A 56,993-nucleotide genomic window follows, 5' to 3' on the forward strand; every position below is an offset into this window, starting at 1 on the left:
TTACGTACTATTTGTGTGACCCTACGGGTTCAGTCAAGAGTAAGCTGTGGATTAATATCATTAATTCCACTTGAACTGAAGCGGCCTCTAGCTAGGCATTCAGCTCACTTGATCTCACTGAATTATTAACTTGTTAATTAATACTGAACCGCATTTATTAGACTTTAACATAGAATGCATACTTGGACCAAGGGCATTATTTCCTTCAGTCTCCCACTTGTCCTTAGGGACAAGTGTGCATTTCCTAATTCCTTTGTCGCTCGATGCTTGCTCTTGAACATAAGGTAAGAGTTGTCATCCTTATTACGTCCAGAGGTGTTCCTCGGTTTCAGAGTTCAACTGATCAAATAAACAGATAATCATAGCCTATGATTCATCCGAGCACGGCCATGCATTTCACAGTTTCTAGCTCTCCGAGTGGCCTTGTACAACTTTTAAGCATCTCATCCCGATTTATGGGAGGACAATCCCAATCTTGCGATCTTGAGATTAGACTTCGTTTGATAGGTGATTACCTGAGCGTTGCCTTTATAGCCTCCTTTTACGGTGCGACGGTTGGTCAACGTCAAAGCAACCAGTTCTCAAACAAGTAATCTCAAATCACTCAGGTATTGAGGATTTAGTGTCTAATAATTTTAATGAAATTTACTCATGACAGATTTTCATCTCTTATAGTAAAGTTTCATAGGTCTTGTCCGATACTAGTCTTCCCAAAGTAAGTATCTATGCAAATGATTATGACATTGCCATGTCCACATAGTTCAAGAAACAGAACTACTAGTCATCTTGCATTCTAATCGTCTAACGTTTTCTATGCGTCCAATTTTATAGAAAACTCCGATTAGGGACCATTTTCAACCTTTGACATTCAAGTTCACTTGATAGACATTTCTTAGTCACAGGACTGGTCCTGACAGTCTATCTTGAATATATCGTCAAATTGAAGGGACTCATCATTTAATAAACCACAAATTAAATGGAAAAATGAATTCATTTCATTTATTGTGAATGATTAACCAATAATGTTTTACAAAGATTTAAACTCTAAAACTTTAAAACATTAAACAGAGACATCAAAGCCATTCTCCAATATGCTTGATTCCCATAGCTGCAGTGTGCGAGTTGTGCTTCGCCTGCGGCAGAGGTTTAGTTAATGGATCTGATATGTTGTCATCAGTTCCAATTTTGCTTATCTCGACTTCTTTTCTTTCAACGAACTCTCGTAGAAGGTGAAATCTACGAAGTACATGCTTGACTCTCTGGTGGTGTCTAGGCTCTTTTGCCTGTGCAATAGCTCCGTTATTATCACAATACAGGGCTATTGGTCCTTTAATGGAGGGGACTACACCAAGTTCTCCTATGAACTTCCTTAGCCATATAGCTTCCTTTGCTGCTTCATGTGCAGCAATGTACTCCGCTTCAGTTGTAGAATCCGCAATGGTGCTTTGCTTAGCACTTTTCCAGCGTACTGCTCCTCCGTTGAGGCAGAAGACAAACCCAGACTGTGATCTAAAATCATCTTTGTCGGTTTGGAAACTTGCGTCCGTATAGCCTTTAACAATTAATTCATCATCTCCACCATAGACCAGGAAGTCATCTTTGTGCCTTTTCAGGTACTTCAGAATGTTCTTGGCAGCAGTCCAATGCGCCTCTCCTGGGTCTGACTGGTATCTGCTCGTAGCACTGAGTGCGTACGCAACATCCGGGCGTGTACATATCATAGCATACATTATTGAACCAATCAATGATGCATATGGAATCCCATTCATTCGTCTACGCTCATCAAGTGTTTTTGGGCATTGAGTCTTGCTTAGAGTCATTCCATGAGACATGGGTAGGTAGCCTCGCTTGGAGTCCGCCATCTTGAACCTATCAAGCACCTTATTGATATAAGTGCTTTGACTAAGTCCAATCATCTTTTTAGATCTATCTCTGTAAATCTTGATGCCCAATATGTACTGTGCTTCTCCTAGATCCTTCATCGAAAAACATTTCCCAAGCCAAATCTTGACAGAGTTCAACATAGGAATGTCATTTCCGATAAGCAATATGTCGTCGACATATAATACTAGGAAAGCAATTTTGCTCCCACTGACCTTCTTGTATACACAAGATTCGTCCGCGTTCTTGATGAAACCAAAGTCACTGACTGCTTCATCAAAACGTATATTCCAGCTCCTGGATGCCTGCTTCAATCCGTAGATTGACTTCTTTAGCTTGCATACCTTTTTAGCATTCTTTGGATCCTCAAAACCTTCAGGCTGTGTCATAAACACAGTTTCTGTTAAAACGCCGTTTAAGAAAGCAGTTTTGACATCCATCTGCCATATTTCGTAATTGTAATATGCAGCGATTGCTAACATTATCCGAATAGACTTTAGCATTGCAACTGGTGAAAAGGTTTCATCGTAATCCACACCGTGGACTTGCCTGTAACCTTTTGCGACCAATCTACCTTTGAAAACTTCAAGTTTCCCATCCTTGTCCTTTTTCAGTTTGAAAACCCATTTGCTTCCAATGGCTTGGTAGCCATCTGGCAAATCGACCAAATCCCATACTTGGTTTTCAGACATGGAGTCTAATTCAGATTGCATGGCTTCTTGCCACTGCTTGGAGCTAGGGCTCGTCATAGCTTGCTTGTAAGTCGCAGGTTCATCACTTTCAAGTAATAGAACGTCATAGCTCTCGTTCGTCAAAATACCTAAGTACCTTTCCGGTTGAGATCTATATCTTTGCGATCTACGCGGGGTAACATTTCTAGATTGACCATGATTCTCACCAGATTCTTCTAAAGATCTCTGAGTTTCATCCTGAATGTCATCTTGAGCATTCTCTAGAGTTTGTTGTTCGACTCGAATTTCTTCGAGGTCTACTTTTCTCCCACTTGTCATTTTGGAAATGTGATCATTCTCCAAAAAGACACCATCTCGAGCAACAAACACTTTGTTCTCAGATGTATTGTAGAAGTAATACCCCTTTGTTTCCTTTGGATAGCCCACAAGGATACATTTGTCAGATTTTGGATGAAGTTTGTCTGAAATTAATCGTTTGACGTATACTTCACATCCCCAAATCTTAAGAAAAGACACATTTGGAGGCTTTCCAAACCATAATTCGTATGGAGTCTTTTCGACAGCTTTAGACGGAGCTCTATTTATAGTGAGTGCAGCTGTATTTAGTGCATGTCCCCAAAATTCTAATGGAAGTTCGGCCTGACCCATCATTGACCTGACCATGTCTAGCAAGGTTCTGTTCCTCCGTTCCGACACACCGTTCCATTGTGGTGTTCCAGGAGGAGTCAATTCTGATAGAATTCCACATTCTTTCAGATGGTCATCAAATTCATAGCTCAGATATTCACCGCCTCTATCAGACCGCAGTGCCTTAATCTTCTTGCCTAATTGATTCTCTACTTCACTCTGAAATTCCTTGAATTTGTCAAAGGATTCAGACTTATGCTTCATTAGGTAGACATAACCATACCTACTGAAGTCATCAGTGAAAGTGATAAAGTAGCTGAAACCACCTCTAGCATTTGTACTCATTGGTCCACATACATCTGTATGGATTAAACCCAATAGTTCGTTTGCTCTTTCTCCAACTTTAGAGAAAGGTTGCTTTGTCATTTTGCCAAGTAAACATGATTCGCATTTACCATAATCCTCTAAGTCAAATGGTTCTAGAATTCCTTCCCTTTGAAGTCTTTCTAAGCGTTTCAAGTTTATATGGCCTAATCGACAGTGCCACAGATAGGTGAGATCTGAATCATCCTTTTTGGCCTTTTTGGTATTTATGTTATATACTTGTTTGTCGTGATCTAATAAATAAAGTCCATTGACTAATCTAGCAGATCCATAAAACATCTCTTTAAAATAAAACGAACAACTATTGTCTTTTATTAAAAAGGAAAATCCCTTAGCATCTAAGCAAGAAACTGAAATGATGTTTTTAGTAAGACTTGGAACATGGAAACATTCTTCCAGTTCCAAAACTAGCCCGGAGGGCAACGACAAATAGTAAGTTCCTACGGCTAATGCAGCAATCCGTGCTCCATTTCCCACTCGTAGGTCGACTTCACCCTTGCTTAACTTTCTACTTCTTCTTAGTCCCTGTGGATTGGAACATAAGTGTGAGCCACAACCTGTATCTAATACCCAAGAAGTTGAATTAGCAAGTATACAGTCTATAACGAAAATACCTGAAGATGGAACGACTGTTCCGTTCTTCTGATCTTCCTTTAGCTTCAAGCAATCTCTCTTCCAATGCCCCTTCTTCTTGCAGTAGAAGCATTCGGATTCAGAAGTGGGTTGACTGACCTTCCTCTTTGCAGATTTGGCGCCAGTTTGCTTAGTTGGGCTGGCCTTGTTGCCACCTTTCTTAGCATTCCTCTTCTTTCCAGATTTCTTGAACTTGCCCCCACGCACCATAAGCACATCCTGCTTATCACTTTTGAGCGTCTTTTCAGCGGTCTTCAGCATACCGTGAAGCTCAGTGAGCGTTTTGTCCAGACTATTCATACTGTAGTTCAGTTTGAACTGATCATACCCGCTATGAAGAGAATGGAGGATGGTGTCTATAGCCATTTCCTGAGAAAATTGCTGATCCAGCCGACTCATATTCTCAATGAGTCCAATCATTTTGAGAACATGTGGACTTACGGGCTCGCCTTTCTTAAGCTTGGTCTCAAGAATTTGCCTATGAGTCTCGAATCTTTCGACTCGAGCCAGATCTTGGAACATGTTCTTCAACTCACTGATGATTGTGAAAGCATCTGAGTTGATGAACGTTTTTTGCAGATCCGCACTCATGGTGGCGAGCATTAGACATTTCACATCCTTGTTGGCATCAATCCAACGATTGAGGGCTGCCTGAGTGACCCCGTCGCCTGCAGCTTCGGGCATCGCCTCATCTAGGACATACTCCTTTTCTTCCTGCATAAGAACTATTTGCAAGTTCCTTTGCCAGTCAAGGAAGTTTTTCCCGTTCAACTTCTCCTTTTCGAGAATTGATCGAATGTTGAATGAATTGTTGTTTGCCATATTAAAAACTACAATTGAAAAGAATAAACAAATAAATAACCATTCACAGTTTCTCTTAATAAACTTAAATTCTAGCATACATGCATAATTCAATGTTTATTAAGCATTTTATTCAAATTATGTGTTCCGGCAGGTGTGAATAAAATGATTCCAAGATTCTAAAATCATTGAAGAACTAAGCACAGTTTGTCGACTTAATCCTAGAACATCTTAGGTAAGAAAAAGCCTTTTGCTAATAGTCTAGAAACTATTCTTGGTTGATAGGTACGTCTAAGAACTTATTAGGTAAACCTATCGAATTTGCCACGACATAAAAGGACTCCTTACTTATATCGTTGAGTTTCACCAAAACTAACATGTACTCACAATTATTTGTGTACCTTGCCCCTTTAGGACCAATAAGTAACACCTCGCTGAGCGAAAACTATTACTAGATTGATGTAAAGGATATCCAAGCAAGTGTATATTTTGGCATGGCACCTTTTAACTCAATTTTTAAGTTTGGAACTTAAGGCTCTTACTATGTTGGTTAGATTTTAAGTGAACTAAAATCCTTAATCATGCAACATAATCAAGCTTTTGATCTCATGCATTTTAAGACATATTTAAAAGCAATAAATAACTTAAAACATGCATAAGATATTTGTGATCTAGTATGGCCCGACTTCATCTTGAAGCTTTGACTTCAAAGTCCGTCTTGAAAATCTCCGTGGGAGGCACCATTTTCTTCAAATAGGATAAGCTATAACTAATTACAACTATTTGATGGTTCGCAGACCATATTTGAATTGAAAAATAACTTTGGTACTTTAGACCAATTACATTCAAATTAATGGTACGCAGACCATATTTTCTATCCTATTTGGGCCATACTAGTCACTTCATAACCTGCAAAACAGTACATATACAATATATACCATTCACCCATTCATTATCATGAATGGCCCACATAGCTGGTTAGTAAAACACATTATGCATCACGTAAACATTTGCATCAATTAATCAAGGGCACCAATAATCTACCAATTATTCAGTCCTTATTAATTCTAATCAAGTTGTTTTAACCTTAAGGATTTGTAGACCTAATCAAGAGTTTATGACTAAAAAACGCTCCCACTTAAACCAATAAATTTATATGCTTTACTAATTTTAAACATAAAAATGTATTTCTAGTCTAACCGGAAACATACAAATTTAATTAAAATTTAAAGCTCATATAAACTTATAATTGAATCCAAAAAGTTTAATTTAATTTCAGTCGTATTTAAATTAATTCATGATTTTAATTTTAGTAAAATAATTAGAATAAATAAAATTTATTATAATTACAATATTCAAAATTAAAATCCAAGAAAATAATTTAAATTATTAATTTTAAAATTAATTAAAATTACGTGAACTGGAATTTTCAAATTAAACATTCAAAACGATCTTTAATCGTAACGCAAACACCCTACGCGTTGCACGCCCATGGGCCGCACGCACACAGCCATTGCTGGCCATGTGCGCGTAGCCCATGCGCTCGTCGCATAGCTGCTGCATCCCCATCGCAAGCCTCCGCACGCATTGGTGCTCGCTGCGCGCGCCAGCGCTCATCGCACGCGAGCTATCGCTCGCAGTGCGCGCGCGACATCGCTCGCTGGGCGCGCGACATCGCTCGCTGGGCGCGCGAGCCATCGCTCGCTGGGCGCGCGACATCGCTCGCTGGGCGGGCGACATCGCTCGCTGTGCGCGCGAGCAATGCTGGCTGTGCGCGCGAGTCCTCGCTCGTTGTGCGCGCGAGCAATGCTGGGCGCAGCGCTCGTGGCACGCGAACTTTCGCTCGCTACGCGCGAGGCTGCGCGCTCTTGTGCGAGGCAGCGCGCGTTGTGGCGCAGCTCGCTTGCTGCCCACACGCGACTGCCTTGGCTCGCCCTTCGCCCATGCCCATTCGTCCATTGCTCGTGGCACACGACACAAGGCAGGGCTGCTGCCTTGTGCTCGTGCACTACGCCCTTGCTCATTGCATTCGTGCCGCACGGGCGACGAGCTCCCTTGCTCGTCGTCGCATGCCCGCATTATACAACACCCCTTAAGGGTAACACGAAGCGTCCATTGCTTTGTGCGTGCAAGTTATATGAACGAATCGCATAAAAAATTTAAAATTTATAAAATTAATGACAAATTAATAAATAATATTAATTTCATAATTTTAGGGCGAAAAAATCGAAAATTTATTATCCAATTGATTTCCGATTGTTATGGATTCAAGTCTAGGTCATAAAAATTTAAAATTTATCATAAATTTACAATTTTTATGGTGGTTTTTAATCATAGGTTTCTAATTAAATTACAATTAATTATGAAAATCAAATTAATTCTAAATTATTCTAATTTTCAACAAATTAATCATAATTACAAATTAGATTGCATAATTAACAAGACTAGGCATTCAAACTTGTTAAACATATGGAGTAGGTCAATCAAAAATTCAAGATTTATCAACAAGAATCGCAAATATTTAATTTAACATCTTAAATTTACGAAATTTTGCATTCGAAAAACTAAAACCTTCGAAAAGTCATAGTTGGGCTTCGAATTTGAGAATTCTGGGTTCGGCAGAAAAACACTATTTTTGTCAAAATTTTAGAATGCCTTTTACATGCGGAATTGACACAAAAATCACTCAATTCGGATGAGTAACGAAGAAACTGCCGAAAAACTGCGTACGTATAATTAAATAAACGCAATTTGCAATTAATTAACAATTACGAAAATTAATCACCCCTTTTAATTCTTGCAAATTTGTAATATTTAACCATGTTCATGCAATTTAGATTATGAAAATAATAAGGGGCTTCTGATACCACTGTTAGGTTATGATACATATGACAATTCATAAATCATGCGGAAAAACCATAAAGCCAGGAAAACATATTATTTACACATAATCATTTAGCATAGTTTAGATGCATACTCTTTGTTGCGTGCCTTCCCTAGCTGCGCCCGAACCGAACAAGAACAAGTCTTTAGGACTCCAAGTGTCGTCCCTCCGTAGATAGTCCACAGCACGTCCGGATCCGCCTTAAGATTGACCAACTAGAATCGCCCTTAAGGTACTATTATTTTCGGCACTTTATAGGCAAATGTGTGACTGAATTTTTCTCTCAAAAACTCACTTTGAATACTTTGAAACTTGTTATAAATTGTGAGCCCTAGCCTCATATTTATAGGGGTATGGAAAGGGAATCGAAATCCTATTCAGATACAAATTAATTAAACCTAGAATCCTACAAGAACTCTAATTTAATTAATTTATCAAATAGAATTAGGAATTTAATCATTAACCGAACTCTGCATGTTTTAGGAAACGTGCACGAACACAAACACTTGCACACACACGCACGGCAGCCACGATGGGCCCCCATGCGTGCGCGCGAGCAGCAGCCCACGCAGCGCCCGCGCGCGCTGCGCGCTGCGCGTGCTGTGCGCGCTGCGCAGCCTGCTGGGCCTGGCCTTGCGCTGGGCCTGGCGTGGCTGTTTGTGCGGCGCGCTTGGCTTGCTGGGCGATGGCCTGGCTTCGTGCTGGGCCTCGTCCGGCAGGCCTCGTCCGATGCTTATTCATACGATGCGCTTCCGATTAAATTTTCCGATTCCGGAATTCATTTCCGATACGAACAATATTTAATATTTCCGATTCCGGAATTAATTTCCGTTTCGAACAAATATTTAATATTTCCGTTTCCGGAATTATTTTCCGATTCCGGTAATATTTCCGATTCTGACAATATTTCCGTTTCCGGCAATATTTCCGATTCTGGCAATATTTCCATTTCCGATAATATTTTCCGATACGTACCATGTTTCCGTTTCCGGCAACATCTACGACTTGGATAATATTTATATTTCCGATACGATCCATATTTCCGTTTCCGGCAATATCATCGTTTCCGGAGTATTCATTTCTTGCCTGTGACGATCTTAGCTCCCACTGAAACCAAGATCCGTTGGTTCCGAATATTCATAGATGGAGTATTTAATGCCATTAAATACTTGATCCGTTTACGTACTATTTGTGTGACCCTACGGGTTCAGTCAAGAGTAAGCTGTGGATTAATATCATTAATTCCACTTGAACTGAAGCGGCCTCTAGCTAGGCATTCAGCTCACTTGATCTCACTGAATTATTAACTTGTTAATTAATACTGAACCGCATTTATTAGACTTTAACATAGAATGCATACTTGGACCAAGGGCATTATTTCCTTCAAAAATCACCCTTTGCACCATGACTACTGAAGAGATGACGCTCGCAGAGATGAAAGCGGCTTACGAGAAGGCCCAAGCAGAGCTGGCCCAAGAAAGAGAATCCATTGAAAACCTACAGAAAGAGCTCGAGTCCGTGAAAAGTACCAAGTACCAGTCACGTTACAAAGGTGGAAAGCCAAAAAAGCTTACATTCGAGATGCCCGATGACTTCGAAGACCTGACCGATGATGAGGAACCCCGCGAAGAAGAAGATGGAGAAGCCCCTGACCCAGTGACCCAGCACCTGAACAAGATGGATGCGCGCATGACGAAGCACTACTCTCGCCTAATGAAGCTGATGACCAAACTGCCCGGAGCACCTACACTAGTAGAGACAGAGCCGACCGATGGGTATGCCGCGTCACCATTCTGCGAAGCGATCACTAGAGTAACAGTTCCACACACACTTCGGCTCCCTACCTGGACCACCCTGTACGACGGAACATCTGACCCCTACAGGCATGTCAATTTCTACAAGCAGCGCATGTGGCAGATCGGGATCCCATATGACCTAGTGGAGCCTGTCATGTGCAAATCATTCGGCGGTACCCTCGATGGAGCAGCTTTGGAATGGCTCATGAACGTCCCCCCCGGATCCATCTCCTGCCTATCCGACCTCATCAACGCCTTCTATCAACAGTTCGCCAGCAGTCGCCAGTTAGAGAAGTAAACCAGTGATCTCTATCGGTTGGTTCAAGGACCAACCGAGTCGGTACGCGATTACTTTAACCGTTTTAATTGTGAAAAAATTAGTATAAAAAACTGTGATGTCAGGACAGCTATTGAGGCATTCAAAAGAGGTCTCATCCCCAATTCGGAGTTGTACCGGGAAATAACCAAATACCCCTGTGCAACCTTCGAAGAGGTGCGATCGAGGGCCACCGCCCAGATGCAAATTGAAGACGACGAGGTCATCCGAACGACATCTCAACGGTCGACAGGGGGCAGCAGCGACATAAGATCGTACACGCAGAGGAATAACAACTGGCGACACCAACCGTACAATCGACAAAACAAGGTAGAAAGTGTCAATCAATATGATAATACTAACAACGTTTACAGGAATGAACGGGTCGAGCACCCCAACATCTCTGATTACGGCTTCAACGTCGACATCGGGGGTGTAGTGAACGCCCTTCAAAATGTAGGTGGAACAGTCAGATGGCCCCGGAAGAGCGACGGACCAGATTCCATGAAGGACATGAGCAAATGGTGTGACTTCCACCGCGACAATGGTCACACGACCGAGGAATGCATCTCCCTTAAAAAGGAGGTTGCGTATCTCCTAAAACGGGGGCATCTGAAAGAGCTGCTAAGCGACAAAGGAAAGGAAACATTCACCAAGGAGAATACCACCCAACCCAGCCCAGCAACAAGCAGCGACCGACCAGACCCACCTGCATTCAATAAAGTGGTAAACGTTATTTCCGGTGGTTCAGATATTTGTGGACTAACCTCTTCTGCAGCTAAAAAAATTAACAGAGGAGATTCAGGAGCCGTCGAAGAGGGGCAAACCGAAGACGAGATCGCACTGCACAAATCCTTGACTGCAATGGCTATCACCTTCGACGACTCAGATTCTGTAGACACACAGCGGGAACATCATGACGGATTGGTAATATCGCTCCCGATAGGCAACGCTCTGATCAAAAGGATATTGATCGACAACGGAGGCTCAGTCAACGTACTGTTCTTAGAGGCACTACATGAAATGGGGTTGGAAGAAAAAAACATTGTTAGGAGATCGACAGTTCTGGTAGGATTCAGTGGAGAGTCGTTGCGAACCGTTGGAGAAATATCGTTACCCACTTATGCAGAAGGCGTCAACATCATGACAAAATTTAATGTCGTCGATTGCCCAGCAGCCTACAACGTCATCTTAGGACAACCCTGGATCCACAAAATGAAAGCAGTGCCATCAACGTACCACCAATCAATCAAATTCCCAACCAAATGGGGGGTCATGGAAATCAAGGGACAGCAAAGAGACGCAAAGAAATGCTACGAAACCTCACTAAAACCGTCAAAATCCTCTATCTAGCAATTACTGCCTGGGTCGACCACCAACGAGCCAGACGACCAGCAGATCGACGAGGTCGCATTGGACCCGACGAAGCCAGATCAAGTAGTAAGGATTGGAGCGTCGCTGCCTGACAACATCAGAAGTCAGTTAGTTTCATTCCTAAAAGAGAACTTAGACTTCTTTGCCTGGTCGCATAAAGATATGACAGGAATCAGCCCGGACGTCATCACTCACAAACTCAACGTCGACCCCAACTTCAAACCGGTAAAACAGAAGCGACGATAATTCGCACCAGAAAGGAATAAAATCATAGACGGAAAGGTTCAGAAGATGATAGAGTCAGGGAAGATCAGAGAAGTCAAGTACCCATAGTGGTTAGCAAATGTCGTCGACATCGGGAAAAATAATGGTAAATGGAGAGTATGCATCGACTTCACCGACATCAACAAAGCGTGCCCTAATGATTCGTTCCCCCTGCCACACATAGACGCCATGGTCGACGCCACCGCTGGCCACGAGCTACTCACCTTCATGGACGCTTACTCAGGATACAATCAGATACTTATGCACCCAGAGGATCAAGAAAAACTTCTTTTGTAACAGATAGAGGAATTTATTGTTATAAAGTCATGCCTTTTGGTCTTAAAAATGCAGGTGTGACGTACCAACAACTGGTCAATAAGATGTTCAAAGATCAGCTAGGAGACGCGATGGAAGTATACATCGCTGACATGCTGGTGAAATCAAAGAAAGCAGACGACCACGTAGACCACCTGCGACAATCATTCGAAATCTTAAACAAGTACGGTATGAAACTAAAATAATTAGTATAAATTAAAATTCATAATAATTATAATATTCAAAATTAAAATCCGAGAAAACAATTTAAATTATTAATTTTAAAGTTGATTAAAATTATTTCCGAACTGAAAATTTCAAATTAAAATTAAAACGAACCAATCGGGTCAAGACAAGGCCATGGGCTTGTGCCCAAGCCTCGTCAAGTCCAACAAGCAACAAACCCTTTGTCACTCGATTGGTCGTACCGCAAAGCACAAGCAACAATGCGCCAGGCCCAGCGAGCCACGCTTGCGCGCAGCCCACTCGCCCATCGCCTTGGCGCGCTGCTAGACAACGCTTGCGGGACAGGCCAGCCAACGCTGCCCGCGTGCACGTTGTGATGTGCTTGTCGCTGCCTTGGCTACTGCCTTGGCGTGCTGCTGGGCGAGGCAACGCACGTTGTGGCGCAGCATCCATCGCTGCCCACGCGTGCTTGCCTTGCTCGCTGCACTTGCTCGCCCATTGCCCCATCGCCCTACACGCGTAGCACACAGCCCTTAGGCATCCATTGCCTTATGCATGCCACGCTCGTTGCTCGATGCATTCGTACCGCACAGGCGACGAGCTCCCTTGCTCGTCGTCTCGTGCCTGCACTATACAACACCCCTTAAGGGTAACACGTAGCTTCCATTGCTTTGTGCGTGCAACATATATGAGCGAACTGTATAAAATTAAAAAAAATTAATTTAAAATTAATGACAAATTAATAAATCATATTAATTTCATAATTTTAGGGCTAAAAATCGAAAATTTATTAATCAATTAATTTACGATTAACATGGATTCAAATCTAGGTCATAAAAATTTAAAATTTATCACAAATTAACAATTTTTATGGTGGATTTTAATCATGGATACCTAATTAAATTATTAATTAATTATGAAAATCAAATCAATTCTAAATTATTCGAATTTCAACAAATTAATCATAATTACAAATTAGGTTGTATAATTAACAAGTCTAGGCATTCATAATTGTTAAACATGTACTGTAGGTCAATCAAAAACTCAAGATTTATCAACAAGAATCGCAAATATTCAATTTAACATCTTAAATTTACAAACTTTTCCGTTCGAAAAACTAAAAACTCCGAAAAGTCATAGTTAGGCTTCGAATTTGGGAATTCTGGGTTCGGCGAAAAATATTGTTTTTGTCAAAATTTTAGAATGCATTTTCTATGCGGAATTGACACAAAAATCACTCGATTTGGTTGAGTAACGAATATTCTGCCGAAAAACTGCATACATATAATTAAATAAACGCAATTTGCAATTAATTACGAAAATTAATTACCCCTTTTAATTTATTGCAAATTTGAAAAATTTAACCATGTTCATGCAATTTAGATTATGAAAATAATAAGAGGCTCGTGATACCACTGTTAGGTTATGATACATATGACAAAACATAAATCATGCGGAAAACCTTAATGCCAGGAAACATATTATTTACACATAATCATTTAGCATAATTTAGGTGCATACACTTTGTATCGTGCCCTCCCTAGATGCGCCCGAACCGAACAAGAACAAGTATTTAGGACTCCAAGTTTCGTCCCTCCGTAGATAGTCCACAGCACGTCCGGATCCGCCTTAAGCTTGACCAACTAGAATCGCCCTTAAGGTTCTTAGGAATTTTCGGCTAAAATGGTTGCAAGTGTTTGGCTGATTTTTGCTTCAAAATCTTACATATAAATACTTCAATAATGTGTATAAATCTGTGACCCTAGGCACCTATTTATAGAGTTTATAGAAAGGACTTATAATCATATTAGAATACTAATTTAGTTTAATTAGAATCCTGCTAAGACTCTAATAAATAAACTTTATATATTAGGATTAGATTTAATCATATGACGAATCCCGATAGCTTTAGGATTCGAGTAACACGCCCACGAGCAGCGCACAAGCACCGCACACTCGCACGCAGGCCTTACGGCCCACGCCGAGCGCACAGTGCTGAGCCCACGCTCGCAGCCTGCCTGATCCGTATGCGCGCCCAAGCCTTGGCTAGGCCTGGCTTTGCGTTGGGCCTGGTCGAGGCTTGGCGTGTGGTTTGTTGCGCTTGGCTTGCTGGGCGGTGGCCCAGCTTCGTGCTGGGCCTTCGTCTGGCAGGCCTCGCCCGATGCTCATTCGTACGATACGCTTCCGATTAAATTCCCGATTCCGGAATTCATTTTCGATACGAACAATATTTAATATTTCCGATTCCGGAATTAATTTCTGTTTCGAACAAATATTTAATATTTCCGTTTCCGGAATTATTTTCCGATTCCGATAATATTTCCGATTCTGACAATATTTCCGTTTCCGGCAATATCATCGTTTCCGGAGTATTCATTTACTTGCCTTTGACGATCTTGGCTCCCACTGAAACCAAGATCCGTCGATTCCGAATATCCATAGATGGAGTATTTAATGTCATTAAATACTTGATCCGTTTACGTACTATTTGTGTGACCCTACAGGTCCAGTCAAGAGTAAGCTGTGGATTAATATCATTAATTCCACTTGAACTGAAGCGGCCTCTAGCCAGGCATTCAGCTCACTTGATCTCACTGAATTATTAACTTGTTAATTAATACTGAACCGCATTTATTAGACTTATCATTAAATGCATACCTTGGACCAAGGGCATTATTTACTTCAATTTAGATAAAAGAAAATCCGAATATAATAAAAATAATTCGAATTTAATTCGAAAATTTCGAATAAATAAAAAAAATCGGAAAAATGAATTAAATTAAACAATATTCCCAACTTTTCAACTTATTTCAAACGTCCCAAACTAATTGATATTTGACCTTTAAAATATTGTGTACTCAAAATAATACGTTTTGACTTTAGGAAAATAATATTTAAAAATCCTAAAGTTCCGCATTAGTCTCTGATTACTACTTTGTAGTATTGATTACTACAAAGAATGAATGAAACTAAGCTCTAGTATACCACTTTGTAACACCCTAATAATTCCTTGCTTTTATAAAACCATTTTCCAACTTAAAATAAAGGAATTACTAAAGTATTACCGCCACCGTGATAACGGTTAAGGCTAGTACCAGAATTACGCAGTGGAAATTAATGTCAACTAACTTTTAAAAACATCATAAATGAAATATCGAGGCCTCCTACAATTTGGAACCATGACGGCCCAAAAACCAAGGTATAAATAGTTCGATAATTTCAAACATAATTAAAGTATATTAAATAGTTTCAAAACACGAAAAAATGCAACTCTCTCGATCATCCCAAGCTACATGATTCCGATCTACCAACCTGCTATATTATTCTACTCCCCATCAATGCAAGTGCAAATGATAGATCATCATAGGGTCATTAAGGCAAAGGCCATGACCAAAACACACAAAGCACGTTGTCAGCAAAAGTTGAGTACTTACAAGAATAGAGTGAAATGAAACTAAAACATGCATCACTCACTAAGTACTAATCAACATGCAAAAGCCATTTAATAATAACAAGTAAATCATGAATACAAGACTCGACGCTTGACTCGACTCTTGACTCACAATTTAATTAGAATAAGCTTCGAACGGGCCAAAAGAAAGTTCCATAAAGGAAAGGTGATGGGAGCCAACCATACACCAAATAATAAATAATAAAATCGGGCCATACCGAGTGTCGGGCCATACCGACGGAATTCCTGCGCATAATATAAATGAAACAACGTCTTGTATCATTAGTAGGAGTACGAGCTTTCCGGCAAGACTCCCCCATACTTCATACTCAAGGTATATACGTTCCATGAGTTTTGAAGCTTGTTCTGGTTGCACTTTATGTTTATTAATATTTTATTAAAGGTGAACTCAAGACATAACAACGTACACACATACAATTAATAAACGACAACCAAAACAAACTTATTTTAATGCCTTAGGACTTGTGATCAACCAAGCAAGACTCTTGTGAAATTACTAATATGTTCCTCCTCACCAAAGTGAGACTCCACATCATGCACATTAACATGAGGATTGTGCCCTTGCACGACAAATCCTAATTCATTTCATACAAATATTCCCAACTGAACCCTACATGTGCGGTGGCTTACGTGAGCTAACCCTTCACATGTGGTAAAATAAATAGTACAACTAAGTACGAATAATTGGCTCAAAGTATGCTAGACATCCCGTACAATAGCATACAAATAAATAATACATCCCTTGCATGTGAAACAAATCATACATGCATAAATATTGAACAACATGATTGACAATGAAACCCATACTCATATTAATTTCAACATGCTTGTTCAACCAACAATTCAACAATTCCAACAACATTAATCCACATGATCATTCACCAAAACATATATGAATCCACATGATATAATTCACATCATCAACGATCATGTAATGTCATTGACAAAAGGTGTGGTCGCACTAGACTTGTACGTACCTTGAATACCTAAGCGTAGGGGCCACTTTGCAATACGAGCACTCAACTAGAAATCACCTCCTATCATCAAAATAATGAAACTTAAATTATTTCCATGTTCATTAAATTTCCAAAAACTTTATAAAATTTAGAACTTCATTTAAACTTTAGAATTCAATCGATTTTCAATAATAAAATCGTCTCAATTTGCAAAACCAATCCCTAGTACGAAAACATACTTTTTCCGCCTTTAAAATCAGTAAAAATCAACACTTTAAGCCTTTATTTAAATCTGAAAATATAATTGATCATCATAATTAAAATCATCACCTAATTATGCTAATCAATTGACTCATTAGGTCTAGATTAAAAACCCTAACTTGAAAGTAATATTAAAACCAATTTATCATCATAAAAGTCAATTCTTTATTCAATAAACCAATCTGAAAATTCGTCCTTTAATAATTAAAACAAGCCTAATAAATCACAACACGCAAATCCTCAAACCACGGTATTCATAACCGGTTCCCAGCATTTTAATTACTCAAAACAATCATAATATTATAATTTAAAATACGGAATTTAAATAAAATAATTTAAAAGAATTAGGGTTATACCAATCCGGCCTATAGCACGGAACAACCACGAATTAGAGTGATTGGGCGAAAAGATTGAACAAGAACGAACACACACACACAACGCACAACTCGTGTGCGTGTGTGCGCAACAACGAAGGGGGACGCAGCAGGGGCAGCGCTCGGGCTGGGCGCAACGTGTGCGCGAGAGACGAGAAGGAGAGTGTGGGTGTGCGAGGGGCAGCAGCACACCACACGGCACACACTCGATGCAAGAAAGGAACAAGGGAACGAAGGGTTGTGTCGTGCGAGGAGCACGAGCAGCAGCGAGCACGAGGGACAGCAAGCACGAGGGGACCGAGCACGAGGGCACTCGTGCTGTGCGAGCCGGCCGAGAGGAAGAGGGGCAAGAGGAGTGAGGTGCAAGCAAGCAAAAAGAGGGTTTATGGAATTAAGGGGTTCATTTAATGATGGGGGAGTCCTATTTATAGGCTCCCTATTTTCAATGGGCTAGGCTTAGGAAATTAGAATTAGGCTTAGGAAATAAATGATTGGGCTAGCTTAGGACTTGAATTAAATTCTTTTGATTGGGCTCGTTTAGCAAAACGAATTGGACTTTTCATTTAAAACCCGAAACATTTAAAATCACTTGCAACCCATTTAATTTTCCGACTCAAAAATTGAATTCGTTTCGTAATTAATTAAATTAATAAAATATTCTAATTAATTAAAATAAATTTAAATAATATTTAAATGCGAATTAATTTCTAGAAATCGTAAAATGCTTTATAAATATAATAAAATATATTTATAAATATTATAAAAATATGAGGTATTACACTATGGGTTCAGTCAAGAGTAAGTTGTGGATTGATATTATTAATTCCAGTTGAACTGAAGCGACCTCTAACTAGGCATTAGTTCACTTGATCTCACTGAATTATTAACTTGTTAATTAATACCAACCGCATTTATTAGTCTTAGCATTAAATGCATACTTGGACCAAGGGCATTATTTCGTTTAGAAATTTGAATTTGCGTCATGGAAATTCCCAATTTCATTTTCTGTGGTCGTTTTTGTTTCTTCTTATTTCTTCAATTCTGCTCAATTTTTGTTAGATACTAGGTGGACTACTGGTGATTAAGACAAGTGATATAATTTTACTTCTGATAGATTACATTTGCTGGTGAAATAATTTGAAATTGCTAAAATAAACCCAAAAATCCTAATACAAGACTAGCCAAAACATGGGTATACTCCCCAATTGATTTGGTTTAGAAAATGTTGTGCAAATTTATTGGCTATTTTTGTTTAAATGGTCCAAGAGTGTGTCGGTCACATGCCAAATTTTCGATTCACATGTTGGATCGCAGGAGTAGCACTGGATTTTCCTAACTTTCTGCATCATTATGCTTACTAGGTGTAGGAGAATGTCAGAGCTAGCATGTTGTTTATTTCAGGATGATGCTTTTTCATTGAAATGTTTGACAGTTGCATATAGTTATTGAACTCTATGTGTATATGATTGTACAAAACTTATATGCAAAGGATCAACGACAACTTTTGTGTAAGACCGCCTTACCGGAAAGACCACTTTCATTGTTTAACTAATTGCTTCTATTGGTTAACTAATTAGTTATATTGCTTAACTAATTATTTTCATTCCTTAACTAATTGGTTTCATTGCTTAACTAATTAGTTCAAATGCTTAACTAATTGATTATATTGTTTAACTTATATAAAATCAAGATGGTCTTTTGTGTAAGACCGTCTTATATAAAAGTTTGTAAAGGATCAATTGGTTTAGGTATAATATAGAGTCTTGACATCATATCTTCAGGTTTGTTACTTTCTTTTTACCATATGTTAATATGCATTTGTTAAATGCCCAAGGTCATATGAAAAATCAAGCAAAATCCTAATCAAAGATTTCAACCATTTTTTTTATACAAAGTGTACATTTTTTGGCCATTGATCAAATTGCTAAGTAATAATAATAGATTAGTAAATAAACAAATACTTTGTTGCTCTGACAAAATAAACAGCAAGAATTAATATATGAAATTAGTTACATACTTTTCAATTTGATAATGTGCACGAAAATACACCTTCTTTATTATATTTGATGGATTTTATGTCAAGTACTGATAAATTCAACATTTCTGCAGAAGTCTAATTAAGGCAAGAATTAAGATTATTACAGGAAGCTAAGGATAGCTGTGAATCTAAACATGGAGAATAGTAATAGCAGTTTTGTTTATATAAAGAAGATCATGGAGTTGGGAAAGGGACTTGAGGTAAACAAGATGATCAATTGCTGCGTCTATTATCATGCAGTGTGTTCCGTTTGGTGTGAATTGTTATGTTGTTAGAGATTAAGGGCATGAATTATTAAATGTTTTACTATTTAGATTTTTTAAATAGAGATGATGTTTAATCTCTATTATATAGGTGAGCTTTCCAAATATTTTTTTCTTACCTATTATTTATGGTGATTTACTGTAATAAATATAATCTCTCACGCATCGCGTGCATATAATACAAGTATGATAATATTGAAAGTGTCATCATAGAACCAAATTTTATTTTAAATAAAAATACTTGTAGTGAATTTGATGTTTGATCTTGTGGATCGTTAATGGAGATTGCAATTTTTTTGAGCTGTAGCATATTAGCAGCAGTTTCTAAGCAGTTAGAGAAGAAATACAGTTTTTTTTTTTTCTTTTCTTTTTTTTAATTGTGACTTAGAAAAAAAAAATTGGAAATTAAATTTTTATGAAAGGTTAAAGTCAAACAATCGGATGGACAAGATTAGTCTCCAAAATTTAGAGGGTTGAGATTGAAAACACTATAATAGCTACTTTTTTTTTATTGTAGCTATTGAAAAACCTTCCTTATTTTACCCCTTGTAAATAGACCTGGTTATTGGACAGGGTAGTCCAATGGATATAGGGTTAGGGTCAAGTTAATAGGGCTTTTATTGGGCAGGGCTCTTATTGGACAGGGCCTTTATTGGACAGGGTCATTATAGGGTCAAACTTATACTACAATTATTTTGAAAATAAAAATAGTAATGATACAAAAAATTACATGCATAGCTTCGTATTTACTTGTACTTGCACATGGCTCTTTTGTTTTTCATTTTTCATTGCTCGTTTATTGACCCGCCCAATAATGACCCGCTATTGACCCGCGACCCGCTTTTGACCCGCCCATTATCGAGCCTCCAAAAATGACCCTTTCAATACCCGACCCTCTTTTGACCTGCACCGACCCTGACCCGCCCCGCCCGATAACCAGGCCTACTTGTAAATAAGAAGTTGAGATTGTAAAATTGTCCATAAACAAATATCCATCAAGAACCGTACATAATTGTATGGCCTACCAAATACTAATCTATCAATGTATATGCTACAATACTTGGTATATATTACTAGTCAGATTCGCAATAGCCAGGAGGGTCGATATTGCAAGGACATTGTACATCTTCAGGATGAAAAATGCCCACAGGAGCAAAAACTTTTAAAGGACCTGTTAGGAAAACAAAAAAATAAATAAAGTGAGATAGCACAAAATTTTCTAAGTTGAATTTGTCATATTGTATCATTGTATGGCAAACCAAAAACTGGTTATTTATAAATTAATTATTTTTAAGTTTACGATTGAATCTAAATTAAATCATACGTAGTATTACTTAAAAAACCAAATGGTGGAAACTGATAGTGATACTCCGTAATAAAAACAAAACTGTTTGTTGATCCCATACCTGGAGGAGAAACAACGATGATATTCGATTTTAAGATACAACACCTCCGAACTGGCTCCTCTTCCACAAAAACACCACATGCCTCTAGCTCGGCGAAGAAGAGCTCTGGCGCAGAAGTAGTTCCACTTCCGGCAGGCTTAGCAAAGAAGTTAGTGTGGAAGAAGTACTGGTGATCACAATTTGGATGGATTCCACAACATAGCACAGGCACTACAAGCTCATATGTAGCATCCTGATAATGTGCAAATTATGTCAATGGATTTAGCTTAGCAACATACTAAGTAGCACTAGTGGAAAAAGGCTTATTTGCATCCCCGCATTTGCCACGCCATTCTGAACATGTGACGCAAATGACAAATTTTAGCATAAAATTTAGTCATTTGCGTCGCAGCTTTGTTAAACTACGACGCAAATGACTCTAGGATGCCCCCCAGAGTCATTTGCGTCGCAGATTAGTAAAACTGCGACGCAATTAACTCAATCAAGTGCGTCGCAGATTTACTAATCTGCGACGCAAATGACTCTGGGGGGCATCCTAGAGTCATTTGCGTCGTAGTTTAACAAAGCTGCGACGCAAATGTGTTTTGATTTTTTTTTTTTCGAATTCGCGCTCAGCTTAATTGCTTAGGAACATTCTGACTTAGGTTAATATTGCTCGACAAACACTAGCTGCTTCCCTCCCAAACGAAACCAACACCAACACTAGCTGCTTTGTTCTCACCGGCGGCTTCACCCTGTTCACTGTCGTCGTTGCCTTCGCCGCCTTCCGTCGTTGCCGCGCCGTTCCTTTGCTGCTTCACTGCTTCACTGCTTCGCCACTTCACTACTTCACTGATTCCTGCCCTTCTTCCTTTTTAGAGTCGCCGCCCACGGCCAAGGAAGTCATCCACGGCACGGCAGCCGCCCACGCCGCCGCCCACTCAGCCGCCCTTGTTCATTGTCGTCTCTCCTCTCTTAGGTATTGAATTTTAGTTTTGATATTTATTGAATTTTAATTGTGCATTTTAATTTTAATTGTGGACATTATAATTGAATTTTAATTATGCATTATAATTGAATTTTAATGGTTGACATTATTTGTTGAATTTTAATTGGGTACATTTTAGGATTTAGGTTTTGTTGAATTTTAGTTGTAGGTTTTGTTGAATTTTAGTTGAATTTTAATTGGGTACATTTTAGGATTTAGGTTTTGTTGAATTTTAGTTGTTAGGTTTTGTTGAATTAAAAGTTATGAAATGAAGTTTTGGGTATGAAATGAATTTAGGTGATATATGAAATCATGTTTTGGGTTTGCTACAAAATTTTGGATTTATAATGATATGAATAGCCTAGTTTATATTCTAACCTTTGACAAAATTTGGTCTAGTGGTTGAAAATGGATCGGAGTTGGATATATGGTAGTAAACGATTTTCTACAAGGTTCTTACAAGGGATTCAAGAGTTCATTAAGGTTGCCTTGAAACATCAATCAGAACATGAATCAAGTTTAATTCTGTGTCCTTGTTGTGATTGCAATAATTCAAGGGGGTATCGGGATATTGATGATATTGTTGATCACATAGTTCGTCGCGGTTTTAAGGGTAACTACACGACGTGGACATGGCATGGTGAGAGCATAGATCATGGGGCAAGTTCTAGTATGCCGAGCTCGAGTCAGCATAATCATTGTGATAATGGTGATGATAATGAAATTGAGGATGATATTGGTGTTGAAAGTGAGGAAGAAGAGGAGAAAGATAGGATAGATGATATGATGCATGATGTGGAAGACCATCATTTCGTTGAGCGTCCCCATATGTATGATAGTATAATCAAAGCTTCCGCAACACCATTATATCCTGGTTCTACACAAACTGTACTTGGTGCCGTCATCGAATATTTCAACTTAAAGGTGGAAAACGGTTGGACCAACAAGAGTTTTTCACAGTTTTTGGAGGCCACGTCTGGTAATCTTCCTGAAGGAAACAAACTTCCAAGGTCTAACTATGAGGCCCAGAAGCTTATGTGTCCTTTGGGTATGGATTATGAGAAGATACACGCGTGTCCAAATGATTGCGTGTTGTATCGAAAGCAGTATGCAAATCTGCATGAGTGTCCAAGATGCGGATTGTCCCGTTACAAGATCGTGGAGAATGATGCAACATCAACTAAGAAGAAACCTTCTCCGGCTAAGGTGCTTTGGTATCTTCCAATTATACCAAGATTTAAGCGCCTTTTCTTAGAAGAGAAAACTGCAAAACTCTTGAGGTGGCATGCCGAGGGGAGGAAGAAAGATGGGTTAATGAGGCATCCTGCTGATTCTCCACAATGGAGGAACATTGATCGAAAGTACAAGGTCTTTAGGGAAGAAGTTCGGAATCTCAGGCTTGGTCTTTGCACGGATGGAATGAACCCATTTGGGACACTTAGTACCCAATATAGCACTTGGCCGGTTCTTCTCACCATATACAATTTGCCTCCTTGGTTATGCATGAAGCGTAGATACATCATGTTGTCGCTCTTAATCTCTGGGCCTAAACAACCCGGAAATGACATAGATGTGTATCTAGAGCCACTCATTGAAGATTTGAAATTGTTGTGGGATGAAGGGGTGTTGATGTTTGATGCATACACCAAAACCAATTTCACTTTACGTGCCATGATTTTTTGTACGATAAATGATTTCCCGGCTTATGGAAATTTGTCAGGGTATTCTGTAAAGGGAAAGAAGGCATGTCCAGTTTGTCATGATGATTTGGTCTCGAGGCGCCTAAAATTTTTTGGGAAAGATGTGTACATGGATTACCGGATGTATCTTCCTGAAGATCATCCATTTCGAAAAGAGAAGGAAGCTTTTAATGGAGAATTGGAGATGAGAGAAGCTCCTGCCCCCTTATGTGCGTGTGAGGTTTATGAACGGGTTAAAGACATTGAGACAGAGTTTGGTAAGCCTTATAAAGGTCAGCCAAGTGGTGGTTACAAGAAGAGGTCTATCTTTTGGGATCTCCCATATTGGAGAGATTTGGAAGTTAGGCATTGTTTGGATGTAATGCATATTGAGAAAAATGTTTGTGATGCCATTGTTGGGACATTGTTGAATATGCAAGGGAAAACGAAGGATGGGCCTAAAGTTAGACAAGATATGGCTGCTATGGGTCGCTTCGAGTTGGCACCTCAAGAAAGGGGAAAACGCTGGTACCTTCCCCCAGCTTGTTTCACCTTGTCTAAAAAGGAGAAAGTTAGCTTTTGTGAGTCTTTGCATGGCTTAAAGGTCCCTGCCGGTTACTCTTCAAATTTTCGTAGACTTGTGTCCATGTCTGACTTGAAATTAGTTGGAATGAAATCTCATGATTGTCACGTGTTGATGCAACAATTGCTGCCGGTTGCAATTCGAGGGATATTGCCGCCACAAGTGAGGTATACCATTACAAGATTGTGTTTCTTTTTCAACACAATTTGTAGCAAGGTGATCAATCCAACAATACTGGATGATTTGCAGGCTGATGTACTTGAGACCATGTGTCGGTTTGAAAATTATTTTCCGCCATCATTCTTTGACATGATGCCTCATTTGATTATTCATCTTGTTCGTGAAATTAAGCTTTGTGGGCCAGTTTGTATGAGGTACATGTATCCCTTTGAACGGGAAATGGGTACCTTGAAAAATAGAGTGATGAATCCGGCCAAACCTGAAGCTAGTATTGTCCAACGAACCGTCGCGGAGGAAGTTGCTGCATGGGTTTCTCAATATATGGCACGTTTGAAAGAAGTCGGAGTACCAAAGTCTAGACATGATGGGAGACTTGGGGGTCAAGGTACAATTGGCAAGAAAAGGATATCAATCAGTTCTGAAATGATGTGTAAGGTTGAGCTGTTTGTGGTGCAAAGTCTTAGTGAAGTCCATCCATACGTGGCTGAGCACATGAACTTTCTTAGAGAGCAATATCCTTCAAAAAATGGTCCTCAACTGATAAAAGAGCATAATCGTTCATTCCTCACATGGTTCAAGCGTCGAGTGATGGATCAATTTTCCGACACGCCTAATGAGGTATCTGACATGGTGAGATGGTTGGCATATGGTCCTAAATGTCAAGTCATATCTTATGAGGGGTACAACATCAATGGCTATTCTTTTTACACGAAGCGACAAGATGACAAAACGACGATGCAAAATAGTGGTGTTACGGCAATATGTTTGTCTTCAGAGTATGCTAGTGTAAAAGATAGAACACTTGTAGATAAGACGAACTCTTACTATGGAGTCATTGAAGAAATATTAGAGTTGGAATATAAGTATTTTAAGATTCCTCTATTCCGGTGCAAGTGGGTTGATATTAGTCACGGTGTCAAAAAGGATGAACATGGGTACCTGACACTTGAAAACTTTAGTCGAGTTGGGCATCTTGCAGATCCTTTCATATTAGCATCACAGGCAAAACAAATCTTTTACATGGTTGACCCTGCCGATCGTAGTTGGTCAGTTGTTCTGGAAGGCAAAAGAAGAATACTTGGCGTTGAGGATGTAGATGATGAAGAAGAGTATGATGAGCAGTTTAATGAGATTCCACCTTCCTCCTGGCATATCCCTCAAATGATTGACGATGTTGACATGAGTTATACACGCCGAGATCATGATGAAGGATTTTATGTTGAAAAAGAGAAATAGTGAGATAGGTACTATTTTGGCAACTATTTTTTCACCAAGTTAATTTGTAGATTAGTTAAAAGTTGGGTTCGAAAATGTCATTTTTGCCTAAATATGTACTATAACGACCCAATTACCCTTAAATGTGGAATAATAGATTAGTACGAGGCTTAGAAAGTTATAACTATGCATATGAGACATGTAATAAGTTTGAAAACATTCCTTAGGTTCTTTGGTTCAAAGTTGGGTTCGAAAATGTCATTTTTGCCTAAATATGTATTATAACGACCCAATTACCCTTAAATGTGGAATAATAGATTATTACGAGGCTTAGAAAGTTATAACTATGCATATGAGACATGTAATAAGTTTGAAAACATTCCTTAGGTTCTTTGGTTCAAAGTTGGGTTCGAAAATGTCATTTTTGCCTAAATATGTATTATAACGACCCAATTACCCTTAAATGTGGAATAATAGATTATTACGAGGCTTAGAAAGTTATAACTATGCATATGAGACATGTAATAAGTTTGAAAACATTCCTTAGGTTCTTTGGTTCAAAGTTGGGTTCGAAAATGTCATTTTTGCCTAAATATGTACTATAACGACCCAATTACCCTTAAATGTGGAATAATAGATTAGTACGAGGCTTAGAAAGTTATAACTATGCATATGAGACATGTAATAAGTTTGAAAACATTCCTTAGGTTCTTTGGTTCAAAGTTGGGTTCGAAAATGTCATTTTTGCCTAAATATGTACTATAACGACCCAATTACCCTTAAATGTGGAATAATAGATTAGTACGAGGCTTTAGGATAGTGGTGGTTGTTCAAAGGATGATGGATGGTTACACCTGATACTTCTTTATTCAGGGAATTTCCATACTCCTTGAATTCTTATGCAACTGGTCTCTATATTATGCTCATGGAGCTGGATATTATGTCATCCATGTTTGCACTCCCAAACTACCTCCCAACCCGGAAAAAAAACATCTTATTTGGATTTAAGTGTCTGCTAAGTTCCTGTGTACCATCTAATTGCTGGTTGTTAGTATCTGAAGGTTATTTCAGGAGCTTGGTTGTGCTTTCTTTGTTGCTTAATCTTTAAAGAACAGTCTGTTTTTGGGTGGGTTTGTGGACCAAAATTTTGCATATTCAAATTCATTCCCCAGCATTTGTACAGAACTGATCAGAACTGACCAGTTCTATGCACTGATCTGCACAGCTCAGATCAGAACTGTGCAGATCAGTGCACAGAACTGGTCAGAACTGATCAGTTCTGTGCACTGATCTGCATAGTTCTGATCTGAGCTATGCAGATCAGTGCACATAACTGGTCAGTTCTGATCAGTTCTGTGCACTGATCTGCACAGCTCAGATCAGAACTGTGCAGATCAGTGCACAGAACTGGTCAGTTCTGATCAGTTCTGTGCATTGATCTGCACAGTTCTGATCTGAGCTGTGCAGATCAGTGCACAGAACTGATCAGCTCTGATCAGTTCTGTGCACTGATCTGCACAGTTCTGATCTGAGCTGTGCAGATCAGTGCACAGAACTGGTCTGAACTGATCAGTTCTGTGCACTGATCTTCACAGTTCTGATCTAAGCTGTGCAGATCAGTGCACAGAACTGGTCAGCTCTGATCAGTTCTGTGCACTGATCTGCACAGTTCTGATCTGAGCTGTGCAGATCAGTGCACAGAACTGGTCAGCTCTGATCAGTTCTGTGCACTGATCTGCACAGTTCTGATCTGAGCTGTGCAGATCAGTGCACAGAACTGATCAGTTCTGACCAGTTCTGTGCACTGATCTGCACAGTTCTGATCTGAGCTGTGCAGATCAGTGCACAGAACTGGTCAGTTCTTTATTTTTATTTTAAAATCCTGCTTTTGAAGGTATGTAATTTTGATGATTTTCCAATGCAGTAGCGTCAGGCATGGATGAAGATCAACACGCAAATTCAGGTCCTTCTAACAAATCACCAAATCAAGTGCCCCAAAAGCAAAAAAAGAAGCCAAGAGGCCCTACAAAAGGAATAAAATCCATGCCCGGGGTTCCAAGAAAAATTGAATGGGATCACTTGGACCGACCCACAGGGAAATGGGCAACGGATTACAAGAATCACATTGGCGAGATAAGTCGCGCAAAGGTTTCAATATTGATCAGAACCTGGGAAGATGTTTCACAAGGAATAAAAGACACTTTGTGGGAAGACGTCAAGGTAACCGGTTTTATTTTGGAAATTCAGTTGTACATATCTACGTGTCTTTTTCATGTGCCAAAAGACTTTCTTGTTCCTTTTCTTTTTCTTTCATTTAGAGAGAATTTCATATCACAGATGAAACTAAGAAAGAAGTTGTCTTAAAGAGTTGTGATAAGCGTTGGAGGGAATTCAAATCAAGATTGACGACTGGTTGGATTCGGGGTACAAGGAAAAGGCCAAAAGATGAAAAGATGCCATATGATTTGTATAGTTATATAACTAAGGATATATGGAAGGAATTTGTGAAGATACGTACCTCCGAAGAAGCTGAGGTATAAAAATTATTCTTATTTAAAGTCTTGTTATAATCTCAGTTTTATTTTGTTGTAATAATTTCTTTTACCCCCCTAAAATTAGGAAATAAGTGAGAAAGCAAGACAAAGTCAATCTTTCAACATATATCCTCATCATATGGGACAGAAATCATATGCTGAAATGACAAGTGAATGGCAGAGAAAAGGGTACATTCCCTCAGTTTCTTCGTCATCTGAAGGTTCCTCTGCGTCTACAATTTCTTCAAGTTTGCCGAGTAGGACATGTTTATGGCTTCTTGCAAGATCGGTACCAGATGAGAAAGGAAATCCTTACTTGCCGGATGAGGGCACACAAAAGGTCAAAGAAAATATTGTAAGTTCATTTAACAATTTTGCGTAATGTTGTGATTCCTCTAATTTCATATATGTTCTTAAATATGAAACCAAGTGTTGAACTTTTCTCAAAACCATTTGATTTCATGTAGGATGAATGGAAAAGGAAACAAGATGAAGGGGAATTTGTTCCCAAAAGTGCACGAGATGATGTCTTATCTCGTGCACTTGGTAAGACTAAAGAAGGGAGACCACTAACATTTGGTGGTGGAGTAGGCATCAAAGCTGTGTGGGGGACCGGAGAGCGGCGTAGCTTTCGACGGTATGGAGATGCGGAGATGGAGGAAATGGAAGCAAGAGTGACCAAAAGGGTCAAAGATGAGACAATACAAGAGATGAACTCCAAGATGGATGCCATGGTCATGGAGAAATTTATCACATTTGCTAAAGAACTTGGTGTCCAAATACCAAGCCATATGAGGATAGACGCAAATGTTCATAGTAGTTGTCGTTCCGGGGGTTTAGATCCATTTGCCGACATTACGGTATGATAATTTGTGTTTTTCAAGTACTTTGTTTCTAGTTAATTCTATTGAACTTTTCTAACATGTTACATTGTATTTGCGTTATTGTTCAAAATAAATAATAAGGAACCTGTCCCGTGCCATCTATACCTGAACATAGGCTCGGAGAAAGTCTTTGTTGCCTATGGTACCATATGTCCAGAGTTGCTCCTTGATCACCACAACGACGTCACGTCCGATAACGTGAAAGTGAGCGTTGATGAATTTGAGCCCGCGTACAAAGAAGCTCCCGTCCCCGTGCCTTCTCAATATATTAAGAAACTTGCTCAAGCTCATGGTACCTTCACTCAGTGGCCAAAACATTTGGTGTCGCTTACGAATGAGGAGGTAACTAACATATGCATGATAATTTGAAGTAGAACTATTATACCATGTATGCTCACTAATATGTATATCGTTATTTGAAAATCATACCTCAGGTAAACAAGCCTACAAGTAAAGAGCCTAAAGGGAAAGGGAACAAAGGGAAAGAGATAGTGGTTGGGGGAAGTGGAACAAAAGCGTCCAACACTAAATCAAAAACCTATTTCCTTGAAAATTATAAAGTGCAAAATTTGAGTGGTAAGTGCAATGTGATGAAAACTATGATGTTGGGATTAAAAGAAGGGGAGCACGTTAAGGTACATTGCACTAAAAGGACATTCAATATGGAAAAGGACTTTGAAATTAGTGTCACCGTTGAAGACACCGATCAACTTCTCTCGGGAGCATGGCTCAATATATCAATAATACAAGTTTTTGCTACGTGAGTTACCTAAATTCATATTTTGCCCCTAAATTTGATTTTTATGATTGTCTTAACGTTCTTACACTCTATATTATAGGGCTTTGAGTGAGTTGTGTTTTCACGATGATTGTCACCCCAATAGTATTGGATTCATGTGCCCGGAGATGATCTCGGCCACCATGTTAAAGTCCGATGCAGATCGAATTCTATTGTACATGACGAGGTCCATGAGTGCACTTAGTTCTAAGACATTCATCTTATGTCCATACTACGAAAAGTATGAAAATTACTTTGAACTTCGTTTTTAATTGATTGTTATAAATTTAACCTTTTTTTTTCTAACTACATACGTTTATTGTTTGTATGTAGGAGTCACTGGATGCTTTTAGTTCTTTGCTTGTCTAAACGTGAGGTCTACATATTTGATTCTCAACAGAAGAAGAGAAATTTGATGATTAAGGAGCCACTAAACAAGTAAGTAAAGTATGCATATGAAAATGCCATTTTTGCCAAAATTTTTGCCTTAGGTTCTTTAGTTCAAAGTTGGGTTCGAAAACATCATTTTTGCCTAAAAATGACCTAGGACGACCCAATTAGCCTTAAATGTGAAATAATAGATTGTAAAGGGACTTAGAAAGTTATAACTATGCATATGAGACGTGTAATAAGTTTGAAAACATTCCTTAGGTTCTTTGGTTCAAAGTTGGGTTCGAAAACATCATTTTTGCCTAAAAATGACCTAGGACGACCCAAATAGCCTTAAATGTGAAATAATAGATTGTAAAGGGCCTTAGAAAGTTATAACTATGCATATGAGACGTGTAATAAGTTTGAAAACATTCCTTAGGTTCTTTGGTTCAAAGTTGGGTTCGAAAACATCATTTTTGCCTAAAAATGACCTAGGACGACCCAAATAGCCTTAAATGTGAAATAATAGATTGTAAAGGGCCTTAGAAAGTTATAACTATGCATATGAGACGTGTAATAAGTTTGAAAACATTCCTTAGGTTCTTTGGTTCAAAGTTGGGTTCGAAAACATCATTTTTGCCTAAAAATGACCTAGGACGACCCAAATAGCCTTAAATGTGAAATAATAGATTGTAAAGGGCCTTACAAAGTTATAACTATTCATATGAGACGTGTAATAAGTTTGAAAACATTCCTTAGGTTCTTTGGTTCAAAGTTGGGTTCGAAAACATCATTTTTGCCTAAAAATGACCTAGGACGACCCAAATAGCCTTAAATGTGAAATAATAGATTGTAAAGGGCCTTACAAAGTTATAACTATGCATATGAGACGTGTAATAAGTTTGAAAACATTCCTTAGGTTCTTTGGTTCAAAGTTGGGTTCGAAAACATCATTTTTGCCTAAAAATGACCTAGGACGACCCAAATAGCCTTAAATGTGAAATAATAGATTGTAAAGGGCCTTAGAAAGTTATAACTATGCATATGAGACGTGTAATAAGTTTGAAAACATTCCTTAGGTTCTTTGGTTCAAAGTTGGGTTCGAAAACATCATTTTTGCCTAAAAATGACCTAGGACGACCCAAATAGCCTTAAATGTGAAATAATAGATTGTAAAGGGACTTAGGAAGTTATAACTATGCATATGAGACGTGTAATAAGTTTGAAAATATTCCTTAGGTTCTTTGGTTCAAAGTTGGGTTCGAAAACATCATTTTTGCCTAAAAATGACCTAGGACGACCCAATTAGCCTTAAATGTGAAATAATAGATTGTAAAGGGACTTAGGAAGTTATAACTATGCATATGAGACGTGTAATAAGTTTGAAAACATTCCTTAGGTTCTTTGGTTCAAAGTTGGGTTCGAAAACATCATTTTTGCCTAAAAATGACCTAGAACGTACGACCCAATTAGCCTTAAATGTGACTACTACGTATATAATTGCATTTACATGTGTAAACAAAGTATATAATTGCACTTACATGTAAAATATTCTTTGCATTTACATGTGTAAACAAAGTATATATAATTGCATATTTTATCGAATGTGTAGTGCTTTTCGGAGTTACAAGAGACTAGGTGGACAATCTAAGGGAACTAAATTAACATGGATTCCAGCACAGGTATATATATATATAATTAGTTTATTATTTACCTAAGAAATAAGTTTTTCAAAATTATAACATACAATGTGATAGAAATTTTACTTGTGTTATTTATTTTAATGCATTTAGTGTGCTCAACAACCGGGATCACTAGATTGTGGCTACTACGTCATGCGTTTTATGTACGACATAATAATGAATCATGGTAATAGTCAAGATCTTACTAAGGTATGTTCTCATAAACTACGTACTTTATATAATAAATTGAAGTACACAAAACTATTATATTGATCAATCGTTGATAAATTGAATTATTTACACTTTTTTAGGATTTTTCAAGAACATTGCCTTATTCAGCGGAGGAGATTAATGAGGTGAAAGATTTTTGGGCAGATTACTTCATGAACAATGTCGAATTTTTAGCTTAATTTGTAATATGAACTTGATCTCTAGCTAGCTACGTACCTTTGTTGTAATAATTTTATGTTTGTTGTAACATGTTGGTTGATCGATCTATGACGAATTTAATTGCCTTTTATTGGGAACGTTAATTACGTTGTAAACTTTTGTGACAGGTATTAATTATAAATGTATTCCCGGTATTGGGAATGAACCGTCTAATTTCAAAGACGATCATGTCGGAATTTCCAACTAAAATATTAAAAAACGAATATTTTTTTTTAAAAAAATAAGTCATTTGCAACGCACGTTAGCTCAATGTGCGAGGCAAATGACTTAATTTTTTGGCGCTAAAATTGTCATTTGCGTCGCACATTAAGCTATTGTGCGTGGCAAATGAATTTTTTTTTTTGCGCCTAAAAGTCATTTGCGTCGCACATTTATCTAATGTGCGTTGCAAATAACTTTTCAACATGGTGCCTGAAAAGTCATTTGCAACGCACATTAGCTAAATGTGCGACGCAAATGAACCTTATTTGCGTCGCACATTTAGCTAATGTGCGTTGCAAATGACTTTTCAGGCATCATGTTGAAAAGTTATTTGCGTCGCACGTTTGCTAATTGTGCGACGCAAATTTGTGCGACGCAAATGACTTTTAGTCATTTGCGTCGAGAGCTTTTGCCACGCACGATGTGCGACGCAAATATGCTTAAAAGTGCGATGCAAATGACCCTTTTTCCACTACACCGGGCGAAGGGGATGGATGTCTGAGCGGTTGAAAGTCACAATCCGAGTCTTTTTGGAGACTAAATTAAAGGAGGCTCTAAGCGCTAGTTTTTCCTAGTTTTCGTGGAGCTAGAAGGTTCTTTAAATTCTGTGGGTGGGGTGGCTACCGAGATAAAGGAAAAACTAAGAAATATGCAAATTAACAAAACAATCACCTTATTTTTATTGTTAAAGAATGCCAATGCCTTCTGAGCACAATTAAGGGCATGAAAAAATGCGTACAGTTGGTTCTTTGATATATCACGTGCTACTGGAGGAAGCAGGGGCAGGATTTTGTCAACACACAAAAGTCCATCCTTGTTGAAGAATTCGAATGGTTCTTCAACCATGATTGTGCTACTCTCTCTGCAACCCCAATTAATACCAAGGGTATTTTAGTATTTTACATGGCGTAATTACATAAATAATTAATGTAAATTAAATTATTGTAGTACTTCGTAATCATTGCAAAATCATCCCATAAAATAATTTGGTGATTTACCAAATTACTGTAGTCATTGCAAAATCATCCCATAAAATACATACAATCAACATACCCTAATGTTCCCTTAAAAAAAAACCTAAAAATTAACTTTTATATATTAATCTTCCCAAAATTTTAAAGAAGCTAATTACATTCATGTTTTGAAATATATCAACTTTTGTAATCGTAATGCAAGTGGACTCGAAGTTATTTACGTTTTTAGTTGCACCGTAGAAAAGTCAATTAATCATACCCAGGTGAATCTTTTTCGTTTCCATAGCCAACACTGAGAAGAGTTTGCAGAGATCCGAGCCTGCATTGAGAAGACATTAATTAAATAAATTAAAAGCTACGTAGTTAACGTACGGCAATGTTAACGGCAAATTAAAACCATAATCCCCAGCCAGAATAATATAATTAGCAATATATGTTAACGGTAAAAACCAAGATACATTAACTAAATAAAAGAGAGAATGATTAATATACTTGTGATCTATGATAGAGAAGCTCAGATCGTCGCCTACGATCATCTGATTGAAGAATCGGATGGCAGTTTCCCCATCTATGCCTATTTCATCCACTACCGTCGCAATCATCTTCTCAATGTCGATCATGATTAATTTAGCTAAATTCTCCCTCAAAATAAATGTTCTTATTTATGTAAAATAAAGTTTGTTAATTTAGGGTTTATATTCCTAATTATATACTGGGTTCTTTTATTATTTTTTTGTGTGAATAATGAGTCTTAGGGAGTTAGGGGTAATACAATTATATATAGTACTATACTATGTAGTATAAAAAGAAGTTTATCAAATATAAATCAAATTATATCTATTCTCATATATGAACGGCAAATATGTACTACAATTATATATGTACTCCTAAGTCTTAACACAATTCTATAAACTAACGTACTAATCCTCTAACCTCAACTAATTAATTAGGATACTAGTAGCTTTTTTTTTTTTTAAGGGAAGGATAGCAGTTGTAGTATATTAGAATTCTAATTAATTCTATCTTAACAAAGTTAATTCCTAATCTACGTGGCACCTAATTAATTATATACGTGGAAATCGATTTTTTTAATTCAAAAATAAATTAGAAATCTTATTTTTATTTTTCATTGGTCGAAATTGTTAGCTAAATAAGTAATTGGAACGACTTAACTGGATATTGCGTAATACGAACTGAAACAATTGTCGTGCCGTGGCCGGACCACTGCTCTAAAAGACAATTCCGCGCTACCTCCGATGCAGTAGAACGCTTGCGGTTGCCCTCCAGGGTTTACACGACACCGAGAATTATGTGCACTCACAATCCCCGATTGGAGACCAAAATATTTGCCCAGAAAGAGAGGAATTTGTGAGAGAGATTGATTGTAAGTTTCTGTATATTTTTGTGGAAATGAACGATGAATTTATAGTGAGGCTTTTGGGAAGCTGTAACAGCAAAAAACGGCTAGTGGAGAAGTTACGGGAGTAATGGGGAACTGCAACAGTCATAAAACGGCTAGTGGGGAGTAAAGACGTGATTAATGGAGCAGTTTCCAAAGTTAGTGGGTTGATTAAGTCTTCTGACTTAATCAAACCGCCCTTGACCAAAAAGAATAACCCGGCCCACAAAACCCACCCCACGCCCGCGAACCGCATTCGCCAAGTACCAAGTACCAAGGCCCAAGGCCCAAGGCCCACGGCCCCTCGCCCGAATAACCCTCCAATGCTCCTGGAAATTTGGAGTAATGCAATCCCCAATCCATGGTACCCCTTAGGTACCTAAGCAATCGCCTTAACGCACCCCAATGCTCATTGCTTGGGTTATGGGTGTACCTGCTCAATCTACTTACAGAATAGGCAATGTCAGGTCTAGTATAGTTCATGAGAAACATAACACTACCAATAATTTTAGCATACTCAGATTGACAAACAGGATCACCTTTGTTTTTCTTTAAATGAATGCTTATATCATAAGGGGTCTTGATTGGATCGACATAAAATGAATCAAACTTTTTAAGAAGCTTTTCAACATAGTGAGCTTGGCTGAGACAAATGCCATTTGGAGTTCTAATAATTTTCACTCCCAAAATCACATCTGCCTCACCCATATCTTTCATTTCAAATTTTGAACTCAAGAATTCTTTTGTTTCATTCACTCGATCCAAATCAGTGCCAAAAATTAGCATGTCATCCACATAAAGACAAATAATCACACAACCAGAAGAATCATGTTTATAATAAACGCAAGAATCACCTTCATTTACATGATAGCCATTACTAGTCATCGTCTTGTCAAACTTGTCATGCCATTGCTTAGGCGCTTGCTTAAGCCCATACAATGACTTGACCAGTTTACAAACTTTGTTTTCTTGACCTGGAACAACAAAACCTTCAGGTTGAACCATATAAATCTCTTCATCTAAATCACCATTTAAAAATGCAGTTTTCACATCCATTTGATGCACAACAAGATCATGAATGCATGCAAGAGCAATTAAGGTTCTAATGGTTGCAATCTTAGTTACAGGAGAGTATGTATCAAAATAATCAATGCCATGTTTTTGAGTAAAACCCCTTACCACAATCCTGGCCTTATATTTATCAATGGACCCACATGATTTCAACTTTTTCCTAAAAATCCACTTACAGGTGATGGGTTTACAACCTCTAGGCAGATCAACCAATTCCCAAGTATTATTACTTAGGATTGACTGAAGTTCGCTATCAATGGCCTCTTTCCAGAAAACTGCATCAACCGACCTCATTGCCTCTTCATAGGTTCTAGGGTCGTCTTCTAGGATAAATACATACACAAAATCATCAGTAATCAAGAAAGGTTCAGTTAGGAAAGCAGTAACAAAATCATCACCATAACTTGTTTCCTTTCTTGCCCTTTTGCTTCTCCTTGGTTCTAAATCAGACTCATTATTAGTAGTGGAACAAGGAGCAATGGGTAAAGCATTAGAGGTGCTAGAGGATGGTACATCATTACTAATGCAAGAGATCTTTAAAGGAAAAGTGTTTTCAAAAGACTCAGCATCTCTTGCTTCAATAATGTTACCACTTGCATAAGAGTTGTTAGCACCTTTAACTAAAAAACGATAAGCAGAACTTTGATAAGCATAACCAATAAAGATAGAATCAACCGTTTTGGGACCAATCTTGTCTCTTTTGAAACTAGGTAAGGCAACCTTTGCTAAGCACCCCCACACTTTCAAGTATTTCAGGCTTGGTGCTCGACCTTTCCATAGCTCATATGGGGTCTTGTCCAGCTTCTTGTGGGGCACCCTGTTCAAAACATGACAAGCAGAAAGAATAGCTTCCCCCTACATATTATCAGGAAGCCCAGAACTAATAAGCATTGAATTCATCATATTTTTTAAAGTTCTATTTTTCCTTTCAGCAATCCCGTTTTGTTCGGGTGTGTAAGGAGCTGTTGTTTCGTGAACTATACCATTCTGTTCACAAAACGCCTTAAGAGTGTTAGGGTCATACTCACCCCCCCTATCACTCCTAAGTCTCTTGATTTTCCTGTCTAGCTGGTTTTCAACTTCAGCCTTGTACTTGAGGAACATCTCCTCAGCCTCATCCTTAGACCTGAGAAGATAAACCATGGTGAATCTAGAGCAGTCATCAACAAAAGTAATGTAGTATCTTTTACCGCCCCTGCTTTCATAGTTTTTAAAATCCCCCAAGTCACTATGAACAAGTTCTAGTACTTCTGTCTGTCTATCTATTGATTTAAAGGGTTTCTTTGCAAATTTTGCTTCAACACATACTTCACATTTTGCAAAATCAGTTTTAGAAAAGCTTGGAATCATGTTCATTTGTTTGAGTCTTTTAATTGAAGCAATATTAACATGACCCAATCTAGCATGCCATAAATCAATAGACTCAGCAATATAAGCAGAAGAAGTACTAGCTTTCTTATTCATAATTTCAATGGAAACATCAAGAGTAAACAACCCCCCATTACAAAAACCCTTTCCCACAAATTCCCCATTGTGAGTAATAACTAGCCTATCAGAATCAAAGGACAACTTCAAACCAGCTTTCATAAGTAAACTACCGGAAATTAAATTCCTACGCATTTCTGGGACATGCAAAACATTAGTTAAAGTGAGTGTTTTTCCAGAAGTGAGAGTGAGAACGGTCTTCCCTTTGCCTTGAACAGTTGCAGAAGCAGAGTTACCCATGAATACATTTTCACCATCAGTCTTCTCGTAGGAAGTGAACATTTCTTTGTTGGTGCAATTGTGCCTGGTTGCTCCTGTATCAACTATCCACTCAGCAACATCACCTGCCAGATTAGCTTCTGAAACAACAGCAATAAAATTGTTAGGATCAGCAACTGCTTCAACAAGGTGAGCTTGACTCTGATCTGGCTTCTTCTTGACCCTGCAATCCCTGGACTTGTGACCAGCCTTCCCACATTCGAAACAGTTACCCTTAAACTTATACTTCTGAATTTTCCCTTGAGGCTTGAACTGACTGCCCTTCCCCTTAAACTTATCAGAATAGAAATTGCCCCTAGGTTCAACCAGATTAGCTTTAGCAGACCCAGAAAATACAAATTGACCCTTATCCTTAATACGGTTCTCCTCCTCAATTTTTAGGTGACCTACGAGTTCCTCTAGGGTAAGGTCTTTCTTCTTATGCATTAACTGGTTTCTAAAGTCTTTCCATGAGGGTGGCAGTTTCTCAATTAAAACAATAGCAAGAGTTATATCACATATACTCAAACCCTCGGCAGCCATAGCAATACAGATATTCTCATATGCATGAATCTGATCAATAATAGGTTTATCATCTTCAACTTGAAAACCTAACCATTTACTAACACAATAACGTTTCGTACCGGCATCATCAGTTCCATACTTTTTCTCTAAACCATCCCAAATATCCCTAGCATGATTATAGCCCATGTAAATGTCAAGCAAAACATTCGACATATGATGCAACAGCATTCCCTTACAGGTTCTATCATCCTTAGCAAACTTAACCTCAAAATCATGCAATTCATCATCATTAACAGGTTTCAGAACATCAGAAATAACATACGCAACATCAATTTGCTCCAAATAAAATCTCATCCTAACAGCCCAACGTTTATAGTTTTTCCCATCAAGAGGTTCCAATTTCGACATATCAGGAATAAGAAATTTCGACATATTCATAGCCATAACAGAATATTGTCTTTTAGATTGTTAGCTAAATAAGTAATTGGAACGACTTAACTGGATATTGCGTAATACGAACTGAAACAATTGTCGTGCCGTGGCCGGACCACTGCTCTAAAAGACAATTCCGCGCTACCTCCGATGCAGTAGAACGCTTGCGGTTGCCCTCCAGGGTTTACACGACACCGAGAATTATGTGCACTCACAATCCCCGATTGGAGACCAGAATATTTGCCCAGAAAGAGAGGAATTTGTGAGAGAGATTGATTGTAAGTTTCTGTATATTTTTGTGGAAATGAACGATGAATTTATAGTGAGGCTTTTGGGAAGCTGTAACAGCAAAAAACGGCTAGTGGAGAAGTTACGGGAGTAATGGGGAACTGCAACAGTCATAAAACGGCTAGTGGGGAGTAATGACGTGATTAATGGAGCAGTTTCCAAAGTTAGTGGGTTGATTAAGTCTTCTGACTTAATCAAACCGCCCTTGACCAAAAAGAATAACCCGGCCCACAAAACCCACCCCACGCCCGCGAACCGCATTCGCCAAGTACCAAGTACCAAGTACCAAGTACCAAGTACCAAGTACCAAGTACCAAGTACCAAGGCCCAAGTACCAAGGGCCTTGCCCGAGCCCGACCCGGCCCGGCGCGCGCGCGCGCGTGTGTGTTGTGACCACCCATGCCACTCACATGCTTTCTTAAACAAATGTTTCCCTCAAACCCCCAAATATAAACATTGAATATGGTTTGTGTTTTTCCCATGTGGGACTTTTCATATTCCCACATTTTCCCACTCATTTTCTTTTGTTGTCTCACTAGGATTTCCAACAGAAATCATTAGTAATCCTAGGTGACGCTCTAATATTTCAGCAAATATGCCTCATTTATATATTAGATATATTAGATTAGAATTTTCGTAGCTCGATCATACTTCAGTGGTCATAATTAAACTAACCACCGAAATTGAGGGCCCCAGTTGTTTGCTGACCACAAGTAATACCACGTGTGTAATAGCAAGAATTGTTTTCTGAAATTTCGTGAATAGTTTTCTAATATTACGAAAATTGTTTTCTAAAAATTGAGAAAATCAGAATATATTTTCTGAAAATATATTTTCTGCGGTAACTTTAAGTTTTCAAGTATCTCTATTATATAAGCCAACCGCTGAGGGCTTTTTAGTAACATCACTATTCGTGTACGTCCCCCAAGTAATATACAGAAACACACTTCACAGTTTTACTGTTTAATCTAACTTGCAAACCTAATTTGACTGCCATAATAAAACACCCAAAATGGTGAGTAGGGGCCATTAGTTGTACAATTGAATGCAATACCTAAATTAGGATTGATTGAGCATTTAAATCAGGAAATGAAATAAACATTAGGAAAGGAAATATTACAAATTATTACAGCTTATTCTAATTTCCAAATTAAAACAAATTTACATAGTAAACCAAAAACAGTCTAAAAAAATCTCCAAAGTTTGCAAAAAAAAATTCTCCAAAAACCAGAAGCGGAAAAAAACGTTCTACCGCACTGATTCTCAGAAGAAGAAAAATCATTCGCAAAGTTTGATTCTCAGAAGAGCCACATCACGATCCTTGAAGTCGCTCCCATACAAGAAAGTATATTTTTCTCACGAATTCTTGCAAGAAAATAAAAATAGAAATTCACACTTTTAATAGAGATTTGTAAAGTTTAATGCATAACCAACAACAACATAACTTAAATAATTAAACATTTAACAAATTCATGAACTTTTAATGTAACTACTTCAAGGATAGGGCTATTAAAATCTGTTTATGCATAAAAATACATGGAATTATAGTATGCATAACAATAATTCGTGAATTTTTATGCATAAACAAATGTTCTTTTTAAAGATTGTTGCTATGTAAATTAAATCGATCTAACTTATATAATTTCGTTAATTTATTTTGCAGATTTGAAAATATAAGGTATGTAAGTTTCACGCCTTTATGAATTTTAAATAATTATTTCACATTTTAATTCATGCTTTTAATTAAATAATCTCTTACATTTTTAAATCTCTAATTGCAGATTTCAAAATACGAGCTTTCAGCAACTCGATTCAGTCGATACTGAGGGACTCTAAGGGAGATATTCAGAACGATGAGATTGTGTCAAAGACTAGGAAGTTGTCAAGCGTCAAGGTTTTACTCAACGGCCTGGGCTTTACTGTACTGGTGACTATGTTGAAGCTTCCTTTGTTTGTTAAAATTATCTAATCTTAAAGTTGTGTTTTTTTTGTTTAGATTGGACTTCTCTTTATTTGAATATTGGCCGATTTGAATATTTGATTCTTCGAAAATGTTACTCCGTATTTGGAAATAATTTTGACATTTCAGTTCATAAAAATGTTAGTGTAAATCCTATAATGTTAGTTATGTGTTCCAAATCAATTGAGCAGAAAACATGTGATTAGCTAAGTTCATTGTGTGAAAAAAAGAAAAGTGAAACACATTATTTATATGCTAATTTTTCTTAACTTTAGTACTACAATTTAGAATTTTCGTCATATAATACGTGTATTACATTGTTTGACTATGTAAATGTTTTTCTTACCTAGAGATTATTACATCTAATTTTTATTCATATGAACTTTTTGAACAATTTTTCTTTTCTTTTTTTTTTTTGGTGAAAGAGAGGGGAGGACCCCTAACAAATAAACAAAACACACAGGAAAATAAAACGAACTAAGTCAAAATGAAAGCAACAAAAAGAAGCAAAAAACAAGCTACACTACTAGCCGACTACCGCAGCAAGACTTAGTCCCTATGAACCGGAACCAACCTAGCCCGGGTTACTCCGCTCAAGTCCTCCAATAAAACAGCATGAAGGCCCACCGGGACCGCCTCAAAGATCACCACCTTCGGAGTCATGTCCACTCCAAAGTTTGCCAACCAATCCACCGCTCGGTTGGCTTCTCTATAGCAATGACTTATAGTAACCTCCCATTCCTGTCTTCGGATAAGAGATCTACATTTTCTAATGATGTGTATGTATGGAGAGTTTTTTGGGATGCGCTCCACCAACAAACGAACGACCACCTCCGAGTCCACCGACAATTGCACTTTGCGATGGCCCCCATTCAACTCAGCTTTGGTGCAACGGCCAGCCCGCGCAAGACCCCTAACAACTCAGCTTTGGTGCACGAACAACTCCCACAGTTGATCGCGAAGGTCACATGAATCTCCCCCCGGGTTCCCTTTTGCGGCCCCATCCGTGTTTAGTTTGACCCACCCCTCGCGAGCTGAGGGTGCATCCACCTTACAAACACTTCCTCCCTGCCTCTCTTTCTGTTGCTCCCACATAGCACACTCCTGGCCCGAGCTCTAATAATCTCTCCCACCCTCGCATAAATGAATGCAGCCTTGTCTAATGGTATGTTCGCATCTCTTTCGAAACACATTTTGTTCCTCCAACGCCATATCCACCAAAGAGTTGTAGCAAAGACTATGGCACTGTCCTCATTCGACCTCTCTCCCTCACTGTCTATGTTCGCGAGTAGCCAATCCGGAAAAGGGGTTACCGATTCAATCCTAGCATCATTCCACCCTAACTTTCGCCACACCATGCGAGCCATCGGGCATCTCCTAACAATATGTTCAGAGTCTTCAACTTCCCCACACACTTTGCACCTGGGATCGTTGGCTATTTTCCGGACAAACCTATTTGCGTTAGTCATTAGTCTGTCTTGAATTACAAGCCATAAAAACATACGAACCCTCACTTGTTGGATACTCGGACTATTGTTATCACGTAAGAGTTGCATAGCTGATTGAATGGTAAAACCTCCATTTGTCGACCCGTTCCAGTAAACCTCATCGACTACCTCATCGTCTTCAACTAGCTCATCGTCTTCAACTAGCTCGTGTGAAGCTATTACGCCCAACACATCAACAGACAGACCATCCGCAAACCGTTCATACTTCCAGCCATTATTAACGTCCCACATCTCCTGAACCGTAGCATCTCGGATAGCCATGTCAGGGGGTGGGTCGGCTAAGGAGATCAAAGGCTCATTTGTTGCCCAACGATGCAGCCAAAATCGAGTCTTTTTACCGTTACCCACAGCTGAGCTCACTCCTTTCTTGAGGATGTCTACACTGTTCAGCACGCCCCTCAAAGCATTCGAAGTATTCGCTCGATCAACGAACATATCTACCTCACACGCCCATTACAGTATTTGCTACGAAGCACACCATTTTTCTAACATATTATTTATTGTGATTAGTTGTTAAAAATACAATTTTTAGTTTTTATATAATCTCGCACCAGTCCGGATCCTCTAGAATTTTAATAAAACTCTACAAGGTAGAGTTGTATTTAAAGCATACATTTTAAAACCAATGGCTCATATTGATGAGAAAAAATAAGAGAAATTTTGGAAAGATAATATATGAACCATTGATTTTTCATTCAATGGTTGAGATGTTCAAATTCTACCTTGTAGATTTATTTTAGAACTCTAAAGGATCCAAAACTATCTCGCACACATAGCGTGCATATAAGACTAGTTAAGATTAAATGAAGGGAAAGAAAGAGGGAGGAAAAGAAGGAAAGTCATGGAAATTTAGGAACATAAATGAAGATATGGGTCAGACTAACGGAATTTTGACGTAATCTGTTTAATGGTAGAAAAATAAAAGTTTTAATATGTTTTTTAAGAATTTAAAATACAATTTTTATTTTTAATAGGTGGTCAAAAAGAAATCGAGTTATTTGTAAGGTTGTAAAAGTGATAAAATTTTAATACTAAAAGTTCCCATTGCCCTTGTACATGCAATACACGTTCACTTTATTTTAATTTTCAGTGTGGTTTTAAAAAGGTAATAAATTGGTTTAAAATGAAAGAAATTGGTTTAAAATCAAATAAATTAAATATAGTACGGTTATGAAATATTATGTGGATGCCCATTATACCCATAATATCTTTCTGGAATATTCTAGATCTAAGGTTTATTGTTCTCCAAAAAAAACCCTATTATATTGTATGTATATATACCCTATTGTTCATGGAATAAAACATACCATTATTCTCTCCCAATTTCTCCTCTCTTTCTCTCTATTTATAACACGTTATCAGCACCAAACCCTAGGTGACTGAGCTAACTAGAAATAAAAAATCATCTACCATTGAGGTAAGTATTATCACTTTTCTTGTTATCAAATTGACGACTATTTTTATTTGCTGGATTTGATTAATTAAGGAACAACAAGAACTTTTAATTGTGTTTTAAGTGTTTTAATTAATTTTCCGCAAGATGAGTTGGAGACTCATGCAGTTATGTTTTCCGTTTACCGCAATTGAGTAGATGCACAACTAATTTGCCGCATGTTTGTCTCTGTTCCTCACCACATACTTTTGTTTATGACTAGTAAAGGGCACGTGCTTTGCACGTGTCTTCTATATAGTTGTAATTATAGAATACTTGATACATGGTAATGTTCATATTATTACTTGGGAACAAAAGAATTATAAATCACATAATATAGTAGTATTCCTTATATCAACATATTAAGCTACGTATTGCATACAATAACAGGACTCCGAATAAAATAACTTCCATCAGACCAAACCAGTGATGCAGAGACCTGATACCTACTTGCTAAGTAACACTCACATCAAAGTACTTTTGTTCTTCAATGATGTAAACGAAAGTGTTTTAGGATCACCGCCACCTTTATTTTTTCACCTGATTCGACTTTTTCTATGTATGTGGAATTAGCAACCCCTACATTAGTCATAGTTAACGTTGTTTGGTGATAAACTCTTTTTCGGACAGGAGAACTCTTATTGCCTGGTATTAGACTGATTTGCTCTTTGGTATAACCCAGCTTGCATAGAAATGTCTAATCATCTTCACTTGTTTCATAAACAAGTTTAGGATTTACAGCCTCTACAGGATCTATAAGCAAATTCTGCATCTGGGTTCTTCAAACTTCTCATAGGACGTGCTATGAATTAATATGAACCAAATTGTTTGGTGAGTATGTACCTATTCCTTATTTTGTCTCCAAAAGTACCAAACAACCTTGGATCTACCCACTGCACAAAGAAGGAAGTATATACTCGTAAAATTCCATAATAAAAAATAACACACTTGTAGGTGCCTATGAGTTCTATCTTTTATCACCAACCGGTACTTGCAAACTATGCATCTATCTTAACATTTTGGGAAGATAAAATTGACAGTTGGAAACTTGGTAGATGTACTTTTCTTATGCGTAAGAGCACCAGATTGTCACTATCTCATGCTATCCATCATCCGGGAATCCTTCTAAACAAGCGCTTGCTTGTCTTATGTAATAGAGATTCACAAATATGTTAATTGATTTCGCAAGCCAGTATATTTGAACAGAGAAGCATTAAAAGCAAGATAGCAGCAAAGTTGACAGACAAACATAATTTCTATCCTTGGCAAACCTATGGATCAAGAGGACGTCATTGAAAAGCTTCCTGATGAATTTGAAAGTGATATGCTCCCATTTCTGTTATTAATGCAAACAATGGACCTAATACCTCAAATCGCCAAGGTCACACACCATTTCATGAAATAGGCAGCCAAAAACAAGTCTATCACATTGACTGCAAACTACGGAATGCTTTCAAATAGCCGACAGATTTCACACACATAAACCTAAATGAACCTTGAATAGGCAAGTTTAGTCAACAAAAACCTAAAACCATAACCCCAAATCAATGAACTTGGATAAACTAACAACATCAAACAGATAATCATGATCATTGACTACATCTTTGCTCACCCATATATATGAAAACTTCTAAAACCAAAAGGCAATTAAATCAATGATGATCAACAACTTATCAAATGGGATTAAACAAAAAAAATGACAATCAAACACCAAATATGCAAAAAAAAAAAAAAAGTATTTCAATTGAAAAAGAATAGAAGAGAAGAGGAAAGAAGTTCAAGGGTTATTACTCCATCTTGAACAGACACAACATCAACATTTCCACCATCAGAAAAAAAAAAATTGAATCATCTCAATTGAAGAACAACACCCCATGCATCCATCTATAGTAATTACTGAAATTGCTAGAGCTCCACCGAGTCCTTTCCTTCCTCTGCTATACACCGTATGTCTATATTGATATTGAAGAATATTGGGGAAATGAATCACCGAAAATCAAATTACTAAATCAAAATCATCAAACACAAATTAAAGTACCAAAACCATATCAAAAACCTAACCTTAGATCTGAAAAGCATGTCAAATTCGATAATTTCAATTAAACCAAACTATAATGTAACTTAAAAAATTTGAATTACAGAAATTAAAAAAACGAACCTGAATCAGAAAAGATTAACGAAGTAGTTTCAACGGAGGAGAGAGAAAAGGGAAGTTAGTGAAGTTGACGCCGACTCGCCGAATAGTTATCGCAGAGAACGCGATGGAAAATAAATAGGTAATTAAACCTGTAATAAATTGTTATGAGGAGGGGTAAAATTGGAAGATAAAATTACGCGAAACTTTCAGCCTTGATCGGCTTTTTTATATAGGTAAGGATTATGTTACTCCGTATTATTTATCTCATGGCAAAAGTTTAAAGATTTTTGTTTGATTAATGCACGTTACTTTGTTTATCTTTGTTCCAATTTTTCTTCCAAAGTTTATGGATTATGCCGCACTATACATGACTAATACTATTAAATTGGATAAAGTGAGATGACTAGAGTCATTGTGATCCTCTAATTGTGAATTTGGTTGAGGGACTCAATATAATATTACTGCAATTGTATTATTTTTGTCGCATTATTCGTGCTAATTATTCGTATGTCAGTTCGTGCAAATTATTTCAGCACACGTATGATTAATTAAGAAACATATAAATTAATTATTTGTATTTACATTGCTTTTGTTTTGTTTTAACTAGTCAAGTATTATACGGTATATCGCATGATTTGGTTAAACATAATTTTTTTTTAATTAGTTTATTGTTGTAAATGTTCCCTAATTTTCAATATTTTGTATATTGAGGTATGTCGAATCTTAGAAAACTTGAATTTGCGGCTCTTGATATTAAAACTATTTGTCTTGGTGGTAGATAATTAAATTCAGCTAGATACAAAAGACACTAGGGTCTTAAAGTTGAGTATTTTACTGTAAAACATCCACAAATCCTTTGTAATAATCTAAAGGAGAGGTATGACCACCAGAAAACTGTAACATTACCTAAAGTTTGATATGACTGATTAAATTTAAGACTACAAGACTTTAAGTCTGTAACTGAATATAACTTAGTTATGTTCAGACTTACTTCACATTTGAATTTATGTGGAGAGAAAGTCATTGATGCAAAAATGATGGAGGAATTGCAACTTTCACTCAAATAAGTTGTCCTGCAGACACAATATAGTGAAAAGATATTAAGAAATATTTTGAACTTATATCTTGTCTCCTTGTGGCTGAAAAAAATAAAATATATTAACGAGCTATTGATTAAAAATTAAGATTCACGTCCAACTGGTCCTGCTACATTCCCTTAAGGACATCCCATAATGGGAAAGAAAATACCACACAACAAAAGTGGTTGAGGACGTAGTCATATATGGACGTGGGCGTGGATAGAATATGGTCGAGTTTGAGGCCGAGATGGTTCTCTCAATAACTCATATTCCCACCAGAAGTGGGACAAAGATGTCAACAAACAAGAACAAGATAAAAATGATACTTGACCAATGTATGTTACCGCTATGGAGAAAAAAAAAAGGTATTGGTCTACTAAAACAAGTAGAATTTATAATAGAATTTACTAGATAATATTGAAGAACTTAAATATGTGGTCTTGCTCTTCCCTGAAGAAAATTATTTATTAAGGATGTTATATGTTGAAATGCGAATATACCCTTGACTGTTGTTTACAAGTCAAAATAGCTTCACGACTTAAGTTTAGACTTTTGACCATTATAGGCCCGCAGACCTTTTGGAGAAGTACAAGAAAATATGACCTACAAAACTATAATAGTTTCTAAATCTTGTTGTCAAGATACCCTACATTTCTTTCATGAAACTAGTGTGGTCCTGCAGACACGATATTTTTGAGAGAGATTTAAGAGTATTTTTAAATAGTTATATATTGTCTTTTGGGTGGATGAGGCAATAACGAAATCCTGAAGAAAAGTATTATGATCACGTTCAATTTGGTAAACCATTCCCAAAAGTGAATGAGAAATTGCATGACTAAAGATAGTGAAGATAATGTCAATAGTCATGATCGAGGATGTGAAAGTAAAATATAGTATAATCATGGGTGAATAAATGAGTACAAATGTAATTTCAAAATACACATATACACATCAGAAGTGAGATTGTAAATGATGAAAAGCATGTTAAAGTTAATGATGAGAAAATACAAATTTTATATTTTTGGTTGGTTGCAGAGGAAAAATGAACAAATGTTTGGCCCATTACACCAAAGAATCTTGTTGAGCTTTATTAGCACCCATCAAAAGGGAATAAATTGTAGATAAACATAGTGTATGAAAATATATGTCTAGTAAATATTGTAGCGCTCTCCAAACCAAATTTATACATGAATGCATGCAAGGATTAGTGGGAAATAGCTCTCAACATAATAAAATTAGTAGTATATGATCAGGATTGTAATACTATGTGTTAAACTTGGTACAAATATTTGATCATGTCTTATTGGCTCGCTCTATGAGCATGAGTAATATACTACATTCTGAAGATGTATACTTTTGTGATATGTACCAAAGTTGTAATGGATACTCTTGAAGAGTATAAGCTATCTTCCATAAGTTTTGTTTAGATTGTCTTGCCGTTATAATTGAGACACCAGTTTGTGTCGTTATATCACATCACAATATGTTCAAAATATAGTATTCTATAATTACAGTGATCACTCTGAGAAGATAACCAGCAGTTATTGAATGAAATATTTTATATGATATTATATACACATGATGTGATAATCCAGGCCATCCGGGTTTAAGAACACCCGTTATGAGAATTCAAAAATTCTTATCAAATAAAATTTTATGTGTTGACACTCCCTCATATGTTGTCTATAATCAAAGGCAGGACAAAATGATGAGGTTGAATTATTTCAATCGAATAGTTATAATGAATCGATTGAGAAAATAAATACAAGAGATATTAATGATTTTGAAAAATTGTATAATGATAGGTGATTTGAAGTTCACCATGATAGTACGTGACCTGAAGTTCACCAGAATGATAGTAGGTGACTTGAAGATCACCAATAAGTTTACAAGTATTTTGTGATTGATTTAAGTATCATAAATAAGCATCATAAATCTCTTGATCGGGGTACATACGTCAGCACGAAAAGAGAAATATGAAGAAAATAACTACATATCATATCTACTCCCCATAATCAATGTTGATCTCTAGAAGAGAAAAAAAGTATGTAATATTTATCAAAATACGCGTTGAAAAGTGTATTATTTAGTTGGTGAAATTTTTTATGCCCCATAACATATTGAAAATATTTTGCCAACTTAGGGGGAGACGAGCAAGAATAAGTTGGCAAAATTGAAAGATAATAAATTGATCCCCATATGAGTAAGTGTACATGCCAGCTTTATGTCCTCGAAATATGTTTGGACATAAATATCTATGACTTGATTGTATTAAATTGTTACATGTTCATAGGCATAAAGGTGTATGATAGTCATAGTGGTCGATGTTACATATAGTAAGTGTTGAGAAATATATATCTTGCCAATATTTATTTAAATATCTACAACTGAAGTATAGATTATAAATACGGTTCCAACATAGTGATTATATGAAAATGATGGCAAGATAATGCAGTTGATGATATTTTTGAAAATAAAGAAAACACTATTAATTATATAGTGTATGAAATACCTTTGAAGTGGTATAGATATCTGAATAATAATAGATGGCTCGTGAGAAAAATTAATGGTACCTATTGAATAAGTATTCAGATATCATTGATGAATAGCATGCAAAATATATGTTGAAGAATTTTGATGATACCGGTAGAAAATGGAACCGAAATATAATGCATATGCGAGAAATAATGGATTTTGAATAGGGGATCGTAAATCTATGTCTGTTTCGATGTAGACATAACTATAATGATCAAATGAGCTCATGGGCTTGAAGTCCAACAAGTTATGGATTTGAAATATCCACATTGTATAGTGTTTTGCATTTGATTCTTACATTCATATACATGTGTAGTTAATAGGTAAATGTATCATGCATCATTCATCATACATTTAGTTTGTTTTATGTTTTATCATGGTATGATGTAGAATTATCCAGTTATAATTTTGTATTACATGTTTCAAAACATTATGATGTCGTACATGAATATGCATCCAAAGAATGGTAAGACGGATTTGCAATTTTATGAAAAATTATAAGAGGAGATTCTTACTCCAATCTTATATATAATGTTAATTTAACAGCATGTTATGAATCATGCAAATAAGAAGAGTTCCTGGAGAACTATACATGATGTTCTTAAACATCTAGCCTTTTAAGTTTTGCACATGAATATACAACATTGATAAGATATTATCAAAACTCTAAAAGAGTGTTTTGAAATGTCGTCTCAACCAGTAGTTTGAGTACTTGAAAGTTATGAAATACACATATTAATTTATTCATGAAAGAATTATTGTACAACTATGAATCATCTTAAAATTTAAGAAAATGTATGTATTGTCCTTCCAATTGATATTATTTTATGGTCCAGAAGAACCATAAAGAAGATTATTAGATATATTACACCTCCAAGTTGGACAATGATATTGTTATTTATCCTGTATTGCCATGAAAGTATATGACCAAAGAAAGTTTAATCATTATTGATCGAAAACTACCACTTATGACCTCCAGAAGAAGGTATATATGTTCAACATGTATGGATAAGTTTTGCAATATCATGTTTAAGAAAATGTATTTATCTCAGGTGAAGCTAAAGTAGTATTATATTATGCATCGGGAAACTCGAAAACAAACGTATTGAATGAGATAGAGAAAAGCACAAGATCTTGGAGGTATTATTTTCAAAACTTTAGTGATAAAGATATTCACTTCATATGTTCAAGTAGAGAATTGAAGATTCAAGTTAAAACTATGGAGAATCGAGTTTCAAGGAACTCCATGATGCTGCATTTGAAAAGCTACTCAACAATATTGGATTGATTGCACTTAAAGATCTCAAATATTGTATTCATCAGGGGGAGAAATACGCATTGCGCTCTTTTTCCCTTAACCAAGGTTTTGTCCCACTGGGTTTTCCTGGTAAGGTTTTTAACGAGGCAACATCTCAAACGGATTACGAAGAATGATGTACTCTTTTTCCTTCACTAGGTTTTTACCCACAGGGTTTTCCTATTAAGGTTCTAACGAAGCATAATCTTCATTAATGGACATCCAAGGGGGAGTGTTATGAAAATATTATGTGGATGTCCATTATACGCATAATATCTGTCTGGAATATTCTAGATCTAGGGTTTATTGTTCTCCAAGAAAACCCTATTATATTGTATGTATATATACCCTATTGTTCATGGAATAAAACATACCATTGTTCTCTCCCAATTTCTCCTCTCTTTCTCTCTATTTATAACAAGTACTTTATTACTAAAAAAATACATTTTTATTTTTATTATATTTTTCATTTATGTTTAAGAAGGAAATATATCGGTTTTAAAAGGAAAGAAATTATATATTTTATTTTAACTTTTTATTATATTTTTCATTTCTGTTTGAGAGGGAAATATATCAGTTTAAAAAGGTAAGAAATTATAAATTTTATTTCATGTGAAAAAATTTCATTTAAGGTATATCAAAAAATAAAAAGTTATATAAAATCCTTATAAGGAAAAAAGTTACATGTAGTTATTTCCAACAGTTTTGCAAACTTTTTTTTTCCCTCTCGCTTCTTATGTTTCCCTCTTACCCCCTCCTACTTACCCCCTCTCTTCTATATAAAAAAAATTCTTAGCCAAACAAATCTCAGTTTATATAGACCTTTCATTACTCGGTTCTCTGACTATTATCACCCAATAAATTAATAAAGATGTCCAATAAGAGTAGTGATAGAGAAGTAGAATTAAGAGCCTTTGATGAAACAAAGTTAGGAGTTAAGGGAATTGTTGATGCTGGTGTTACAACCATTCCCTCCATCTTCATCCACCCAATTTCTAAACGAGCTCAACCTCCAAAAACAAACACTACTAATGATGTTGCTTCTAGGTTTCGTTTTCCAATCATAGATCTTTCAGCTAGTGAAAATGATTCAGAGCTCAGGAAGAAAGCAATTGAGGAGATTCTAGAGGCATCAAAGACATGGGGATTTTTCCAAGTGGTGAATCATGAGATTTCAGACAGGGTTTTGGAGGAGATGTTGCAAGGAGTAAGAGATTTTTTTGAGCAAGGTGATGAGGTGAAGAAATATTATTATTCAAGAGATTTTGCAAATAAGAGATTCACTTATCTTAGCAATGTTGATCTCTATACTGGACCTGCAGCTAATTGGAGAGACTCTTTTGGTTGTAGGATGGCTCCTCATCCTCCTCATCCTGATGAATTACCTCCCCCTTGCAGGTTTGTCATTCTCTTTTGTTTTTTCACATCCTCTTAACTCCTTTCATGCATGATAATAAGTTTTCAAATTGTTTCATTTTCTAATTACTAAAGAAATAAGGCAAATTTTTCAAAAACTACCTTATAAAATATGATTTTTGCGAAAAACTACCTTATAAAAAAATGTTGTAATAAACTACCTTATAAAAAATTTATGTTGTAAGATACTATCTTTTCCCAAATTACGAACGTTTGATTGAAATTTCGGGATTGACTTTACCATATATATGTCACGTGCCATTTAATTACGTCTTTCCCGTTAGATGTCGCGTAATATGCACCTAGTAAAGTCAACGTCGTAATTTTGAATTAATGCTCATAATATGGCCAAAGGTAGTATCTTACAACATAAAATTTTTATAAGGTAGTTTATTACAACATTTTTTTTATAAGGTAGTTTTTCGCAAAAATCATATTTTATAAGGTAGTTTTTGACAAATTTACCAAGAAATAAAGGTACAAGATGAATTTGAAAAAAATACCCTTTATTATTATGCATTATTTTAGTCTTTGCAACTTGCGTGCTATTATATAATATAGTTTTTTTTAGTAAATTAAATAGTGCATTCAATAATATTTTACTAAACGTAACAATTAATATTGGATTACTATGAAATTGTAGGAAGATACTAATAGAGTATTCAAGTCAAGTAATGAAGCTTGTGAAAATGTTGTTTGAGCTGTTATCAGAGGCACTTGGGTTACAGAAAAACCATTTAAATGATATGGGTTGTGCTGAAGGACTTAACGTTTCAGGTCATTATTATCCAGCTTGTCCACAGCCTGAATTGACCATGGGTATCTCAAAACATGCTGATAATGCATTCTTAACTATTTTGTTGCAAGACCAAATTGGTGGTCTCCAAATTCTTCATCAGAATGAATGGGTTGATGTTCCTCCTACTCCTGGAGCTTTAGTAATAAATATTGGGGATCTTTTACAGGTGAATGAATCTGACTTAGGTTTTTATTTAATTTTTTCGTACTTTGAGAGAGTAAGTCGTGTTTATGTTGGAACTTTTATGCTTCGAAAGTTTTCCTTTCATTATTTATTATTGTTTCATACTCCTTTGTTTTATACTACATTCGTTTTAAAATTATCTTCACAATTACTAATTGTACAAATATTAAGGCAAAAGAGGAAAAATGTTTTAAAAGTGGATGACTATAATTAAATATGGATAAACTAAGAGAAATGTGTAAACAGGTGGGTGAGTACGTGTAAAGAAAAAAATTAATAAAGTAAGAGAAGTTGAATGGAAAATGATAAATATTATAAGGTGAGATGCGTAACATAGTTAATTTTCATGTCCATAAATAGTATAAAATACAATGTAAAGAACAGTATGAAAAAAAAATAGAAAATGTAAATATCATATACATTGAAGCATAGGTAATAAGTTTCTTCTCATAAAGTAGTGATATAATTAGGTGTTAATGAATATTATATAAGTATAGAAATATGATGCAATAAGAAATTAAATGAAAAACACACATATTGGACTAATTTTCATCATTAAAATAACATTATTTATATGAAAAAGTTGGAAAAAAAAAGAGGTTAATTAGAATTTATTTTAGATGAGGGAGTAAAACACAATAGTGCAAACTATATTTTTACGCTTGTAAGATGAAAGTCCCTACCGGGATAGCTCGGTCCGTGTTAATTATCTAAATACTTAAGGAATGATAAAAATGATGAGGGGATCCTCATAAATTTTTGGCTGTACACGGCTGGTTATACCCCCATTTAAAATAAATATTTAATGTTTCGAAAATGAACATCTATTTATTTATTTGGAAATGAACATTTATTATTACGGAAATAAACATTTTTCTACTTTGGAAATTAACATATATTTATTTATTTGGAAATGAACATTTATCTACTCATTCGAATATGAACGTTTATCTAATTATTTGGCAATCCTCATTTATTCAACCAATTTAGAAATGAACATTTATCTACTGATTGTGAAATGAGTAGTTACTAATTTTAAAATGAACTTAGTTATTTATTACTATGTTACTACTTTGAACCTATATTTACATATATTGAGCAATTAAAACATGTCAATTAAATAACATATTTTACCAAATTGAACATTTTAGGCATTGCCTACGTAAGATATTGGTAAAAATTATCCACTTATTTTTCTATATCTTCAATCTTAAATCTTTCTTTTGATGTAGTCTCGATTTCTTATATTTTGAATGTGTGTATGAAGTGTAATTTTAACACAGTATTTGACTTTCACGGTTTCAATTTCCTCATTGTTGTAGGCTGAAAATGAAAATAGTAAGTAATTTGATATGATGATCACAACTTAAAATGAACATTTACTGATTTGAAAATGATGAGCATGCAAAGAAAACAAATAGGTTAAAAAGAGAGAATAAGGGTTTAAAAAATGCTCAGTAATAGAACAAGAAGGAACAAAGAATACAAAATGTATGAACAAATAAAACAAAACATATGAGCAATTCATTATGAACATTAACCAGATGATTATTATGAACAAACAAATAAACAAAAAAAAAACAAACAATTCAACAAAAAATAACAAACAATATAAAAAAGCACATAAAATTCTAGAAGAAAGAACAAACAATACAAAAATTATGAACAATTTTATGACTAATTTAAAAAAACAACACGAAAGAACAAAAAGTACAACAAGAAAGAACAAACAATGCAAAAAGAAAGAACAAACAACTACAGGCACTTGTAAAAACATAAAATATAAATGAATAGCTTAATTTTATTATGAACATTAACCAGATGATTATTATGAACAAACAAATAAACAAGAAAGAACAAATAATGTAACAAAAAAGAACAAACAATACAACAATTATGAAAAAAATTATGATGAATTTAAAAAACAACACGAAATAGCAAACAATACAACAAGAAAGAACAAACAATACAGACGCGTCGTTTCTTGGGGGTGGTACAACCAGAATTGGTTGTACCCAGGTACATCAGTTAGGGATTATATTATTACAACTTTAAATCATCTAATTTTACCCAACCTAATTACACTAATTCTTAAATGGACCTGGTACGTACTAAATTTATTTTTGATCATGCCCAAAAAAGGTAAACAACTTGATTCTAATTTATTTTGACGTGCTTGTTAGAATTATTTTGGTAAACAATCAAATTTATGTTGTTATTACATGTTGTGTTTGAATAATGTGATTTTAAGTTAGGAATCTCTTTTAAAAACATGGGGTTACTTATACGAAAATTGGTGCTTAATTTATTATATTAAAAATGTGAACAATAAAGATGACTATTATGTAAAATGGGTGATGGAATAAATTGTTGGCTTTAGGTCCACAAATTATGGACCAGATCCATACAAGAATAATCCAATTAATTAACATCATTTATGTATACGTTTTTTCAGTTGGTAACAAACGACTTATTCAAAAGCGTGGAACACAGAGCACTAGCTAACTGCAAAGGACCAAGAATATCAGTAGCATCCTTTTTTAGCACCTATTTTCAGGAGACACCTAGAAGGTTCGCACCCATAAAAGAATTACTTTGTGATTCAAATCCTCCCAAGTATCGCGAGATTACAGTGAAAGAGTATATTTCTTACTTCATAAATAAGGGACATGATGGAACCTCTGCCCTCCCTCATTTCAAAATTTGATTCGCATTCAAATTCATATATGTCTTACATGTAGGTTTTTAATTAATGTCAAAGTATTTTTGTTTAAATTAGGGGACATTAGTTTTCCAATTTGCTAGCTTATGTTTGTTTTAGACATCTTATAGTCGCGATCGAGTTTAAGAAATTATTGTTGGTTTTCAAATTACTTTATGGCCCATTTGGAAACCAGGATTTCATTTGAAATCCTGGATTTGGCCTAATTACATTGTTTGGGAGAGTATGGAATTTATAATTGATTTGGGCCAAATTCCAAGCTTTTGAAAAATAAGGCTTAGGTTAGGAATTTGAAATCCAAAGTAAAATGATGTAATTTGAAATCCTGTTTTTCCTTTCCCCTGCTCACAGCCGTCTTCATCCTCTTCCTCTCTTCACCTTCTCTCTCCTAAGCTCTTCCATTGATAAACAACCCAAAACTCAATCGACTCTCTCAACCTCCATCAATTTTCTCTCCACCATCACCCTCGTTCTCGCCTTCTTCGTAGCCTCATTGTCGTCGTCGACTTCACCGCCTTGCAATCTCATGTCGACGCCAGAAATTTAGTTTAAAAAGTTGGATAATTTGAAGAGAAGTTGTTATCGGTAATTGTACAGCCGCCGGGAGATGAAAATACCGCCGAGAATGTCAATGGCGGTGGAAGCGGATGAGGTCAATTTTGACCCCATTTTTTACTAAGACGTATAAACTTGTTGAAGATCCTTCCATTGGTGACGAAGCTTCATGGAATGATGACGGATCTAGCTTTGTTGTTTAGAATCCTACGATTTTGTCAATTTTAAAACAACTATTATTAGGGTTAGGGTTTGGTTTTCCCAAATTAAGAACTTTGTTAACAAGCTGATTTGATTTTGTATAGGCTGATTAATTGTATAATTTCATGACTAATATTTGCTTAATTGTTGTTCAATCAAGATATTTGTATTGGATTTTAAGAGTCTATTGAACATTCTACCACCATTATTTACCTTTGATTATTCATCTGATTTAATTTGTATGTGAATAATGTTATATTGTTGTAATTTGTTTTTATAATCAGTTTGA

The 56,993-nt window shown here is 36.5% G+C and overlaps 4 protein-coding genes across 5 annotated transcripts; all 4 read left to right on the forward strand.

Annotated features, from left to right (window-relative positions):
• The first annotated feature begins 9,306 nt into the window (after window positions 1–9,306).
• LOC130469491 (uncharacterized) lies at window positions 9,307–11,367 on the forward strand. Its single transcript, XM_056838832.1, has 2 exons — window positions 9,307–9,992; window positions 10,101–11,367. Exons 1-2 carry the CDS (start codon window positions 9,307–9,309, stop codon window positions 11,365–11,367), a joined length of 1,953 nt encoding a protein of 650 aa, XP_056694810.1.
• Window positions 11,368–21,527: 10,160 nt separating this feature from the next.
• Window positions 21,528–28,962, forward strand: LOC130469438 (uncharacterized). Of its 2 annotated transcripts, none has more exons than XM_056838759.1 (5): window positions 21,528–21,881; window positions 27,472–27,767; window positions 27,866–28,081; window positions 28,167–28,436; window positions 28,549–28,962. In XM_056838759.1, the coding sequence occupies exons 2-5, from the start codon at window positions 27,483–27,485 to the stop codon at window positions 28,945–28,947; spliced, it is 1,170 nt and encodes a 389-aa protein (XP_056694737.1). In that variant the 5' UTR covers window positions 21,528–21,881; window positions 27,472–27,482; the 3' UTR covers window positions 28,948–28,962. The 2 variants fall into 2 exon arrangements, with proteins under 2 accessions (XP_056694737.1, XP_056694738.1); XM_056838760.1 differs by having other exon boundaries at window positions 27,475–27,767.
• Window positions 28,963–29,061: 99 nt separating this feature from the next.
• Window positions 29,062–32,392, forward strand: LOC130469439 (ubiquitin-like-specific protease 1). Its single transcript, XM_056838761.1, has 7 exons — window positions 29,062–29,307; window positions 29,400–29,725; window positions 29,805–29,984; window positions 30,077–30,181; window positions 31,728–31,797; window positions 31,909–32,007; window positions 32,109–32,392. The coding sequence occupies exons 2-7, from the start codon at window positions 29,556–29,558 to the stop codon at window positions 32,205–32,207; spliced, it is 723 nt and encodes a 240-aa protein (XP_056694739.1). The 5' UTR covers window positions 29,062–29,307; window positions 29,400–29,555; the 3' UTR covers window positions 32,208–32,392.
• A 19,307-nt stretch (window positions 32,393–51,699) lies between these two features.
• On the forward strand, window positions 51,700–55,933 carry LOC110801450 (1-aminocyclopropane-1-carboxylate oxidase homolog 1-like). Its single transcript, XM_022006814.2, has 3 exons — window positions 51,700–52,226; window positions 52,888–53,209; window positions 55,682–55,933. Exons 1-3 carry the CDS (start codon window positions 51,700–51,702, stop codon window positions 55,931–55,933), a joined length of 1,101 nt encoding a protein of 366 aa, XP_021862506.2.
• The last annotated feature ends 1,060 nt before the right edge of the window (window positions 55,934–56,993 follow it).

Source organism: Spinacia oleracea, chromosome 3, assembly GCF_020520425.1.
Source record: "Spinacia oleracea cultivar Varoflay chromosome 3, BTI_SOV_V1, whole genome shotgun sequence".
Classification (NCBI taxonomy): domain Eukaryota; kingdom Viridiplantae; phylum Streptophyta; class Magnoliopsida; order Caryophyllales; family Amaranthaceae; genus Spinacia; species Spinacia oleracea.

Coding starts and splice junctions, on each gene's coding strand:
- LOC130469439 (XM_056838761.1), top strand. CDS start 29,556: ATGAAAACTATGATGTTGGGATTAAAAGAAGGGGAGCACGTTAAGGTA. Junction 29,985..30,076: donor TTATGTCCATACTACGAAAA/GTATGAAAATTA, acceptor GTTTGTATGTAG/GAGTCACTGGATGCTTTTAG. Junction 32,008..32,108: donor ATAGTCAAGATCTTACTAAG/GTATGTTCTCAT, acceptor ACACTTTTTTAG/GATTTTTCAAGAACATTGCC.
- LOC130469438 (XM_056838759.1), top strand. CDS start 27,483: ATGGATGAAGATCAACACGCAAATTCAGGTCCTTCTAACAAATCACCA. Junction 28,082..28,166: donor GTACCTCCGAAGAAGCTGAG/GTATAAAAATTA, acceptor CCCTAAAATTAG/GAAATAAGTGAGAAAGCAAG. Junction 28,437..28,548: donor AAAAGGTCAAAGAAAATATT/GTAAGTTCATTT, acceptor GATTTCATGTAG/GATGAATGGAAAAGGAAACA.
- LOC110801450 (XM_022006814.2), top strand. CDS start 51,700: ATGTCCAATAAGAGTAGTGATAGAGAAGTAGAATTAAGAGCCTTTGAT. Junction 52,227..52,887: donor GAATTACCTCCCCCTTGCAG/GTTTGTCATTCT, acceptor ATGAAATTGTAG/GAAGATACTAATAGAGTATT. Junction 53,210..55,681: donor ATATTGGGGATCTTTTACAG/GTGAATGAATCT, acceptor ACGTTTTTTCAG/TTGGTAACAAACGACTTATT.
- LOC130469491 (XM_056838832.1), top strand. CDS start 9,307: ATGACTACTGAAGAGATGACGCTCGCAGAGATGAAAGCGGCTTACGAG. Junction 9,993..10,100: donor AGCAGTCGCCAGTTAGAGAA/GTAAACCAGTGA, acceptor CTGTGATGTCAG/GACAGCTATTGAGGCATTCA.